The 72,089-nt window shown below is 37.4% G+C and overlaps 1 long non-coding RNA gene across 1 annotated transcript; it reads left to right on the forward strand.

Annotated features, from left to right (window-relative positions):
- Window positions 1-12,795: 12,795 nt before the first annotated feature.
- On the forward strand, window positions 12,796-45,208 carry LOC132345755 (uncharacterized). The gene is made up of 4 exons (XR_009495278.1): window positions 12,796-12,853; window positions 25,234-25,430; window positions 40,837-40,954; window positions 42,718-45,208. It is a non-coding gene; the product is annotated as an uncharacterized lncRNA (long non-coding RNA).
- Window positions 45,209-72,089: the final 26,881 nt, after the last annotated feature.

A 72,089-nucleotide genomic window follows, 5' to 3' on the forward strand; every position in this document is an offset into this window, starting at 1 on the left:
AGGTACTTCTTTTTGCTCCAGCTGACCCTCAGTGAGTCAGTTTTAAAGATTATTTCCTAAGAATTTGGGAGGACTTTCAAATTCAACAAATGTATGAATTTGACAACTTTTGCACAACTTTACTTAAAAAGTTCTGAGAAGTGGAAAGAAATTGCTGTTAAAACTACCCATGAAGTTCTTGAAAGCAACCTAAAGACTGCCACAATTAAGGCTCTAACAATCTTTAAAAGCTTGTTTAACAATCTTTCATTTCTTAATATTTCCACAATTATTAGTATTCTAACTGCTATATGTCAGGAAAAACTATAGACAAAATACAGCTCTTTGTACAGGAAAATACATTACCCAGGGATCAGCTATTTATAGGAAGAGTTTTTGAGTAAAATATCTCAAAGTTGTGACATTATTGCCCACTTTCATATTTTTGTTTCTTATGTGATATGTTTGGACCAGATTCGGGCATCAACAAAGACTTATTGTGGGATAACTACTTGATGGAAGCATTTTCAAGAAACATCCTCCACTTCTAATGTACATTTTATTCTTTTGTATTGTTTACGTGTTGCTAAGAAATGTTTTAAGGCACACCCATTGAAAATTTTCCTAGATAGAACAAAATAGTCCAATTGACACTAAAACTTTGTTTGAATATTTTTATAAAGCAATAAGTTTCTACAGTCAGTATAACTTAGTTCAAATTATAGAATAAGGTTGGCATTATTTCATTTAAAAAGATCCATTGCATAGAAGAGTGTGACAAAGTAGCTCAATGTCTAATCCTGACATTTAGGAAGGGTGAAATTGCAGTAGGGATTGCAGAAGGTTAGATTCAAAAAGGACCTCATGCATATTCTTGTCCAACAATTTATAGATCAAGAAACCTTTATAGGGAAATGAAATGACTTGCCCACTTCAGAAAAAGAAGCTCAAGATCAGATCAAGATAATATTTATTGCAGCAATATTAAACCCCAAGAACTGCACTTATACTGCATTTGGAATTTGACAGCAATTTTGTGAAGTTGATATTCTTATCCTTGTTTTACAGATAAGGGAGACTTGAAAACGTTAAGGTGGTTTCTTGTATATCTGCTAGTTAACATGTGGTTAATTAAGCTTGAACCTAATTATCCCTTTGGTATACAAAATGGAAAGTCAATAAACTTTTTTGAGTGAATGAATGAATAAATTAATGGATTGAAAAGAATGCCTTCAATGTATCACTGTCCCACAACACACCATTGGAGTTCCAGTACATAATTATTTGTTCTAGTTTATCTTATTTGCAAAAGCTTAATTGACTTGTATAACCTTAGCTTAATGCTTTCCACAAAGATTAATGCAATTATAATGGCACATGTCTTTGCTGATAAAGACAATGACCTAAAATTATTCCTTATTAAATATATATGTGCAAATTCCAGACCCATCAAAAAAATGCCTTGGCCTAATTAACTTTGATTTATGATCTAACTAGGAAATGACTGTGAATGGGCAGATATTTAAGTTAAGTTCTTCCACATTATCCTGAAATGGAAATGAGTATGTATTTAATTTGCTCTCAAATGTGGATTCTCTTCAGTTGTAAAAATTAGAATTGGGACATAATTCTAATTATGGGCATAACTCAAGCCATTTTAAATAATTTGTGACTTAAAACACTGGTAGACAAACTCACATGTATTTCTAACATTATTTTAAAAGTTTGACTAATTTCTAACATGATACAGGTAATTTCTGGGTATAATATGAATTGTAGCTATTTTTATAATCAAATTACTTTAGCTATCTTAATGATGTTGAGAACATTGCCTGTTCTACCTAGTAATTACATCTCTATACCTATAAAAACATTTCAATCTGTTTGTAGGTGTATATTGGAGAAGGCGATGGCACCACTTACTCTTGCCTGGAAAATCCCATGGATGGAGGAGCCTGGTGGGCTGCAGTCCATGGGGTTGCGAAGAGTCGGACACGACTGAGCAACTTCACTTTCACTTTTCACTTTCATGCATTGGAGAAGGAAATGGCAACCCACTCCAGTGTTCTTGCCTGGAGAATCCCAGGGACTGGGGAGCCTGGTGGGCTGCCGTCTATGGGGTTGCACAGAGTCGGACACGACTGAAGCGACTTGGCGATTTAGCAGCAGCAGTAGGTGTATACGTAGTAGTCAAAATCTGTAACAATTACTTTTCATTACTGTATTGAGTAGGCCTGAAAAACTACTAGACCTTTCCGGTAGCTAATATTTTTAAATAGGAGAAATGGTAGCAGAAAGCAAAGAGGTAGTATAATATACCTACAAAGAGCATAAATAGCCATCAAGTGACAAATCTTTGATGTCATTGAAATGTACTATTTTTGTTCATTTTTTTGAGGCTAGCCTGTGATTTTTTCATAACACAAGTTAAATCTTTTAAAATATTGTCTAGAATATTTTCAAAAATAAGACCACACTTTTTTCTTGCATTAGCTTATTAAATTTTATAGGGTATAATTCAAGAGAGTAGCTTGTACAGACCTGATTACATAGCAGTGAGTTCTAATAAAGTTCCAGTGTTTATAACACAAGAATATGAATGTTTATAGTGGAAGCAAATATTCTTGGTTTTAATTCCAGCATTACTAATAAGTATGTGTAGCTTTCTTCTCTCTCTCTCAGCCAGCTTTTCTATCTATAAAATGAGAGTATAGGTAATGTTTATATTGCAGAGTTACTTAAGAAACAAAAATTAAACTAACAGTTACTTAACATTTACTGTATGCTTAGCAGACACTTTTCACATAAATCATCATTCTTTGTATCATTATATGCAGTAAGAATTATAATCCATATCATTTTCAAGATAAAATATAACTTTCCTGTGTTTATATGATTCAATATGAGAATTAAGACAACCTCCTTGACTCAAATTTAGGGCAACCTGTTTTAAAAGTCCATTAAACTGAAATGTTAACATTGCACGAAAAAATACCTAGTGTATAGTTAGCACTCACCTATAGTTGAACATAAGTGGGTGCAGGAGTTTTCTTACAACCACTGCAAAATTTACTCTCTTTTTAAAATCCCTTATTTTTACTTTAGCTTAAACTCAAGAGTGAAACCTAGGGGATAAATTCTGTGTGTGCATGTGTATATATGTGTGTGTGAGGTTTTTTTTTTTTTCTTTCAGTTTGTGACCTATACTTGATTCAAGTAAAAGTAATGAACAGTTTTCTCTGGTCACAGAATGACTTAACTTCAATTTGATGCTCAAGCAACTAACCAATAGGGGGCAGGAGAGCATCACTACTAACTCTGGTGCTTGTCCAGTTTAACAATTCTTATCTAACATTCCTAAGACTTAAAATATCATTGCGGCTGGCCTTAGTATTTGCATTTGCTGTACTAGAAGTAGTTGCTCAAATTTAGTGTGTTAATAAAGTGCTGTAACTCTTAGTAATGTTAATGAATCAAGCATTTTGATTAGCAAGACATGTTCAGGGGAAAAAGTTAAGATTGTGTATTCAAATGAAAGTCATTAAAATGAACACAGCGCTGAAAATGAAAATGTGACGTACATAAATGTCCCTATTATCGCAAGATAACAGAATGCTATTCAGGCAATTTTCCTGTAACCGAGCAGACCACTCGTTAATTGTCTGTCCCTTCCTTCTCACACTTCCCACTCAAAAGACTTTTGTCTCTGCTACTGTAATAGAAAAAGTTTAAAGGGCAGAGTCTGAAAAAGTTTGAGAATGACTCAGAATAAATTACCATTCAGAGATATCTAATGCTATATCACTTGTTTTTATTAATATAGTTTCAAATAGAAAATTATCTGTCTGATAATTTTCCATCCAATGTTGTTGACCAATGCATGTATCCTGAAACAGAGAGAGGAAGGAGAGAGGACTTTGCTTGCTCCCTGCCTCCCACAACAACCTTCAGGAGTCCTCAGAACCTTCAAGCAAACTATACAGCTTTGTGAATATAACTTACATCTTGGGGTTTTCCCAAAAACCTGCCCAAAAGGCCTTGTTTTTCTTAAGAATGGAAAGACTATAATTCACATTTCCCTTGTGAATAAAGCAGGGTAGGATGAGGTAAGGAGCCAGATTTGTGGATTTAAAGGGAAAGTGGGGAATTTAAAACAATGCTGTGTACTTGATTTTGATTCTTAAAGAATCCACTCCTTCCCACAGAAGTGATTTTTTTCACTAGTCCTGTTCCATATTTCTTTATCAACTGGAGTGGGTGTTACAATGAGAATTTACCAAGGAAGCCAATTTAATTGCACCCCTTTTCTCTCAATATCATAAACAGTTCCAGACATGCATGCCTGGGATAATGGAATGCCTATAACATGTTAAGTATAGCTCTCAGTTGTACAGTATATATGTGGTCTTAAGATCCAGGATAAGGAGAATTGCAATTATGTGGATGCTTTTGGAACCCTCTGTAACTCGTATGGGGCTTCCCAGATGGTGTAGTAGTAAAGAATCTGCTTACCAATGCAGGCGACTCAAGAGGTGCAGATTTGATACCAGGGTCAGGAAGATCCCCTGAGGAAGGAAATGGGAACCCACTCCAGTATTCCTGCCTGGGGGATCCCATGGACAGAGCAGCCTGGCAAGCTATAGTCCATGGGGTTGCAAAGAATCAGACACAGCTGTGACTGAGTGCACTCACATGCACACACACGCACACGCTCACACACACAGACACACACACACACACATAACTGGTTTGAGCCAGGATTTGTCTGTGACTTCATCTTTAAGGGAGTTAAAAATGGATCACACCTAGAAAGAAAGACTAGAGCCCAATCTTAAGATTGAGTGGGTGTGTCTAGATATAAGGTCTGCTTCAGATTGAGTACATGATGCACCAATTGCCTGTCCTTTCTCTGTTGTGGTTCCAGCCTTTCTTTTTCTTATTTCTGCTTCCCTTTTAAGCTCAGCCCTAACAACAGTTTCTCTCTCTCTTGCTCTTCTCTCTCATCTATATATGATCTACCTCAGCTGAAATCCAAGTTCCCAGCCATATTAGAATTTAGATGTCTGAGAACTCAGTTAAAGAACAACTATAAAAGGATTATCAAGTAACCTTTGTTGGATTTGGTAAAGAACACTAATTGTAAAGTTCAGAAAGTCTAGCTTTCTGTGTCAATTTTCAATTCTCAGAATTTTGTAAATATTTTCTTAGTATTAAATAATTAATTTACAATTAAAATGAAAATACTACAATCCTGCCCTTGGCAGTAGTGCTTTGAGCTTGTTTTGACAGATGGAGTAATGGATTTTTTCTAATCCATCTCTCTTGTCTAGTTCCTTCTGTGACCAATAGAACTCATTTGGTCAGTAGCCATGGAATTGAGTGATGCTAACCCACCCATATGGCAATTGAACTTGTAATCTTGACTTCATTAACACCATGCTCCAACCAGCTGAGCTAACAAGCCAGGAAAATCAAATTAGACACTATACAGGGCTCCTGGTTAATTGCATCTTCCTCTTTTGGATTCTTCATTAGAGCTACTTTCACCAATTACCATCTCTAAAAGGTGAGGATTGAGTCTATGTTCATTTTGCGCTTGTTTCATTTTTGGAAATTATAGAATGGAGTGTGTGATTTAAGTTCAGGTGGGAAAGACATGGACATATATCAGCAAAATTATGATACCTAGTGTTCTTTGTTAGAGACTGAAGTAGCACATTTCAAACATCCTAAGAGGAATGCTGCTGCATTTGTGGACAAAAAGGGTGATGAAAAGGTTTTGGCAGCTCTAGAAACTATTTTCTGTGTACCGCCTTCCCAATTTCTGAATCTTATTTCTGCCTTAAGTTCCTACCTTACTTCATGCTAGAATATATTTTTGTGCTTTCATCTGAACTCTGGCTTACAGATGAACTTGACTTCCATTCATGCTTAATGACCTGGCACCCCCGACACTATATCCTGAAGTTTAAATCTATTGTGGCTGGAAACCTGACTTTCTAAGTAGCATGTCCAAATAACAACAATATGTCCGTGATTCTTGGTAATTAATCCAGTGTTCTATTTATTAGGCAACAGTGTGAACAGGACCTAATTCTTTCTTTGCTAACTGCCAGCAAGGATAATAATAGTTTTGCTAAATTTAATTCATTCTAATAATTAACATTTTGACATGTATGCATTTTTAAACTCCCAAGGCACTTACTAGATTAATGTTTTGTGATGAACCATCATCTCAACAATATTGTGGATGAAATGTTTAAATAGGCTCAATCTTTGAATCCATTGTTGGTATTGTTTTAGGATGTATTGTTTAAGATGTTGATTATGTTGATTTTTGAGGTGCAGAGGAGTTGATGATTATGGGCTCTTTGAATGTCTCAATGCAACCGTTAAGTTGTATTCCTCTGTCAGTTAAGACAATTTAGTAGATAATTTATTAGAATAAAATATAAACAGAATAATATTGCTGATCATTATAAACCATCCTAGTATTCAAGTTGTGGAAGAGGAAAGTTAGTCTCATTTATTACTGGAAATATTAAGCATTATTTTATTGGAGGATAAAATCAAAGTTTATTTATTTTTTTCAATTACATAGAGATCATCCACTTCAACTTCATTATCCACATAGAAAAACAAAAAGAAGAAAGGTTTAAAAATGTGCATAGTGAGAGAGGGATCTGCCCAAGCAACTAAGTATCAAGACCAAGGGTAGTACCCAGGTTTTCAGATGCTATGGTCTCAATTGAGCCCCCTCAAAACTGACCTGTTGAAATCCTAATTCCCAGTGTGACTGTATATGTGCCTTTGAGAAGGCAATTAAGGTTAAGTGAGGTCATAAGGGTGGGGCATTAATCCAATAGGACTAGTGTTCTAATAAGAAGAGACACAGAGATCCATCTCTCTCTCTCTCTCTCTCCCTCTCTCTTCCTCTCTGTGTCTCCACCTAAAGGAAAGTACATGTGAGTATATACCGTGAAGGTGGCCATTGTAAAATTCAGGAAGAGAAGCGTCACAGAAAACTGAACTTACTGCCACCATGATCTTGGACTTCTGAACTCAGTGTGAAAATAAATTTATATTGTTTAAGTCTCTCACTTCCAGGTATTTTGTTACAGTAGGAAGAACTGACTAATATACCAAGTTTCTGCTCAATGTTGTCTGTTATCCCACGCTACTACCTCTGTGGTTAACAAAAAGCTCACACTGCAGCTATGATGCACATTCAATAGCTGTCACAAGAGCTGACCACCTCTTAGGATAGAAAAATTAACTTTAAAATCAAATGATGACAATGATGGAAATGTGTGACAGATACTGGGTCTCTCCTAAGTTTATCTAGTGGCACAGACGCTAGCCCAAAGCAGGTGCTAAACTGCCTTGGGTCTCTCTCCTTTTCAACTTTCTTCATTTCATGCTGCTGCTGCTAAGTCGCTTCAGTCGTATCCGACTCTGTGTGACCCCATAGACGGCAGCCCACCAGGCTCCCCCGTCCCTGGGATTCTCCAGGCAAGAACACTGGAGTGGGTTGCCATTTCCTTCTCCAATGAATGAAAGTGAAAAGTGAAAGTGAAGTCATTCAGTCGTGTCCGACTCTTAGCGACCCCATGGACTGTAGCCCACCAGGCTCCTTCATCCATGGGATTTTCCAGGCAAGTGTACTGGAGTAGGGTGCCATTGCCTTCTCCTCTTCATTTCATAGGCATTTTCAAAACTAGTCATTTTGTAATTTTATCTGATGGTTCCTTCCATAACATCTCTGGAAAAGGTAGAGTTATATCACTTTTTCTTGTCCATTTTCCATGCAAAATTCTTGTCAGGTTCCTGACCAGTAAGTAGCCTGTAAGATCTGGTTAATGGACAATTAGAAAGGGGGGGAAAATAACAATTCAGAAAAATTCTTTAAGCATGATATAGATGAAAATTTAAGTTTTTTTTTTTTGCCTTAGAAGAACTAGTGGTATATATTTTATATTTCCGATTTTTTGTAGATTGTATCATGTAAGGCATGAAAATGACACAGTCTTGAATGATGAAATTATAGCAATATTTCCTGAATAATCTCATTTGGTGAATGAAATACCTTTTTTTCCCCCAATACTTGCATAAAATCAACCCTTGATTTAAGATCTTATTTAGGAATAAACTTTCTAAATTACAGTAAGACCAAAAATTATAATCTCACATTCTATGCTCACCACTGCTCCTAAAGTTTAGTTTAGGTACAAAATTTCTAATGAGCGTTATAATATGATTTCATTCAAATTACATTAGGAAAGCTACAAAAATATGATAAATTTATTTGATTTGTATTTGGGTCACAAAGAATACATGACCTTCTCAGTTTCCTTTCAGCCGTGAAGAAATCAAATGCAATGTTTTCTTTAATTTCACTTGCAGTTTCAGTTGGGGTTATCTAAGGGTCTATTATCTCCAACAGAGACATTGTCACAGTAAAGGATATTGGAACCAATGAAGGAAAATACCCAAAGACATCTGATGGCAAAGATACATGTGGTGTTTATTAGTAAGTTAGTGATGCTTAATTAATTACATTTTTAATTTCATAAGAACTCTTACTGAAACTATTAGTGAAAATTGGTTGTGTATACTCTTATGGGTGCTATTAAGGAGATCATTCCTGAGTGTTCATTGGAAGGACTGATGTTAAAGATGAAACTCCAATACTTTGGCCACCTGATACGAAGAGCTGACTCATTTGAAAAGACCCTGATATTGGGAAAGACTCAAGGCAGGAGGAGAAGGGGACGACAGGGGATAAGATGGTTGGATGGCATCACTGACTCAATGGACGTGAGTTTCGGTAAACTCCAGGAGTTGGTGATAGACAGGGAGGCCTGGAGTGCTGCGGTTCATGAGGTCACAAAGAGTTGGACAGGACTGAGCGACTGAACTGAACTGAAGGAGCTCTCATTTCTATTCCCTTACTGCTGCTGCTACTGTGTCGCTTCAGTCATGTCCGACCCTGTGCGACCCCATAGACGGCAGCCCACCAGGCTCCCCCATCCCTGGGATTCTCCAGGCAAGAACACTGGAGTGGGTTGCCATTTCCTTCTCCAATGCATGAAAGTGGAAAGTGGAAAGTGGAAAGTGAAAATGAAGCCACTCAGTCGTGTCGATTTTCCAGGCAAGAATACTGGAGTGGGGTGCCATTGCCTTCTCCATTCCCTTACTAGCACCTGTATATGGCATTTAATCCTGCACAGGGAATGTAACTATATAATATAGGATGTAAAGGATTTGTTCTTTCCTTTTTATTTGGCCTGGGTCTTCATAGTAATACAGATGACCCACATCTGCACACTGAAGCAATGGTTAACAAATATAAAGGAGTAGTGATTTCAAAATCCTTACCATGCTTTGCAGGACTCTGCCTCAAGGACCCTTCTTTCCCCACATTTCCTCTTACTCAGTACTATCTAATCATAGAGATTATTTTAGTTTCTGGAAGACACCAAACATATTTCTAACCTGGTCTTTTTAGTTTTTCTCTACCTGAAATGCTCTTCCATTAGAACTTTGCAGAGATATCTTTTTTTTTTTAATTTTATTTTTAAACTTTACATAATTGTATTAGTTTTGCCAAATATCAAAATGAATCTGCCACAGGTATACATGTGTTCCCCATCCTGAACCCTCCTCCCTCCTCCCTCCCCATACCATCCCTCTGGGTCGTCCCAGTGCACTAGCCCCAAGCATCCAGTATCGTGCATCGAACCTGGACTGGCAACTCATTTCTTACATGATATTTTACATGTTTCAATGTCATTTTCCCAAATCTTCCCACCCTCTCCCTATCCCACAGAGTCCATAACACTGTTCTATACATCAGTGTCTCTTTTGCTGTCTCGTACACCGGGTTATTGTTACCATCTTTCTAAATTCCATATATATGCGTTAGTATACTATATTTATGTTTTTCCTTCTGGCTTACTTCACTCTGTATAATAGGCTCCAGTTTCATCCACCTCATTAGAACTGATTCAAATGTATTCTTTTTAATGGCTGAGTAATACTCCATTGTGTATATGTACCATAGCTTTCTTATCCATTCATCTGCTGATGGGCATCTAGGTTGCTTCCATGTCCTGGCTATTATAAACAGTGCTGCGATGAACATTGGGGTACACGTGTCTCTTTCTCTTCTGGTTTCCTCAGTGTGTATGCCCAGCAGTGGGATTGCTGGATCATAAGGCAGTTCTATTTCCAGTTTTTTAAGGAATCTCCACACTGTTCTCCCACCTCCCAGAATATTGGAAATAAAATCAAAAATAAACAAATGGGACCTAATTAACCTTAAAAGCTTCTGCACATCAAAGGAAACTATTAGCAAGGTGAAAAGACAGCCTTCAGAATGGGAGAAAATAATAGCAAATGAAGCAACTGACAAACAACTAATCTCAAAAATATACAAGCAACTCCTACAGCTCAACTCCAGAAAAATAAATGACCCAATCAAAAAATGGGCCAAAGAACTAAATAGACATTTCTCCAAAGAAGACATACAGATGGCTAACAAACACATGAAAAGATGCTCAACATCACTCATTATCAGAGAAATGCAAGTCAAAACCACTATGAGGTACCATTTCACACCAGTCAGAATGGCTGCGATCCAAAAGTCTACAAATAATAAATGCTGGAGAGGGTGTGGAGAAAAGGGAACCCTCTTACACTGTTGGTGGGAATGCAAACTAGTACAGAGATATCTTTTTATCTGTCAGACCTTAGCTCTAATGATACCTCTTCAAGAAGGTCTTTCCTCATCTTCCATATCTAAACAATGCATCTTCCTTTCACAACCAGTTTAGCTTCATTGCCAATATTTTTTTCAAAGCGTTTATCACTATTTGTAGTTATCAGTCTTCCATATTTAAAGAAACTTATGCATATTATTATTGTATCCCAAATAACTAGAGTAGAGCATTGTATTTATTAGACCATCAATAAGTGTTACATATATTGAATAATTACATGCCGTTGTTGTTGTTTAGTTGCTCAGTTATATCTGACTCTTTTGCAACCCCATGGACTGTAGCCCCTCCCCCTGCCCCAGGCTCCTTTGTCCATGGGATTTCCTAGGCAAGAATATTGGAGTGGGTTGACATTTCCTTTTCCAGGGAAACCTTCCCAACCCGGGGATTGACCTGAGTCTTCCAAATTGTAGATGGATTCTTTACCACTGAGTCACCAGTGAAGCCCTGTATGTCCATACATAAGAAATATTAGAAAGTATGTTCAGTTCAGTTCAGTTCAGTCGCTCAGTTGTATCTTACTCTTTGCGACCCCATGGACCACAGCACTCCAGGCCTCCCTGTCCATCACCGACTCCTAGAGTCCACCCAAACCTGTGTCCATTAAGTCGGTGATGCCATCCAACCATCTCATCCTCTGTCATCCCCTTCTCCTCCTGCCCTCAATCTTTCCCAGCATCAGGGTCTTTTAAACTGAGTCAACTCTTCACATAGGGGGCCAAAGTATTGGAGTTTCAGCTTCAACATCAGTCCTACCAACGAACACCCAGGACTGATCTCCTTTAGGATGGAGTGGTTGGATCTCCTTGCAGTCCAAGGGACTCTCAAGAGTCTTCTCCAAAACCACAGTTCAGAAGCATCAATTCTTTGGTGCTCAGCTTTCTTTATCGGCCAACTCTCACATCCATACATGGCTACTGGAAAAAAATAGCCTTGACTAGATGGACCTTTGTTGGCAAAGTACTGTCTCTGCTATTTAATATACTGCCTAGTTTGGTCATAACTTTCCTTCCAAGGAGTAAGCATCTTTTAATTTCATGGCTGTAGTTTACCATCTGCAGTGATTTTGGAGGCCCCCCCCCAATAAAGTCATCCACTGTTTCCCCTGTTTCCCCATCGATTTCCCATGAAGTGATGGGACCGGATGCCATGATCTAAGTTTTCTGAATGTTCAGCTTTAAGCCAACTTTTTCACTCCCCTCTTTCACTTTCATCAAGAGGCTCTTTAGCTCCTCTTCACTTTCTGCCATAAGGGTGCTGTCATCTGCATATCTGAGGCTATTGATATTTCTCCCGGCATCTTGATTCTAGCTTGTTCTTCATCCAGTCCAGTGTTTCTCATGATGCACTCTGCATATAAGTTAAATAAGCAGGGTGACAATATACAGCCTTGACATACTCCTTTTCCGATTTGAACCAGTCTGTTGTTCCATGTCCAGTTCTAACTATTGCTTCCTGACCTGCATACAGGTTTCTCAAGAGGCAGGTCAGGTGGTCTGGTATTCCCATCTCTTCCACAATTTCCCACAGTTTATTGGGATCCACACAGTCAAAGGTTTTGGCATGGTCATTAAAGCAGAAATAGATGTTTTTCTGGAACTCTCTCGCTTTTTTGATGATCTAGTGGATATTGGCAATTTGATCTCTGATTCCTCTGCCTTTGCTAAAACCAGCTTGAACATCTGGAAGTTCATGGTTCACGTATTGCTGAAGCCTGGCTTGGAGAATTTTGAGCAGTACTTTACTAGTGTGTGAGATGAGTACAATTGTGTGGTAGCTGGAGCATTCTTTGACATTGCCTTTCTTTGGGACAGGAATGGAAACTGAGCTTTTTCCAGTCCTGTGGCCACTGCTAAGTTTTCCAAATTTGCTGACATACTGATTGTAGCACTTTCACAGCATCATCTTTTAGGATTTGAAATAGCTCAACTGGAATTCCATGACCTCCACTAGCTTTGTTTATAGTGATGGTTCCTAAGGCCCACTTGACTTCACATTCCAGAATGTCTCACTCTGGGAGCTTTATAGTGGACATCTGCTGAAGGTTCAGCTTCACTTTCTCTATGGACATCTTTTGACACATTTTCCCATACAATGTGAGTTCAAGTTGTTTTCTTCACTTGTAATTGCTCTAGGATTGGGCACCATCTCTAATTCTGAGTCATTTTCCATTTGTTTTGAGATGATGCCATTCCTAAAAAAATGCTTTCAAGGAATTTATGGATTGAAATATATTTAGATGAATAATATATTTTTTTTGTTTGCTTCTGTAGCCAAAACATGTAGGTGTGTAACGATGGTGTTCTTTAATTTGAAGTTGGTGCTTATGAGTTGTACTTATGGTTTTATTCACTTCAGTTCAGTTCACTTCAGTTGCTCAGTCATGTCCGACTCTTTGTAACCCCATGAATCACAGCACACCAGGCCTCTCTGTCCATCACCAACTCCCGGAGTTTACTCAAACTCATGTGCATCTAGTTGGTGTGCCATCCAGCCATCTCATCCTCCGTCATTCCCTTCTCCTCCTGCCCCCAACCCCTCCCAGCATCAGGGTCTCTTCCAATGAGTCAAGTCTTCGCAAGAGGTGGCCAAAGTATTGGAGTTTCAGCTTTAGCATCAGTCCTTCCAATGAACACCCAGGACTGACCTCCTTTAGAATGGACTGGTTGGATCTCCTTGTAGTCCAAGGGACTCTCAAGAGGCTTCTCCAACACCACAGTTCAAAAGCATCAATTCTTCGGTGCTAAGCTTTCTTCACAGTCCAACTGTCACATCCATACATGACCACTGGAAAAACCATAGCCTTGACTAGATGGACCTTTGTTGGCAAAGTAATGTCTCTGCTTTTAAATATGCTATCTAGGTTGGTCTTAACTTTCCTTCCAAGGAGTAAACGTCTTTTAATTTCATGGCTGCAATCACCATCTGCAGTGATATTGGAGCCCAAAAAAATAAAGTCTGACACTGCTTCCACTGTTTTCCTATCTACTTCCCATGAAATGGTGGGACCAGATGCCATAATCTTAGTTTCTGAATGTTGAGCTTTAAGCCAACATTTTCACTCTCTTCTTTCACTTTCATCAAGAGGCTCTTTAGCTCCTCTTCACTTTCTGCCATAAGGGTGGTGTCATCTGCATATCTGAAGTTATTGATATTTCTCCCAGCAATCTGATTCCAGCTTGTGCTTCTTCCAGCCCAGCACTTCTCTTGATGTACTCTGTGTATAAGTTAAATAAGCAGGGTGACAATATAGTTTATTCATTAATGAAATAATTACTTAATGCTTGCTAGGTACCAGATACTTAGGCAGAAACTGGAATTTTGGGGTAAGAAATACACACAGTTCCTTCTCTCAGTGAGATCACAGATAGTAGAAGAGGGAGGAAGTAACAAGTAAGTAGGAATAAATGTATAATTACGAAGTGGATGATTCCATTAATAACTGAGCTGGTTTGAGCATTATGGAGTGAAGCTGGAAACAACTGAAGGATGTCAGGAAGAGCTCTCTAATGAGGTGAAATTTAATCCAAAATTAGAAGCATAAGAAGAAAAAAGTAGTTGCTGTCATAGTGTGGCCTGAGACAAATACCATTTCTTACGCCGGTTCTTTATTTTCAGTGTATAAACACATTAAAAACCACTTTTGAAACCAACCACTGGTATCATAATGGTCTCGCCACAGCTGATGTGTTTTCTTCTTACCGCTTCTCTTTAGAATCAAATGCCAAGTGGAGTATCCGTTTTCTAGCAGTCTGTCAGGATAAGTTGCTCACTGGAAACTGGGATCAATTCTAAATCTGACAACATAGTGGAATGTTCAGTTAACATTAAAGTGCCTTTTAGAGAGCACAAGGGAGCTCTGAATAGGCTAATCACTTTTTCCAGAAGGCACCTGCGATTTCACTAATTTGCCTCTGAGGAAGTCCATGAAGAGCAAAAGAAGAACATAAGGCACTCAGTAGCTGAAGTAGGTAAACTGCTGTTATGCATTTGTTTTCTCTTTATTCATCATTTTGCAAGAGGAGCTATAAATTGGTCAGTAACAAGGATGCTTGAAATGTTTTTTTATATATTTTTTTTTGTTGGAATCTGTGGGGTATTGGGTCATATATCTATATGTGCAAAGATTATTTGGAGACAGTGATGCTCCAGAATGAAGCATAAATATGTAGTATGCTAGAAAATTTTCAAGTCTGAAAAGTTTTTGTGCTAAAAGCCCTGCTTGTTTCAACAGAATTCTGTGATAAATACTTAGTACACTTGCCAGGGGTGTGCTAAAGTAAATACGAGGGAAAATGCTCAGAGTACCTCTAAAGCAGAAACTAAAAAATCTCAGTTCTGATGATAACATAAATCCAAACCAAACCAAAAAATCCATGGTAATGTGTACACACACACACACATATGCACACACAGAAACACAAACATGCACACTTGTGCATTAGTGTGTGCTTAAAAAACAACTCATAAAAGTTCAGTTCAGTTGCTCAGTCATGTCTGACTCTTTGTGACCCCATGAATCACAGCACACCAGGCCTCCCTGTCCATCACCAATTCCCGGGATCCACCCAAACCCATGTCCATTGAGTCTGTGATGCCATCCACCCATCTCATCCTCTGTCGTCCCCTTCTCCTCCTGCCCTCAATCTTTTCCAGCATCAGGGTCTTTTCAAAATGAGTCAGCTCTTCATATCAGGTGGCCAAAGTACTGGAGGTTCAGCTTCAGCATCAGTCCTTCCAATCAATACTCAGGACTGATTTCCTTCAGGATGGACTGGTTGGATCTCCTTGCAATCCAAGGGACTCTCAAGAGGCTTCCCCAACACCACAGTTCAAAAGCATCAATTCTTTGGTGCTCAGCTTTCTTCACAGTCCAACTCTCACATCCATACATGACCACTGGAAAAACCATAGCCTTGACTAGACAGACCTTTGTTGACAAAGTAATGTCTCTGCTTTTCAATATGCTGTCTAGGTTGGTCATAACCTTCCTTCCAAGGACTTTGGAGCTGAGAAAAATAAGAGCAGCCACTGTTTCCCCACTTGTAAAAGACTTTTGGACAAATAACTTTCAATTTTCATATCATTTGACTGAATAAACAATTTATTTCTGGGGATATGGATTCTTAGACAGTAATTCAAAGATTAAAAAGTTATATTCTTCAAGATATCCACTTCATCCTCATGTATAATAACAAAATTTGGCAGCTATCCAAATGGCCAACAATTGAAAATGTAAATTTTATTGACTTTGTTCAGTGTATATTTTGCCAGCCATAAAATAAAATTGTTGAGAATATAAAGCAAAATTTTAAAAATATTTAAACTAAAATGTTAAGTGATGAGAAAGCGAGAATGATAAGATTTTCCAATTCCTCAAAAGTCACTGTTTAATAATTGTCCCACAGAGGCATCTTATACAGCATATCCAGGGCCACATTTCCACCTCAAAATTGCTCTTGTTTCTGTATTTCTTGTTTTGTTGAACTTTATCACTATAAACAACAAACTGAGAATCTAGACACTTTGGGTTTAACTTTAAGGTTTCCTTCTCTGACAACAGCTACTATCGCCATTCTCCATTTCTGGAACCTATCTCCTATAGTCTAGTCCTCACCACTCTGACTTGCCAACTAAAGTAGGCTCCTTGATGTTCTATCTGTCCACCTTCAAGTTCTCCCTTCTGTAACAAATATATTCTACTAAAACTGAAGAGCAATCATGTCAGTTATCTTCTTAGAAGTATTGATGGCTCTCTACTATAAAAACTCTCTTCATGAGATAAATGATGAAAATATGAACTTGTATATTTTTCCTCCAGATGTCAAGTGAAAAATTTAAGAGTGGAAAGAGAGTTTGGGTCTTTTGGTAACAATAATAATGGGTTTATTAAATTAGGATCAGTTGTGATATTGAAGGCATAAGGCATAACTGCCTGTGTAGAAGCTTTGACAGCCTAGTCCATGTAATCTCATTTTTTAAAATGGAAGTTACAAAATCGAATGTATGGGTGATTATATTTGAATGCACATAAAGGTATCAGAGAAGGCAATGGCACCCCACTCTAGTACTCTTGCCTGGAAAATCCCATGGACGGAGGAGCCTGGTAGGCTGCAGTCCACGGGGTTGCTAAGAGTCGGACATGACTGAGCGACTTCACTTTCACTTTTCACTTTCATGCATTGGAGAAGAAAATGGCAACCCACTCCAGTGTTCTTGCCTGGAGAATCCCAGGGACGGGGGAGCCTGGTGGGCTGCTGTCTATGGGGTCGCACAGAGTCAGACACGACTGAAGTGATTTAGCAGCAGTAGCAGTAGAGATAGATATGAGAACATACATACGAGTTTATTAACAAAAGATGTAGGGAAAATTGTTTTTAAATTTGTATACCTAATTATTGAGTCAATAGTTATGATAAACATGTGAAGATTTATTATTATTGTTGTTATTACTATTATTTATTTAACAAATATTTTAAATAAATAGAGCCAAGCGTATAAGAAAACACGTAGAGTACTGGTGACATTATGTTACTGAATTAAGTGTGAGTGGGAAGAGAAATGTTTACTTACATTTCATATTACCCAGTTCAATTCTATGGGCCAGAAATGATAAAAGGATTTAGGGCAAATGCTCTGTACAGAATAGACAATGTACATTTGGCTGGACTGTAATTTAAATTACAGTGATTTTTTCTTAAACACCTAGTAGTTGCCAGACAGAGTAGGACAGTTAATAACTTAAAAATTTTTTTTAATTGGTATTAATCTGTGACCTATGTTAAAGTAAAGGATAATTTCAAACATGTTGCATTTCCTCATTTTTAACATAAGAGACAAAGTCTTGAGAGACTTTGCTCAGCAATGGGTAGAAGGAGTTAGGTGTGGAAGCTTGTGAATTGAAGCAAATAAGATAATCTCAACAACCTTCAATCCTCCTTGAGAGTGACAGAAAGAGTAAAAGACTCTTTAGATTGTACCTAAATTCACATAAACAGAGCTTGAACATCTGCTCTTAGGGAGGCTACAAGCAAAAATTGATTGGGTGCACAGTTATCATTTGAATCTGCATAAGGATTAAAACATTTAATCAATAGGTATTGAATAAGTAATTTGTACATGGTCTGCTAAAGGAGAAATATGTTGCTGGCATATTCTTTTAGAAAGGTTAAGTATTGTCTTTCTCAACCACTTTCAAGAACAATTAAAATTTTAATTAACAGAATCCTACTTTATTTGGCAAGAATTTTAAGCATTCTCTTAGGAAAACTGTTCCATTTACCATTTATTGCTGGGCCTGTCTGGCAAGCACCAGGGAGAAAAGAAGCAGAAAATCAAATTGCTTTCAGAAAGATGCATCATTCCACTTTTCTTGATTCTTTACACTAGAATTTTTCTTTTGCTTCAATTATTTTTGTTCTTTTGATGACCTAAAATATACAGTATGGGGTATTGAGTATAAATGCATAATTAATATGAAATAAATTTTCATTATGATTTTCGTTTCATGGTTGATATAATTCTGTGTTTTGTTCAGGTTCTACATATTATATTATGTTTTTTTTTCTACCTCTTGATATTTTTTAACAAGACTGATAGGAATGAACTAAAAGATGAAATTAGTAAGCAAGGAATAATTGTATAGAGCTGAAAATATGCAGAGATAAATTTGGTGACTCCATAATAGATAATTCACAAATCTAAATATTTGTTTATCTAAAGATTTCTCAACACCCACCAACCATGTAATTTCTAATTTTTTTTTTTAATGTGACATGTGTCTTGCAGGATCCTAGTTCCCCAACCAGGGATCTAACCCAAGCTCCCTACCCATGCTCCCGACCCAAGCCCCCTACCCATGCTCCCTGCAGTGTAATGCAGAGTCTTAACCAGTGGATCACCAGGAAAGTCTCAATTTTTTTGGGGGGGTCTTTATTATCTACTCTCCATTATTTGAATCAGTTGAAACTCAGTCAAGAATCTACTCCTCAAGAATAGAGGAGGCTCAGGCAGTAAAGAATCCTCCTGCAATGAGGGAGACCTGTGTTTGATCCCTGGGTTAGGAAGATCCCCTGGAAGAGGGCAGGACAACCCACTCCAGTATTCTTGCTTGGAGAATTCCCATGGACAGAGGAGCCTGGCGGGCTACAGTCCATGGAATTGCAAAGAGTCGGACACAACTGAAGCAACTTAGCATATAGCACATAGTTCTTCTATCCAGGATAGAGAAGGGCTTTCCTCTATTCAAATGTCCTGGTAGACTAGGTATCTCTCCTCCCATCTCCAATAGTATCATCTGTGTACTTTCACTGTACTCTCTGGCAATGTGTGGTGATATTGATTTATTTTTTGTTTTTCTTGCATTTTCTAAGTTTTTATGAATTATTTATGGAGACAATTCAATTAAAGATTATTCATACTTTATCACATATTTATTTACAATGAATTATTTATGGAGACAATTCAATTAAAAATTATTCATACTTTATCACATATTTATTTACAATTTACATATCCATTTACAATGGATACGTGATACTATATCACATATCCATTTTTGTTCTTCATTTATTTGTGCATTTCTGGTACCATTTTCCATTTTCCTTCTGTCTGAAGACATCTCTCAGTGTTGGGTCTTTACTGTGGATCTAGCTGGCAAATATTTTCTCAATTTGTGTTTGCATTGGAGTTTCTTCAGTTTGCTGTCACTCTTAAAGAATATTTTTTCTGGGTATAGAATGTGAAGGCAGTTGTTTCGTTTTGATGCTTTCCCCTCAGTACATTAAAGATATCAATCTGTGATCTCCAGGTTTTCTGTATTTATCTTGTAAAGTCAGCTTTCAGTCTTGTTGCTGCCCTTTTGATGGTGAGATGCCCTGTTTATTTGGCTATTTTTAAGATTTCTTTTTAGAAAGATTTTTTTTTCCCTCTCTCTTCAGTTTCCTTAGTTAGTTGTACTTTTGCATCTAAGTGACTTTTCTTTATACTGTTTCTGGTTTCAAACTTCTATTGGTAGATTGATGTCATCCATTGGTTGTAGAATTTTTGATGCCATTATCTCTTCAAAAATTGCATTTTCCTTGTTCTATATCTCTTCCTTTCTGTGACTAAAATTGCACTGTGGTACAACTTAGAATATTTGTGTATCACCCATACTTTTTCTTCATGCTTAAATCTGGATATAGTCTATGAGTTTATATAGTCCAACTAATTAATCTTTCTGCCATGTCAGTTCTTCATCTTAATTACTATATATTTTAAGTTCTAGGAATTTAATTTTCTTCTTTTCTATTGATTCAAGTTCTCTGGTGAGAATGTCAATATTGTCATGTATATTTTATACCATCTTAATTAGTTATTTTTAAAGATCAAGGCTGATAACTTCAGTATCTTTGTCTTTTGTAACTTTTTCTATGATATTTTCCTTTAGTCCCATTCATAGGTATACCTGGCAAGTTTTGCTTAAATTCCAGAAATTTGTATGAAAAATTGGAGTCACTCTGGATGATGTCACCTCTCTGCAGAGAGGATTTACCCAGTCCTCTGGTAGGATGCAGAGGAGCAGAGGAGCTCAATCCAATCAGAGGCTAAATTCACCCTGTGCTGTGTTGCAGTCTGTAATGATGGTTCTCTCTCTGATTTCCCTAAGGTTTAATTGCCTAGAGTTTCCAACTAAATGTCTGAGTTTTTAAAAATGTTTTCTCATTTCTAGGACCTAACATGTAATTTTGACTCCCAAACAATGTGGCATGTTCAAAATGTCTTGTGGGGAAAACTGATGCCAAATGTTGGGCTTGTTTGTTTGAGTTTACCATATCTCTGGGATTATCCAGGCTGCCACAGCACTACTAATCTCATATGTTTGTCTTCCCGGCTCTGGGACTTGTCTCAAACTCTGCTGTCTGCTCTACACCTTAGTAGAAACTCTGCCTAGATGTTGACCTCATGCTCTCTTCCTGAGAAGAAAGAGGCGGGCTGAAAATTGAGATAATCTCAATTAACTTTTTCTTAGGCCATATGCTTCGCAATTTCTAATGTATTCCAACAAGTTTTAACGATTTTATATGTGTTTCTTACTTTTACGTTGTTGTTTGGAATATTAGTTGAGTACAAACTATTTCATCATAACCAAAGCAAAAGTCAGTCATCTGCATTTTTAAAACATATTCTGCATTTTTAATATGGAGAATGTAACCATTTCTATATTTTAGATTATTTTTCCAGGCTTGTCTAAGAATTTACAAAGTATATTCTTTTTTATTCATCAATCTCTTGTTCACTGACTTACAAAGCTGAGCAGCTGACTTAATGAAATTCTGACTGCATGGTGTTTGTTGACAACTCTCTCCTATCTAGCTTAGCTAGGTTACCTTTAGTCATCAGCTCTTTGTATTATATATATGAATTGTTTTATATGTCGGTTTTGGTTATTTTTTGGGAGGGCTCCTTTATCATTTATTGTTACCTGCTGCTGCTGCTGCTAACTCGCTTCAGTCGTGTCCGACTCTGTGCAACCCCATAGACGGCAGCCCACCAGGCTCCCCCATCCCTGGGATTATCCAGGCAAGAACACTGGAGTGGGTTGCCATTTCCTTTTCCAATGCATGAAAGGGAAAAGTGAAAGTGAAGTTGCTCAGTCGTGTCCGACTCTTCGCAACCCCATGGACTGCAGCCTACCAGGCTCCTCTGTCCATGGGATTTTCTAGGCAAGAACACTGGAGTGGGGTGCCATCACCTTCTCCATTATTATTACATAGTAGAGGTTATATTTTGGTGATATAATTTTCCCTGTTAATCTGCTTTCTTTATTTGAATACTGTTATAGATGCATGGAGTATATATATTTGAAAAAATGGATTGCTCCTTTTATTTTTCAGGAGTTTTCTTTCATATTTTAGAAGTATAAATTTTTTTAGAAGTATTAATTTTAGGATAGGTATTCCAAGCTCTTTATGTCCCTCTTTTGCTGTATATATATATATATATATATATATATATATATATATATATACATATATACACACACTACTTGGGATTTTTTTTTCATCAGAACTATAATGAATAAAAGTAAAAGGATTCATTCACAAACTCCTAGTATTGATATGTTTATAGTACTAAATATTGCCTTTCAGGTATATTGTTTTGATATTACTTATTGAAGAGATCAAAATGCCAACATCTGCTGGATCATTGAAAAAGCAAGAGAGTTCCAGAAAAACATCTATTTCTGCTTTATTGACTATGCCAAAACCTTTGACTGTGTGGAACCCAATAAACTGGAAAATTCTGAAAGAGATGGGAATACCAGACCACCTGACCTGCCTCTTGAGAAACCTGTATGCAGGTCGGGAAGCAACAGTTAGAATTGGACATAGAACAACAGACTGGTTCCAAATAGGAAAAGGAGTACATCAAGGCTATATATTGTCACCCTACTTATTTAACTTATATGCAGAGTACATCATGAGAAATGCTGGGCTGGAGGAAGCACAAGCTGGAATCAAGATTGCTGGGAGAAATATCAATAACCTCAGATATGCAGGTGACACCACCCTTATGGCAGAAAGTGAAGAGGAACTAAAAAGCCTCTTGATGAAAGTGAAAGAGGAGAGTGAAAAAGTTGGCTTAAAGCTCAACATTCAGAAAACGAAGATCATGGCATCTGGTCCCATCACTTCATGGGAAATAGATGGGGAAACAGTGGAAACTGTGGCAGACTTTATTTTTTGGGGCTCCAAAATCACTGCAGATGGAGACTTCAGCCATGAAATTAAAAGACGTTTACTCCTTAGAGGGAAAGTTATAACCAACCTAGACAGTATATTACAGAGATATTACTTTGCCAACAAAGGTCTGTCTAGTCAAGGCTATGGTTTTTCCTGTGGTCATGTATGGATGTGAGACTTGGACTATAAAGAAAGGTGAGCACAGAAGAATTGATGCTTTTGAACTGTGGAATTGAAGAAGACTCTTTAGAGTCCTTTGGACTGCAAGGAGATCCAACCAGTCCATCTTAAAGGAGATCAGTCCTGGGTGTTCATTGGAAAGACTGATGTTGAAGCTGAAACTCCAGTACTTTGGCCGCCTGATGTGAAGAGCTGACTCATTTGAAAAGACCCTGATGCTGGGAAAGATTGAGGGCAGGAGGAGAAGGGGATGGCAGAGGATGAGATGGTCGGATGGCATCACAGATTCAATGGACATGGGTTTGGGTGGATTCCGGGAGTTGGTGATGGACAGGGAGGCCTGGCATGCTGTGGTTCATGGAGTCCCAGAGAGTTGTACATGACTGAGCAACTGAACTGAATTGAAAGGAATTGTAGATTTCAAAGTAGTATGGTATTTGATTTTCTATTGGCTATACATATTTGTTTTTATTCCTATATATCCTTTGCTATTATTAATGGAATTTCTTTGGCATTGCATTTTGTGAGTTGCAATAAAGCTCTTTATTGAATGGTTTAAAAATTCTCATACCTTATCTGACAATTTGCTTTCTACTTTGGTTTTAATCCTCATTATTTTTTAAATGTACTTAAGTTTTGCTTCTTGTTTTTAAATTAAGCTATGGAATGATGCTGGTTGGAACTAACAGTAACTTAAGGATGTTCAATCAGATACAGGAAAGTAATGCCACTCTCATCTCTTCCTATTTAATAACTTTGTACTCCTGTTTCAGACCCTATTTTTTGAGCCAAGTGAAAGTGAAAGTTACTCAGTCGTGTCTGACTCTGCAACCCCATGGACTGTAAGCCTGCCAGGCTCCTCTGTCCATGGAATTCTCCAGGCAAGAAAACTGGAGTGGGTAGCCATTTCTTTCTCCAGGGAATCTTCCTGACTCATTGAATGAACCCTGGTCTCCTGCATTACAGGAGGATTCTTTAATATCTGAGTCACCAAGGAAGCCCTTTTGAGCCAAAATATCTCCCAAATAACTTGAACATTAAGTATAATGGTTGTTGATATTTTGTCATATTCCTTAAGTAATCACAGATATACTCTTCAGATTCTAATTAAACAATTATTTTTCTCAGCAGTAAGTATTCAATTGGGTTAAATGATACCTTATGTCTTTCAACAGATCTTCATATTATGAATAATTTTATTAAGCTACTTGATGTGATGATCTATTTATTAAATATTTTAACATTTTCTTCAAGCTTTTATTCATCACATAAAAGGGACATGGCACTGGTGACTTTTAAATATACTACTGAATGTTGCTTTCTATTTTTTGTTTAACTTTAACATTTTGTGCCTAAAAATATCTGTCTGTAAATTCCTTTTTAGTGCTACCCTTGTTAGCTCCTAGAATTGAATATGCTCGCTATATGCACAGAATTGAATCGATACTGAGCTATTTCTATATTCTTGAAAATCTTATACTGTATCTGTAACTAGTTATTTGAGAGTTTTTATAGATAAAACCATCTGAACACAGAGCAAGTTTTGTGAGATACTCCCTTGACAATTTTCTCAATTTCTTTCATTGTTATTTGGACTTATTCAAATTTTCTGCTTTTTTTGAGGCAACTTTGGTAATTTCTAGTTCACAGGAACTATCCATTTTATTGAAAATTTTATCTTAGTGCCATATGGAACAATGTTTTTTAAAAATTTCCATTACAAAGAAATGGTTTATTTCAGTTGTCATCATTTTGTCTTTAATCTTGTTGTTTGTCACATTTTTCCCTTTGGGCATTATGTTGATTAAACAAAACAAAACAAACTAAAACAGAAAAATATGTTCTTAATTTTGACCAAAGAACTTGATATTAAGATAGGAAGCAACATATTATTGTCAGCTACCTTAGTGAACTGCAATGTTAATAGGTTCTTCTTCTTTTTATTTTTAATGATATGGAGCTGCAAGTTAGATTCTTGTATTTAGCATTTCTCACTCTTCCTGATTCCCATTAGGTAGAATATTTGGAGAATAAAAATCTCCTAGGGTGCTAATTTAGGAAATATGAAAAAATCAGCAGAACAAAGGGTGATTCATGCAACCATTGGAGTTTTACACCACCTGTACACAATGACTAAAGAACGCATTAGAGTCCCTGTTCTAAGATGTTCTTTCTGCCATCAAAAATATGTTCCTTTTAATGTGTATTTGTGCATCCCAAGTGTTTCTCTGTCCTGTCCCTGTTTCTAATCTTTCTTGTTGCTTTTCATCCACTGTGGCATCTCTACTCTACCTCACTCATTCTGGCCCATCTTTATCCTTCTCTGCCCTCTCTCCATCTCTGTAGTCAGTTCAATTTGCTTTGCTGGCTACATGTCTTGAATTTCCCTTAAATTAGAGCTGAACTATCAGTAAATTTAACTAAGACTTCTCACTGAGGCTAAATAGTGTATGTTGAGGGGAGATTAGTTTGAACATTCACATTTGCTTAATTCTGTATTTTCAATGTGGTGAGTTGGTAAAAGCATTCCAAATAACTGACATGTGTTATTCCCCTTGACGTATTTCTAGGAATTTTTTTAATGTATAATGAAGAATGGGAAGGCAAAGAACGGAATTTATCGTCTGGAAGTCTCACCATAGAATTTAGACTTCATCAGGAAAGATGCTCTTTATCCCATTAGTATTCTAAAGCCCTTCCTCTCTCAATGTCAAAAGATATAAACTCAATGGAGAGGTGGAGACACATCTGCCATGGAATTTTCCAGGTAAGAATACTGGAGTTTGTTGCCATTTTCTTCTCTAGGGAACCTTTCCGACCCAAGGATTCAACACTTATCTCTTGCATTTCCTGCATTGGTAGGGCAGATTCTGTACCACTGGGCCACCTGGAATCCCAGTGGAAGATTATTAAGGTTCAATAGAATATATATTGGTTTAAATTTAAATAGAAGGTGCAGGGAAAGCTTCTGAGGCTGTTTTATGTCTAAAAATAAAAGTATTTATCAAAGCATAGAGGGAAAATAACACTGCAGACAGAAATACTGGTATTAAAGGCATTGGTGACCAGAGTAGACAATGGAGGCAATTAATAAAGAGCAGTTTGAGATGATGGAAGACAAGAGATCATGAAGAAGAGATTGCAGAAGAGCATTATAACCTCACTTTGTTATCCCAGAAAGCTATCAAGTTGAGACCACACCCCTGATAAAATCATGTTAGCAGTTAAATGAAACAAATAAATATAAAATACAATACAAAGCATAAGCACAATCCACACCTTTAATAAATGTTACCAGACTCTACCCAATTAAGTCTAACTCTAGAGATATTTGCTGTAATTAAGCAAAGGATGAACATTGCAGTTATTTTAGCAGCTTCTTTCTTCCAAGAATACTGTAATAAACACCACAGGATTTTCCAGGCAATGATGTGCAGAAAGAATCCAGAGAGCCCACAAGAAATAAAAAAATGGATGACTTGAGGCTGATAAGAAGTTATGCCAAAGGCCTGAAACTTTAGTTGTTGTCATTTCAAGTGGGAATTATGTGTAAGATGAAGAAGGGGAAAAGCCTAGTTTTCTGTTATGACACTTAATTTTCTCTAAATATTTGTTTAACTTATTTAAAATGAAACTTTCTTTGTGCTCCAGTATATTTATGTTGGGTAACACAATTAAATGTAAAGTAGAATAAAGCCCTTAATGATGCAACCGAAACAGAGATCAGCTAAGGCTTTTTCTCTTAATTTTGGTAGACATGTATCCTTTTGAGAATCTGATAAGTTTTGGACCCTATTTTGTAAAAATGTGCAAATACAACCTCAGAGATTTCACTGACATTCTGAAGCCCAATCATGTATAGCCAAAATAATAACTGCTTTTTAAAGGTAGCAAAAGAAAGTATTTGTGAGTTTCTAACTCCATAAATTTGCTATTTGAGACCATTAAAGTTGACTCTGAGGTTTTTAAATGCTGAATTAAAAAAGGGAATGCATTTAATCCAGTGTCAGTGCTATTTGAAGATTCTTATTAACAGCATAAAGATTAATTTAGCTGATCTATGCTGGGAAAGATTGAAGGCTGGAAGAGTAAGGGAAATCAGAAGATGAGATGGTTGGATGGCATCACCGACTTGATGGACATGAGTTTGAGCCAGCTCCAGGAGTTGGTGATAGACAGGGAAGCTGGCTGTGCTGCAGTCCATGGGATCACAAAGAGTCAGAATGGCTGAGCGACTGAACTGAACTGAATTGATCATATGCCAGAAAACAGTGTGATTTCCATGCCTTCTGAACAGGGAACAGAATAAGCCCTAGGAATCCATGTGTTTTCTTCTTCCTCACTCATTTAAAAACCAGTCCTTGGTTGATACATGAGGGCTCAGATATCAGACTGAGTGCCCAAGTTGAGAGACCAAACACTAGTCGGCTTTTTTATTTACTTGGGGCTTAGGACTCCCTCTTAGGAGACTAAGCTCTTTTCCTGAACCCCTACCTCAAGAGTAAGGGTTGATATCTCTCTTTTGGGGCTTCTTGAAGACATCCATTCAATCCTCTAAAATTAAGCATGTGTGTGTATTTGCTTCAGTCGTGACCGACTCTGCGACCGTATGGACTGTAGCCTGCCAGGCTCCTCTGTCCACAGGATTCTCCAGGCAAGAACACTGGGGTGGATTGACATGCTCTCCTCCAGGGGATCTTCCCAACCCAAGGATCAAACCCACATCTGTTATGTATCCTGCATTGGCAGGCAGGTTCTTTGCTACTAGCACCACTTGGGAAGCCCCAAATTAAGCATATAACTATAACAAGAACAAAAAGTAATATTTATGGTCAGAACTGCTTTCATCAGTTCAATGAGAGACTATTCTTCAGATCTTGGTAATTCTCTCAAAGCTGAATTACTATCTTGCCTATAGTCATGTTTTAGTTAAATAATTAGTTAGCAATTGAGTGCAAGGATATCCGAGGCATAAATATAATGCAGACCAGTACTTCCAGTGGAACGGCTCCAAGGATAATAGCTCCACAATCTAGGTAGAATAAAATCATAATCTCTAGTTGAGTTTTAAAATGTTAGTATTTATTCATTGAGTGGCATGGTACTGGGATCAATCCTCTGCTTTTATCCAAGTAGAGATTTTGTCAGTGGCCTCAATTAAAAGTGAATATCACAAACAAAGTTTCTGCCATGCACTGTGAATTAAAGCACAGAAAATCCAGAAATTTTGTTAGAAATAGCAAGACACATAAACACTAAGAGAGCTTCTATTGATGAAGAAGTCTCTGGTGAGCAAAGGAGGCACCAATAATTCCAGGAAGCAAGTAATGACTAAAACTCACTTAAGGGAAAGTTTTCTGATGGATGATAGATTTTCTTATTACAGCCATTATTTTCTTATTGATGAAGATTTCCTTACACAAATGGGCTAAATTGTAACAGCAAATGGTCAGAGAAACATCAGCCTATCTTTTATCAACACAGTATTGTGTTAAACCATCTTTATTATTTGATAAAAATAATATCTAAGCAAATCAGTACAGAGATAACTAATGTTTTTAAGCTTGTACTATGTAATAGGAACCTATTGTGTATGATGGTTAATATGATAACTACAGTAGGTAGGTCTCTTTTTTGCAGGGGCAGAATTAGGAGATATTTATTTAAATAGATTTTGGAAATGCTAGGAATCTATTAAGAATTTTTCTTTGTTGGAATAAATTGTTGTATTTGTTCAGTGTTCTCAATTATAACAGTCTTTATGCTCTGTCTTATGAAATTTTAGTCCTAAATAAAAAGGAAATATTTCTAATCCTGACAGAGGAAAGGAGTTTTAGTGAGATATTCTAACTTATCTATAATCAGAAAAGCTTTGTAACATTTGCTGGTTCTCAAAAACTCAGGGTTAGTTTCCTCAAACACCAATATTGGAGAAAATCATTTTTATTTTATAGACACAGAGCTACAGCTTGGAAGCTAGCCTAATGTGGAATCATGGAACTTGTATTTGTAAAGACAAAATTTCCTGGATGTAAATTTAATTAAGGACTTAATCTATGTTTTCCAAGAAAAGAAAAACTATTTTCAGAGGATAGGAAGGACCAGGAGACAAGAAGAGCTTAGGCAGAGCATAGAATTGGCTAGACAATACACTGGCAATTGGAACAAGTTATAGGAATGCACAATATCCATTTATGGAACCAGAAAGACACAATAAGGAAAATACTGGAAGTTGTCTGTCAGTGACTCAAGGTATATATTTGGAGTTAAGACTGTCTATTAAAGAGGAAGAACTGAACTGTACAATTTATAGCACTGAGGCAGAATTAGGGAAAGAGCAAGAGAAAAAAATGATTGATGACTACTGGAGAAGATGATCAAGAAGAAAGCAGGAAGGAGGAACTCCTAAGGTGATATTACACGGCACAAAAGTAGCTTTATGGTCTTGGACAATTAGCAGATGCCCTTCAATGCAATCTGTGAATCTGTCTGCTAAGCAGAGTTTCTGAAAAGAAAGGATGGACCAATCATTTTTAGAAATATATGTAAACAGATTATATATACAGTGCCTTATTCTTTCTGTAGAGGACATTTAGCATGAATAGGTATTTACAAAATTTATTTTTTTTTCTAATTTTATTTTATTTTTAAACTTTACATAATTGTATTAGTTTTGCCAAATATCAAAATGAATCCGCCACAGGTATACATGTGTTCCCCACCCCGAACCCTCCTCCCTCCTCCCTCCCCATACCATCCCTCTGGGCCATCCCAGTGCATCAGCCCCAAGCATCCAGCATCGTGCATCGAACCTGGACTGGCAACTCGTTTCCTACATGATATTTTACATGTTTCATTGCCATTCTCCCAAATCTTCCCACCCTCTCCCTCTCCCACAGAGTCCATAAGACTGTTCTATACATCAGTGTCTCTTTTGCTGTCTCGTACACCGGGTTATTGTTACCATCTTTCTAAATTCCATATATATGCGTTAGTATACTGTATTTATGTTTTTCCTTCTGGCTTACTTCACTCTGTATAATAGGCTCCAGTTTCATCCACCTCATTAGAACTGATTCAAATAAAAGCAAAAATAAACAAATGGGACCTAATTAACCTTAAAAGCTTCTGCACATCAAAGGAAACTATTAGCAAGGTGAAAAGACAGCCTTCAGAATGGGAGAAAATAATAGCAAATGAAGCAACCGACAAACAACTAATCTCAAAAATATACAAGCAACTCCTACAGCTCAACTCCAGAAAAATAAAGGACCCAATCAAAAAATGGGCCAAAGAACTAAATAGACATTTCTCCAAAGAAGACATACAGATGGCTAACAAACACATGAAAAGATGCTCAACATCACTCATTATCAGAGAAATGCAAATCAAAACCACTATGAGGTACCATTTCACACCAGTCAGAATGGCTGCGATCCAAAAGTCTACAAATAATAAATGCTGGAGAGGGTGTGGAGAAAAGGGAACCCTCTTACACTGTTGGTGGGAATGCAAACTAGTACAGCCACTATGGAGAACAGTGTGGAGATTCCTTAAAAAACTGGAAATAGAACTGCCTTATGATCCAGCAATCCCACTGCTGGGCATGCACACTGAGGAAACCAGAAGGGAAAGAGACACGTGTACCCCAATGTTCATCGCAGCACTGTTTATAATAGCCAAGACATGGAAGCAACCTATATGTCCATCAGCAGATGAATGGATAAGAAAGCAGTGGTACATATACACAATGGAGTATTACTCAGCCATTAAAAAGAATACAAAATTTATTTTTAAGTTCAGATCAGATCAGTCACTCAGTCATGTCCGACTCTTTGAGACTCAGTGAATCTCAGCACGCCAGGCCTCCCTGTCTATCACCAACTCCTGGAGTTCACTGAGACTCATGTACATTGAGTCAGTGATGCCATCCAGCCATCTCATCCTCTGTTGTCCCCTTCTCCTCTTGCCCCCAATCCCTCCCAGCATCAGAGTCTCTTCCAATGAGTCAATTCTTCGCATGAGGTGGCCAAAGTACTGGAGTTTCAGCTTTAGCATCATTCCTTCCAAAGAAATCCCAGGGCTGATCTCCTTCAGAATGGACTGGTTGGATCTCCGTGCAGTCCAAGGGACTCTCAAGAGTCTTCTCCAACACCACAGTTCAAAAGCATCAATTCTTCGGTGCTCAGCCTTCTTCACAGTCCAACTGTCACATCCATACATGACCACAGGAAAAACCATGGCCTTGACTAGACGAACCTTTGTTGGCAAAGTAATGTCTCTGCTTTTGAATATGCACCACTTTAAAGCTGTTTGCTTTAAAAATAAAATCATCATCCTTGATTGCTTGTGACAGCTATCACAGGTAACATACATATATTAAACTGCTATTTCTATAAAAATATAAATTGAAGGAAAATAGATTTTCAATATAAGGGAATATATTTTAAAGATGAAATTACATATAAAAACAATGCCTGGCAGCAGTCAAACTAATGCCCTCCAGAGGCTATCCCACCTGAAAATATGTCAGCTATCAGAGTTCCTAATATAAGGTCTGACATGTATGTACTCAATGAGTATTACTTGATTAAACAAGTTAATTGAGGAAGAGGATGCCAATATTCTTTAAAGTCTTAGTAAATGAAAAACCTTAGGTAAATAAGCCATCTTTATTGCTTTCAGTAATAAACTAAATTTGACAAAGTCTTCCTCCATGGCACATGTTTAAACATTCTAGTAGTCTATATCATATATATGTTCACAGTTGGCATGTTTCAATTTCTCAATTTATTGGAATGAAATTAATGCCACTTAGAAGATACTGAATTCAATTTTCTTTTTAAGTTGTAATAATTCAAGGGAACAAAGTCCTTCTATGAAATATTACCCAGAGAAAGAGGAGGCAAAGTGTCTTCCTTGTCTCTGCTCACTTATGTTATTGCCATTAATTTTTCTGAATTTTGTGATAGGCTTTCTAAATATCAGAATGAATTAAAGACCCTTGCCTTGATTCCCTCCACTTTATATAGCTGATATAGCTAAGTAAAAATTTAGTAAAAAATTAGTGGTTGCATACTACTTTTGAGAGGACATTTTACTATAAACCATTGTGTACTCTTGATTCAGAAACTGCCTCCTGAGAATTCATTTAATGACTATCATAGAGGGAACAGATATTAAGTATTAGAGTATACTAATTGTATAATAGTATAATAATTGATAATAGTTAAAATGGATAAATATGAAATGCCTCTAAGGTGGCCTGATAAAAATTAAATTGAGTGTGTTTAAAGATAGATACATTACTGTATATAATGTAATGTATAATATACATTATATATAATATATTATAAATATCATATAATATATCATAAATATAATATATAATATATTATAAATATAATATAATATAATCTATCATATATAATATAGACATATACATTACATATATTATATATAATGTATATGTGTGTATATACACACATATATACATACACACATATATATGTACATGAAAGTGAAAGTGTTAGTTGCTCTTTTGTATCCAACTCTTTGCAACCCCATGGACTGTAACCTGTCAGTCTTCTCTGTCTATGGAATTTTTCAGGCAAGAATACTGGAGTGGGTTGCCATTTCCTTCTCCATGGGATCTTCCTGACCCAGGAATTTAACTCAGGTCTCCCAGCATTGAAGGCAGAGTCTTTACCATCTGAGCCACCAGGGAAGAGCAACCATTAAAAATGGTGTATAATGGTGGTTCTGTGTATTAATGAATAGTGTCATTATATATGGAGACCTTTTAAACTGTAAATTTTTGTGCATAAATATGTATGCCTTTTTTTTTCCAAAAGAGGAACACAGATACATCATTTATAAAATCAAGTTATCAAAGGGTAACATGGTCAAATGTATAAGAGCAATTTATCATATTGAAAAATATACACAACACAATATTAAAAAATACAGGTTTACAAAGTTTAAACAATCAGATACCTTGTTTGTAGAAAAACTACATATGTACATGTGTACAAATATAAACACAGAGAATAATATATATGCTAGAAATTGTTAGCAGTGGCTTTCCTTTCTTTTTTCCTTTTGTTTCCTTGTATTTTTCAATACATTCTTGGTCTGAAAAAAATATATATATGACAGAAACCAAAACAATGACAATTTTAATATATGTAAGGATTCATGAGAGAGAGATTAAGAAAGAAAATATCGTAGTAAATTAAGAATGACAAATGCACTTTTCTAATCCACTCCTTTCTATCAAACTGCTTGACCCTCACTAACATGCCATGTCCTTTCATGCTTTCATGATTTGGCATTCAGTAGTTCTTTCTCCTTATCAAGTTTAAGTGAAGGTGACGTCACTCAATTGTGTCCAACTCTTTGCGACCCCATGGAATGTAGGCTACCATGCTCCTCCATCCATGGGATTTTCCAGGCAAGAGTGCTAGAGTGGATTGCCATTTCCTTCTCCAGAGGATCTTCCCGACCCAGGGATTGAACCTGGGTCTACCACATTGTAGGCAGACGCTTTACCGTCTGAGCTACCAGGGAAGATTATCAAGCTTAACCTCCAAGGAAATGTCTACCTTCAATATTCTCAATGTGTGGGATATAGTAAGTGTTTAATATAGATATATTATTGGCTTTGGTGGAGAAGTGGATGAGCTAGTCTGTTCATGCATTGAATATGGCAAGATGGGTAGAATTGAGTTGACACAAAAAAGTAGGAAGACGTTTGACAATGAGATAACTTGAGTCAATCAGGATTAATACTGTTTTCAAGTCAGTAAAAAAAGAAAAAAGGAGATTCTTATAGGGGATTTGGTGTTGAAAAACTTGTAAGAAAACAGTTGGACAGAGAATATGGAGAGACCTACAAAAAAAAAAAAAAAGCTTAAAATTCTAGAGAAATTTGACCATATCTGGAAAAACCTCCAACCAGTGTATATCATGGAGTTAAGAACAATGTGAGAAGCTTTCCTTTGAAGGAATTCAGCAGGAAATGAATCACCTTCTCACATTCAACTTTATATTATTCCACATGTTTATTTTGTTAAATCTCAGGAATTTTAATAATTCTTCTACTATCTGGCAGTGTCTTTAATGTTTCTTGTAATGTTGCAACCAACTGATATCCTTATATATATACCCACACCCTACACTCACAAACCCATGCCTACATCAGCCCTTTTTTATGTGGCAGAAGGCAATTTTATTTAATCATGGCTGTGATTGATAGTTACACATTCACAATTGATTGCTTCAATACCTGCTCATAATCCTACAATATTAAAGAGAATCCCTTAACATTTACTCTTGATGTTCTTTAGAAAGCAAATATATTTCTGTTCCTGAATAAAACAGTGAGTATTAAAGATTTAGATAAATTACACTGACTGCTGCCAGTGGTGTTCCCTGCAGTGAATTAAAAAAATACATTTAACATGAAAACAAGGAACAGATGTTATTTTCACAGTCATTGTTCAAATGGCTCCAGTGAGCTGCATTTTCCCCTAGTGCTCCCTTGACTTCTAGAGAGGATGACTTATGGGGTTTTTATGTCTTGAAAGAAATAGGGTGGCAATGGTGATGATAATTAAACTCATAATCATAATTTAAACTATCTTTCTGAAGTTGTCACAATTCAGCAAAATACAAAGAGACAGCTTAGACTTGAGAGCTCTAGATTAGCAAAATTCTTCCCCTAATGCTGTGCTGTGCTTAGTCATGAGTCTGACTCATCGTGACCCCATGAACTGTAGCCTGCCAGTCTCATCTGTTCATGGGGATTCTCCAAGCAAGAATACTGGAGTGGGTTGCCATTCCCTCCTCCAGGGGATTTTCCTGACCTAGGAATCAAGCAGGTGTCTCCTGCACTGCAGGCACATTCTTTACAAGCAGAGCTACCAGGGAAGCTCTCTTCCTCTAATATTGTGGCACAAAGCCATGAGAATTTACATGTCATATTATTAAGGAGAATCAAGAGGCATTGTGCTGCTTTACATTCCATTATAGTCCATTTAGGATAAGTGATGAGAAGAGTCTTGGAAAAAACCACTCCATCTCTTCAGATTTAATCTAGGATGTAAAAATCCACTGCACTGGATAGATTGTCTTTCAATAGACCAGACTTGAGGATGTGATGAATGATTTCTCCTTAACATCAAAATAGCACAGACACATACTATTGAGACGATCTCACTCCATATGTACAGTGTGATCTAAATAGTGACACTTTTACCAGATATCCACCCTTGTTGGTTTCAAGGAACATCAGCATATAAGGAGAAAGTCTTTTAATTAGTTTAATAACAAATACATGCATGCTAAGCCGCTTCAGTCGTGTCTGACTCTTTGGGTCCCTATGGAACATAGTAGCCCACCAGCCTCCTCTGTAATAGGTGAAAGATTATATGTGGGTTTGATAAATAAGGATTTTTTTCCCCCAGAATAGACCTTTTCTCATGTTATATATTAGACATAAAGTGGTTGTTAAGTGAGAACTAAACATTTTTAAAAAATGGTGTAGTTGAAAGAAAATAGAAAATACTCTTTAGGTCTAGACACATGGGATTTGAGTTATAATTTGCCATCTGAGTGCTAAATGGTTTCAGGAGATTCAAAGCCTCATTTTCTCATCTATAAATTTGTGTAAAAATATATAACTTATAGAGCTGATACAAAGATATAATTGGGTAAATTCAAATATAACTTAAACAAAAGAGTGTATTCTTTTCCTGCTTTTGTCTGTCTATTGCTTTACTAAGCATAACCTTCTAGTGACAGCCCCTCCACTTTCAGTCAGACCTTTTCCTTTGGCTTGAAATATCTGTTTCTTACCACCTTTCTCTAGTCTCCATTTCTTCTAACTAGCTACTTCTGCTTGCTCCAGAAAGGAAAAGTACTTTTTTTCCCCTTGAACTACTAACATCCTCATTTCTGAAAACTTCCTGGATTTTGCAGTCTTGCAGATTAAGACTTATGTTATGAATGTTCCATCCATCCTTTCTCCCAGAACCTGACACAATGCCTTTCTGGTAGTGATGCTTCATATTACACCCTAATTGACTGATGACTGATTAAATGTATGATGATTAAATGAATGAATGAATGAAGTCTTTATATAAAATATCTACACCTCAAGTGCTCTCATATACATTCTTTCAAGAGGGAGGGAGTGTATTATTTTTATCTAAAATGATAAGAGCAGCTACTAATTTTTGAGCTCCTAATATGTAATATTAATTATAATATTACATATAAAAATAAATATAATATCTTTATAAAAGCCACTCATAACAATATGTAATATGTTATGAGTGGCTTTTATAAAGATATATACAGCAACCCTGAAAGCTGAATATTATCTTAATATCACAGAGGAGGAATGCATTCTTAGAGCAGTTAATTGACAATGCCAGTATCACTCAGCTAATATTCACTAATGCTGAAGTTTGAACCGGGTTCATATCTATACTCTGTATTTCTAGATTTTATGTTAGTAACTGAAATGAAGTCCTCAAGACATTTTTTGATTAGGATATGATTCAGGGTGAGAACCAAAGCTAGAATCTAGGTCTTGTGGGAAAAAATCAATAGGAGGAAGTGAGAACAGAGTAAGAGATGGGTATTTTAATGTTAAGCTAGATGGACAACCAGAGGTTACATAAAAAAGAAAGTCAATGACTTTCTGCTAATATATCCCTCAAATCTATATCCCTTCCTATAAATATGGCTCAAGATAATTGCTCTCATTCTGAAAAGTACAGTTCTCTGAACTAAAGACAGGGATATAGAAGAATATCCTTCAACTCCTCATCACTTAAGACACAGCTGGAGGAGCAGGCAAGATTTTCAGAAGTCTTTCTAGGTTTAGTTTTGCATTTACTCTCTGGTGCTGTGGGCCAAGAAAGAGCATTCATTCATATAAAGATGAATAAATCCCTGAAGAGAGGAAAACTACATGATCTCTTGCTTGGATTACTGCAATAGCCTCCAAAAACAATTTCCTGCCTGCACTCTTGCCATTTCATAATCTTTTACCCACAGGACAGCCAGAGTGTTATTTTTAAAATTTATATAATTAGATGATATCACTATTTTAATCCAAACCTCTGTGGCTTCCCATTACACCAACAAACTATTTAATAACTTTGATGCCTTTTACTGGGGCTCTTTCTTCAGCCTCTCTTCTCACCACACTCCTGGCAACAGTCTTCTCAAAGCTTATCCAACCAAAAAACTAAGATTTTCCCACTGTGGGACTTTGCTTGTGCTTTGTTTTTCATTTGGCATGTTCTCCCCACTATTCTTCATTCATATCAGCTCAAATAGTAGTTCTTCTAAAATAATATGGGTTCTTCTGTTTTACTGTCATATAGAACCACACTATTTTTTTCCAGTACTGAAAATGATTTGTAATTATATATATTCATTTGTTTAATTATATAACACTTCTCATTTAACTAAAGCCCCTGATGTCAAGGATATATATTATGTACTATATATTATTTATATTTAATGATATATGTGCCTCCCCAGTGCCTCATATGGTAAAGAATCTGCCTGCAATGCAGGAGACCCAGGTTTGATCCCTGGATCAGGAAGATTCCCTGGAGAAGGGAATGGCAACCCACTGTAGTATTCTTGCTTGGAGAATTTCATGGACAGAAGAGCTTGGTAGGCTACAGTCCATGAGATAACAAAGAGTCGGACATGATTGAGTGACTAACACACACACACAATGATATATAACCATATGCTATTTATATATTATTATTGATTAAATATTATGTATTATTTACTTATAACAAAAGTTTTATATCTATAAAGCCTATCTATACCTATATCTATCAATCTACGGATCTAGAAAACCATAGTTCATGGAAGGAAGCCAAAGACTTTGTAACTATCTATAAGATGAATCAATAATTCAATAAATCAATATTCTGGCATTCAGAAAGTTTTGTTGCTTAGATGAGGTATTCTTTTCTAGGTCTTCTATGGATATACCAATTTCACCAAGAACCAGAGTTAATTGGCATTGATATCTACCTCTCCATCTCCTTTCAAGCTAATTATCACATGTCACAGCAACAAGGCTAAAGAATATCTGAAGTCTTTTAAAGAAGAAGGTGATTAAGTCCACAGTTAGATTGCTATTTATCTCATCAACAAAGTGATGTCCCAATAGGATTATTTAGCAGTTGTGAAACCAATTAAGTATAATGGCAACCCTCTTGGTATAAACACCAGGAGTTTCTCTATCAGAGGAATAAAAGCACAATGCTAAAAGGGAAGAAAGAAACAATACAACAGCAGTGTTGAAAATTTATGATGCAGGATTTCACTTTATTGACTCATCTTTCAATGTGCTGTAACCAAACTTTTATTACATCCCTTTTTTCTGTATGTCTATTAAGAATTTTAACACTATTTCTGCTATGACTGAATACATCATTTACTGAATACATATTAAATATATTAATAGTGTGCCAAGCATTGGTTATGTAATAGATCTTTAACAATATCAAACTGTGGAATATAGTCTCATAAAGAAAAGTGGCCTTAGAGAAAGTAAGATTCTGTAATTTCAATAGAGCCAGCATTTGAACTGTGCCTTAAAACCCCAGGGTTCATAATTTAATTTAATTATTCTCATGTTGAAATTTAATTAAATGCATACTTATATTTTTGTTTTAAATTCTTTAAAATAATCATTAGAGCTTATCATTTTTTGCTATCTGATAATTCCATTTGCAATATTAATATGATTTAAATTCTAAGTTCAAAATTTCATAAAATTGAAAAGTTGCAATTTACTCATATTGTTTGTAATCTAAATAATATGAGATTTTAATATATCATTTTTAATTTAAATTAAATTACAATTTAAATTACATTTGAACTTTTTCATCTGGGATATTTTATATAAATAATTGAGTGCTTAAAATAAAAATTCATTTAAAACATTTACTTGCATTAATTAATTTTAAAAGAAGTATTAATTTAAAAAGACTTGCCCCATTATCTTGCTTCATTTATTGGAATATTGACAGCTTTATTTTCACAGTGTGTATCCATATAAATATAAAATTATATTCTCCTGCTCTGTTACTCCAGAGAAGGCAATGGCACCCCACTCCCGTACTCTTGCCTGGAAAATCCCATGGATGGAGAAGCCTGGTAGGCTGCTGTCCTGGTAAGCAGCAGCTCTGTTACTCTCCACCACTACAGCTGTCTTCAGGGGATTTTTTTAACCTATAAAAATTATAATTTTTTTCTTCTTTAATGAATTTCTATTGGAATTAAGCATAGATGAAGTGTTTACCTATTATAAAGTTGTTATACCTTTGTAAATGTTATAAAGTTCTATTTTGAAGTGTATTATGATAAGCTAAGAATGTAATATCCTGGTATAAGTGTTGATTAATACATCTTTAGCTGGCATTGGTGAAGCAGTGGTTTGAGGTCCCTCTTTCAAAAGCTGTGACTTTTGAAGGAAGGAGAAAAGAAGGTGGTAATTGGAGAGGTACCATCATTATACACAAATGTAGGATGATTAATTCAAACAATGGATGAGAAAAAGAAAATATGTTATATTGGAGCTAAAAATATGTTTTGTCAATTCTCGGAAACTATTTCACATCCTGGTAAGATTCCATTTTAAGGATTACTTAGACTAATAAATGAGTGATTAATTCTGAGGTCAGTGTTGCTAAAATCTTAATTTTGATATAACTATGTAGTGAAACAGGAGAAGGCAATGGCACCCCACTCCAGTACTCTTGCCTGGCAAATCCCATGGACGGAGGAGCCTGGTAGGCTGCAGTCCATGGGGTCGCTAAGAGTCGGGCACGACTGAGTGACTTCACTTTCACTTTTCACTTTCATGCTTGGAGAAGGAAATGGCAACCCACTCCAGCGTTCTTGCCTGGAGAATCCCAGGGACAGGGGAGCCTGGTGGGCTGCCGTCTATGGGGTCGCACAGAGTCGGACACGACTGAAGTGACTTAGCAGCAGCAGCAGCATGCAGTGAAACAACATGTCTCTCTTTCCCCCTATAACAATATGATGAGACTATTTTTCAATCAGGAATCAGGCTGACTAAGTATGATAATGTGTATGAAGTCCCTGGCACAATGCTTGGCATGAAGTAGCTACTCAATAAGTATTTTCCTTTGGCCCATCTTAATTCTGTGAGTCTCACTTAAAAAACAAAAATAGTTTATCTCTAAGATCAAAGTCAGCAGCCATGATTTTAATGTAAGATATGTTTAAGAGCAAAAGAAGATACAGAAGATAAGAGGAACAATGTGAAATAATCTCACTCCATAAGCAGAAGGGTTCTATGCTACATCTACTGGTTTAAGGTACCATCTGCTGGTTTTAGATACCATGGTTAGCCATGACTCCTTATCATTTGCACCCTATTTTTACAAGGTTCAAACATACGAGAGCTAATGAATAGAAAAAAAAAATGTAGGTTGCTTTAAAAGTCTTTTTGTCCCCCTATAATATACCCTACTTTTTAATTCTGGCTTTTATTACCATATAATAACTATATAATATATTTTTCAAGTAACAGGTATGTTTGTATATATTTACAAGAAACTAAAATTCTGTTTATCCAAGAAATTTAGTAATCTTGTATTATGTGAGTAAAGTATTTGTGTTCCTAAGTTAGTATAACAGTATACTGTATACTCTTGTTTTTGAACCATCCCTTTCCCTATATATTATCATAAGCATCTTGCATTCCATATCAGTAATGGTCACTGTGCATTAATATAAAGTTAATGCATCTTAGGATCATTCTGGTTTGTGCTGTACATCATCCTAGGCAGAATTGTCAGCTTCATGCTTGCAGCTGCTCTCAATCTGTCATCATAAATGATAAATGAACATTGGAGTCTTATTTTCTATTGTACATTATCATCACTACAAGAATGCAAGACCAGCATATCTTGGCTTGCTCACGAGACCCTTTATGAAGATAAAAAACTTTACCAGAAAAACAAGGAAAGTTTATATTTCTAAGTAAATAAATAAAGCTATAAATCTGCTAAAGTTTTGGCTCAATAACATTGAAACTTATACTAAAGCTCTCTTCTTATATACAGCTCTCAATAGTTTCAATTATTTTTGATTTCCAGGATCCTTGGTCTCTGAAGTAGAACAAGCACAAATTCTCAAATGGATATTTTTAAAACTTATCAGCAAATATGAAGATATAATTTTGGATGAAACTCCCCACAGGTCCCTGCATGCTTTGTAAGTGAGATATTAAGTTCCATTTCTTGTGGATTATTTTTTTTCCAAGGATATTTGTATACTGAAGAGTCTTGGATGATAAAGATTGTACCACTTTCCAGAGCAAATGACAGGTTTGCTTACAGTTTGAGGAAATAAAGGTAAAATCTTTCTCCCTAGGCAATATTAGGAAGGCCTATTTTCCAGTATAATAACAATGTTTCCCTCTGGAGCACAGAGCAGGCATGTTGCTGCCTACTATAAAAACATGGAGTGTCCTATGTTCAGGGTTTCTCTCCTGTAATGCAACTCACTGAGTGCACATGCATCTATCTGCATCCATCTGGGCTTTTCCTGAGAAACTTTGGGAAAGGATGAAAGTATGTTGTAACACATGGTGTTTGTGGCTCCATAAAAAATAAAGTCCTTTGTCTCTGACTCTGGACTCTTATTTCTTCTGCCAGTTTCTTCTATGAAATTTTGACAGGTTATCTTCTTAGGTTACAATAGGTTAGAATCAAGACTTCACAATTCTTAACAACATGTGTAAGGAAATGAAGAAGGTTCTGAAGATTTCAGTGAAGATTTGTTTTAAGAAATCAAATGCAGGACTTCCCTGGTGATCCAGTGGTAAAGAACCTGCCTACAGTGCAAGGGACATGGGCTTGATCCCTGTTATGGAAGATTCCACATGCATGTGGGGCAACTTAAATCAGTGTGCCACAACTACTAAGCCTGTGCTCTAGAGTTTGTGAGCTGCAACTTCTGAAGCCCACATGTCTAGAGCTTCTGGTCTGCAACAAAAGAAACTACCATAAGAATAAGCCTGTCCACTGCAACTAGAGAGTAGCCCCACTTGCCAAAACTAGCCACAACTAGAGAAAGCCCATGTGTAGCAAAGAAGACCCAGCGCAGCAAACAAAAATAAATAAATAAGTAAGTGAAGTAAATAGAAAAGATTAAAAAAGAAATCAGATCAGATCAGATCAGATCAGTCGCTCAGTCGTGTCCGACTCTTTGCGACCCCATGATCGCAGCACGCCAGGCCTCCCTGTCCATCACCAACTCCCGGAGTTCACTCAGACTCAAGTCCATCGAGTCAGTGATGCCATCCAGCCATCTCATTCTCTGTTGTCCCCTTCTCCTCTTGCCCCTAATCCCTCCCAGCATCAGCGTCTTTTCCAATGAGTCAATTCTTCGCATGAGGTGGCCAAAGTACTGGAGTTTCAGCTTTAGCATCATTCCTTCCTAAGAAATCCCAGGGCTGATCTCCTTCAGAATGGACTGGTTGGATCTCCTTGCAGTCCAAGGGACTCTCAAGAGTCTTCTCCAACACTACAGTTCAAAAGTATCAATTCTTCAGCACTCAGCCTTCTTCACAGTCCAACTCTCACATCCATACATGACCACAGGAAAAACCATAGCCTTGACTAGACGAACCTTTGTTGGCAAAGTAATGTTTCTGCTTTTCAATATGCTATCCAGGTTGGTCATAACTTTCCTTCCATGGAGTAAGAGTCTTTTAATTTCATGGCTGCAGTCACCATCTGTAGTCATTTTGGAGCCCAGAAAAATAAAATCTGACACTGTTTCCACTGTTTCCCCATCTATTTTCCATGAAGTGATGGGACCGAATGCCATGATCTTCGTTTTCTGAGTGTTGAGCTTTAAGCCAACTTTTTCACTCTCCACTTTCACTTTCATCAAGAGGCTTTTTAAATAAATGCAACTAAAATTAACAAAAGCACATGCTTATTTATGTTTATTTCTGTCTCACTGTACAGGAGACAGGAATCAAGACCATCCCCATGGAAAAGAAATGCAAAAAAGTAAAATAGCTGTCTGGGGAGGCCTTACAAATAGCTGTGAATAGAAGAGAAGTGAAAAGCAAAGGAGAAAAGGAAAGATATAAGCATCTGAATGCAGAGTTCCAAAGAATAGCAAGGAGAGATAATAAAGCCTTCCTCAGTGATCAATGCGAAGAAATAGAGGAAAACAACAGAATGGGAAAGATTAGAGATCTTTTCAAGAAAATCAGAGATACCAAGGGAATATTTCATGCAAAGACGGGCTCAATAAAGGATAGAAATTGTATGGACCTAACAGAAGCAGAAGATATTAAGAAGAGGTGGCAAGAATACACAGAAGAACTGTACAAAAAAAGATCTTCACGACCAAGATAATACAATGGTGTGATCACTGACCTAGAGCCAGACATCCTGGAATGTGAAGTCAAGTGGGCCTTAGAAAGCATCACTATGAACAAAGCTAGTGGAGGTAATGGCATTCCAGATGAGCTATTCCAAATTCTGAAAGATGATGCTGTGAAAGTGCTGCACTCAATATGCCAGCAAATTTGGAAAACTCAGCAGTGGCCACAGGACTGGAAAAGGTCAGTTTTCATTCCAATCCCAAAGAAAGGCAATGCCAAAGAATACTCAAACTACTGCACAATTGCACTCATCTCACACACTGGTAAAGTAATGCTCAAAATTCTCCAAGCCAGGCTTCAGAAATATGTGAACTGTAAACTTCCAGTTGTTCAAGCTGGTTTTAGAAAAGGCAGAGGAACCAGAGATGAAATTGCTAACATCCGCTGGATCATAGAAAAAGCAAAAGAGTTCCAGAAAAGCATATATTTCTGCTTTATTGACTATGCCAAAGCCTTTGACTGGGTGGATCACAATAAACTGTGGAAAATTCTGAAAGAGATGGGAATACCAGGCCACCTGATCTGCCTCTTGAGAAACCTGTATGCAGGTCAGGAAGCAACATTTAGAACTGGACATGGAACAACAGACTGGTTCCAAATAGGAAAAGGAGTACATCAAGGCTGTATATTGTCACCCTGCTTATTTAACTTCTATGCAGAGTACATCATGAGAAATGCTGGGCTGGAAGAAGCACAAGCTGGAATCAATGCCGGGAGAAATATCAATAACCTCAGATATGCAGATGACACCACCCTTATGGCAGAAAGTGAAGAGGAACTAAAAAGCCTCTTGATGAAAGTGAAAGTGGAGAGTGAAAAGTTGGCTTAAAGCTCAACATTCAGAAAACGAAGATCATGGCATCTTGTCCCATCACTTCATGGGAAATAGTTGGGGAAACAGTGGAAACAGTGTCAGACTTTATTTTTTGGGGCTCCAAAATCACTGCAGATGGTGACTGCAGCCATGAAATTAATAGACGCTTACTCCTTGGAAGGAAAGTTATGACCAACCTAGATAGCATATTCAAAAGCAGAGACATTACTTTGCCAACAAAGGTTCGTTTAGTCAAGGCTATGGTTTTTCCTTTGGTCATGTATGGATGTGAGAGTTGGACTGTGAAGAAAGCTGAGTGCCGAAAAATTGATGCTTTAGAACTGTGGTGTTGGAGAAGACTCTTGAGAGTCCCTTGGACTGCAAGGAGATCCAACCAGTCCATTCTGAAGGAGATCAGCCCTGGGATTTCTTAGCAAGGAATGATGCTAAAGCTGAAACTCCAGTACTTTGGCCACCTCATGCGAAGAGTTGACTCATTGGAAAAGATGCTGATGGTGGGAGGGATTGGGGACAGGAGGAGAAGGGGACGACAGAGGATGAGATGGCTGGACAGCATCACTGACTTGATGGATGTGAGTCTGAGTGAACTCCGGGAGTTGGTGGTGGACAGGGAGGCCTGGCATGCTGTGATTCATGGGGTTGCCAAGAGTCAGACATGACTGAGCGACTGAATTGAACTGAAGGCTAATTATACAGGCATAGTGCTTTGGGGGATATTAGTTTCCTTATTGCTGATGCTCAGTTCAGTTCAGTCACTCAGTCATGTCCAACTCTTTGTGACTCCATGAACTGCAGCATGCCAGGCTTTCCTGTCCATTACCAACTCCCGGACCTTTCTCAAACTCATGTTCATCAAATCAGTGATGACATCCCACCGTCTCATTCTCTGTCATCCCCTTCTCCTGCCTTCAATCTTGCCCAGAATCAGGGTCTTTTCCAATGAGTCAGTTCTTCCCACTAGGTGGCCAAAGTATTGGAGTTTCAGCTTCAGCATCAGTCCTTCCAATAAGTATTCAGGACTGATTTCCTTTAGGATTGACTGGTTTGATCTTTTGGTTTGAGAGTCCAAGGGAATCTCAAAAGTCTTCTCCAACATTACAGTCCAAAAGCATCAATTCTTCAGTGCTCAGCTTTCTTTATAGTCTGACTCTTACATTCATACATGACTATTGGAAAAATCATATCTTTGACTAGATGGACCTTTGTTGGAAAAGTAACATCTCTGCTTTTTAATATGATGTCTAAGTTGGTCAGAGCTTTCTTACAAGGAACAAGCATCTTTTAATTTCATGGCCGCAGGCACCATCTGCAGTGATTGTGGAGCCCAAAGAAATAAAGTCTGTCACTGTTTCCAGTGTTTCCCTATCTATTTGCCACAAAGGGATGGGACTGGATGCCAAAGATTCGGAAATCTTTGTTTTCTGAATGTTGAATTTTAAGCCAACTTTTTCACTCTCCTCTTTCACTTTCCTTGAGAGGCTCTTTAGTTCTTCTTCACTTTCTGCCATAAGGGTGGTGTCATCTGCATATCTGAGGTTATTGATATTTCTCCCGGCAATCTTGATTTCAGCTTGTGCTTCATCCAGCCCAGCATTTCACAGGATGCACTCTGCATATAGGTTAAATAATCAGGGTGACAATATACAGCCTTGACGTACTCCTTTCCTGATTTGCAACCAGTCTGTTGCTCCATGTCCGGTTCTAGTTTTTGCTTCTTAACATGCATACAGATTTATTAGGAGGCAGGTAAGGTGGTCAGGTATGCCCATCTCTTCAAGAATTTTCCACATTTTGTTGTCATCTACACTGCTAATGCTACATTAATAAAACTGTATAGATTTTTAACATGAAATTGAATGTATGTATGCAGGTGTGCACTTGCTTAAGAGACAGGAAAAGGGGATAAAAGCAGAGACGGTTGAAATGTGACTCAACTCCAGACAAAGCTAAAATTAATGAGGCCATTTTTGAGGTCTGTGATAGTTTTATTACCTGAGGCACTTCATTAGACCTGTGTTAGTTACTGTGTTAGTTAGTTAGTTATGTCTGACTCTTTGTGACCCCATGGACTGTAACCCCCCTGGTCCTCTGTCCATGGGATTCTCCAGGAAAGAATACTGGAGTGGCTTGCCATTCCCTTCTCCATCATTAGACCTGCATTCTATCAAAGAATATTTCTTAATAATCATCTTATGTAGTATCTGCTAAACAGTAAATAATAATAATATTTGAATTCTGTCCTTTTATGCCATTGAATCATTTGTTCATGAAGAATCTTACCTGAATCCCAAAACTTCTGTCTTCAAACAAAGGAAATCTATATTGTCTTAAGCATCGGCACAGGAAATGGAATAGAATTTTACTTCTTAGAGCCTCATTTTTCCTCATTCCAAGCAGCCCTACCAGGGTTCCATGAAATCCTAGAGTTCCCTATGAAAGCCCTTGCAAAGCAGGGATTTATAACTGGGATTCCAGTTGCAAACTTAGGACAAAATTAAATTTTACATATGGGCTTCTGCTAGAATTATATGCTAGTACGTCCTCACTAAATATGCTTAAATGATGGTGATAGTTTCAAAATCATGACTAATGATTCATTTTTCAAATTGGAAATGAAAAGAATCTTATATGTTATACTGGTTTTAAACCATGTCCTTAATGTGATGGCTTACTCATAAAATCATGGCAATAGCAGATTTCCCGAAAATCAGCTCACAAAACTTCCTGTACTGTAGTAAATTCTTAAAATAACCATGTTTGGATATAACATGATTTCAGGTGATAAAAAGACAAGGAGGGTGAATGGTAAACAAAAAGACAAAGAAATCAACAAATAAAAAGCATACTTATTTTTCTTGGGTCAAACTCCCTTTCACAAACTATCAAGAAGGGAGCTTTAGTAATGGCTCCTACCATAAGTAACCAGATTTTCTTTTAAATGAAACACATTTTACTAAATATGAAGGGAGAAACTTAAAACCCCCAGCCCTTGACATTAATTCTTGCATTGGTTAAGGTAAGCAAAGTGCTATTCTACTGAATGTGAAGCAATGCTGCATAAGTAAACATGGGCGATTTACAACTGTTCACCTCTATCATTTTATTCAATTTGAAATCTTACCAAAAAATCAATAGATCTAGTTCCTTTCTTCTCTCCCCTACTTTCTGCTAGTCTCATGCCATTAATCTGATTTTAGTGGGCACAGTGGCTTTAATGGATGTTGTCTTTAAGGTAATGTAGCAATTCATCCCTATGATCACTAATCTCTCAGTTTGAGCAATATATAATCTTTTCTTCCCTCAGACTCTCTGGAGACTAGCTAGTGCCTTAGTTTCTTATATCCCAATTCTCCCTATTGAATACTGAAGACTTTCAGAGCAACTATGCTTTCAGCCTTAAGACACAGAATGAATTTGAAGTGAAGAGAGACTAGGCAGAATCCATAATAAAACTGTGAAAGGACATAACAAGTGAAGATAAGACAATTAAGAAATAAATTGTTTATAGATCAGCTTCTGCTTCATAAGCTGTTAAACCTAACCAACAGTAATAATATTTATTGATTACTCAGTGCTTATTCTATGCCAAAATATAGAATAAGCAAATTTGTATTCCATTTTATATTTCACTCTGAATAATCTTTTTTTTTTTTTTTCATTTATTTATTTTAACTGGAGGCTAATTACTTTACAATATTGTGGTGGTTTTTGCCATACATTCACATGAATCAGCCACGGGTGTACATGTGTTCCCCATCCTAACCCTCCTTCCCACCTCCCTCCCCATTCCATCCCTTAGGGTCATCCCAGTGCACCAGCCCTGAGCATCCTGCCTCATGCATCAAACCTGGACTGGCGATCTATTTCACATATGATGATATACATGTTTCAATGCTATTCTCTCAAATCACCAAACCCTCACCTTCTCCCTCAGAGTCCAACAGTCTGTTCTTTACATCTGTGTCTCTTTTGCTGTATCACATATAGAGTCATCATTACCATCTTTCTAAATTTCATATATATGTGTTAATATACTGTACTGATGTTTTTCTTTCTGACTTACTTCACTCTGTATAAGGGGCTCCAGTTTCATCCATCTCATTAGAACTGATTCAAATGCATTCTTTTTAATAGTTGAGCAATATTCCATTGTGCATGTGTACCACAGCTTTCTTATCCATTCATCTGCTGATGGACATCTAGGTTGCTTCCATGTCTTGGCTATTGTAAACAGTGCTGCAATGAACGTTGGGGTATACATGTCTCTTTCAATTCTGGTTTCCTCGGTGTGAATGCCCAGCAGTGGGATTGCTGGGTCATATGGCAATTCTATTTTCAGTTTTTTAAGGAATCTCCACATTGTTCTCCATAGTGGTTGTACTAGTTTGCATTCCTGCCAACAGTGTAAAAGGGTTCCCTTTTCTCTGCACCCTCTCCAGCATTTATTGTTTGTAGACTTTTTGATAGCAGCCATTCTGACTGGTGTGAGATGGTACCTCATAGTGGTTTTAATTTGCATTTCTCTGATAATGAGTGATGTTGAGCATCTTTTCATGTGTTGGTTAGCCATCTGTGTGTCTTCTTTGGAGAAATGTCTGTTTAGTTCTTTGGCCCATTTTTTGATTGGGTCGCTTATTTTTCTGGAATTGAGCTGCAGGAGTTGCTTGTATATTTTTGAGATTAATGCTTTGTCAGTTGCTTCATTTGCTATTATTTTCTCCCATTCGGAAGGCTGTCTTTTCACCTTGGTTATAGTTTCTTTCGCTGTGCAAAAGCTTTTAAGTTTAATTACATCCCATTTGTTTATTTTTGCTTTTATTTCCATTAGTCTGGGAGGTGGGCCATAGAGAATCCTGCTATGATTTATGCCAGAGTGTGTTTTGCCTATGTTTTTCTCTAGGAGTTTTATAGTTTCTGGTCTTACATTTAGATCTTTAATCCATTTTGAGTTTATTTTTGTGTATGGTGTTAGAAAGTGTTCTAGTTTAATTCTTTTACAAGTGGTTCACCAGTTTTCCCAGCACTACTTGTTAAAGAGATTGTCTTTTCTCCATTGTGTATTCTTGCTTCCTTTGTCAAAGATAAGGTGTCCATAGGTGTGTGGATTTATCTCTGGGCTTTCTATTTTGTTCCATTGATCTATGTTTATGTCTTCATGCCGGTACCATACTGTCTCTATGACTATTGCTTTGTAGTATAGCCTGAAGTCAGGCAGGTTGATTCCTCGGGTTCCATTCTTCTTTCTCAAGATTGCTTTGGCTATTCGAGCTTTTTTGTGTTTCCATACAAAATTTGAAATTATTTGTTCAAATTCTCTGAAAAGTACCATTGGTAGCTTGATAGGGATTGCACTGAATCTATATTTCTTCTGATCCATGCTGCTGCTACTGCTAAGTCCCTTCAGTCATGTCCGACTCTGTGCGACCCCAGAGACGGCAGCCCACCAGGCTCCCCCGTCCCTGGGATTCTCCAGGCAAGAACACTGGAGTGGGTTGCCATTTCCTTCTCCAATGCATGAAAGTGAAAAGTGAAAGTGAAGTCACTCAGTAGTGTCCGACTCTTCGCGACCCCATGGACTGCAGCCCACCAGGCTCCTCCGTCCATGGGATTTTCCAGGCAAGAGTACTGGAGTGGGGTGCCATCGCCTTCTCCACATAGTGTATTTCTCCATCTATTTGTGTCCTCTTTGATTTCTTTCACCAGTGTTTTATAGTTTTCTATATATAGGTCTTTTGTTTCTTTATGTAGATTTATTCCTAAGTATTTTATTCTTTTCCTTGAAATGGTGAATTGAATTGTTTCTTTAATTTCTTTTTCTGTTTTCTCCTTGTTAGTGTATAGGAATGCAAGGGATTTCTGTGTGTTAATTTTATATCCTGCAACTTTAATGTATTCATTGCATAGCTCTGGTAATTTTCTCATGGAGTCTTTAGGGTTTTCTATGTAGAGGATCATGTCATCTGCAGACAGTGAGAGTTTTACTTCTTCTTTTCCAATCTGGATTCCTTTTTATTTCTTTTTATGCTCTGATTGCTCTGGCCAAAACTTCCAAAACTATGTTGAATAGTAGTGGCAAGAGTGGGCATCCTTGTCTTATTCCTGACTTTAGGGGAAATGCTTTCAATTTTTTTCCCATTGAGGATAATGTTTGCTGTGGTTTATCATATATGGCTTTATTATGTTGAGGTATGTTCCTTCTATGCCTGCTTTCTGGAGGGTTTTATCATAAATGGGTGTTGAATTTTGTCAAAGGCTTTCTCTGCATCTATTGAGATAATCATATGGTTTTTTTCTTTCAATTTGTTAATGTGGTGTATCACATTGATTTGCGAATATTGAAGAATCCTTGCATCCCTGGGATAAAGCCCACTTTGTCATTATGTATGATCTTTTTAATATGTTGTTTGGTTCTGTTTGTTAGAATTTTGTTAGGGATTTTTGCATCTATGTTCATCAGTGATATTGGCCTGTAGTTCTTTTTTTGTGGCATCTTTGTGTGGTTTTGGTATTATGGTGATGATAGCCTCATAGAACAGAGAAGGCAATGGCAACCCACTCCAGTACTCTTGCCTGGAAAATCCCATGGACAGAGGAGCCTGGTGGGCTGCAGTCCATGGGGTCACTAGGAGTCGGACACTACTGAGTGACTTCACTTTCACTTTTCACTTTCATGCATTGGAGAAGGAAATGGCAACCCACTCCAGTGTTCTTGCCTGGAGAATCCCAGGGACGGGGGAGCCTGGTGGGCTGCCGTCTCTGGGGTTGCACAGAGTCGGACATGACTGAAGTGACTTAGCAGAAGCAGCAGCCTCATAGAATGAGTTTGGAAGTTTACCTTCCTCTGCAATTTTCTGGAAGAGTTTGTGTAGGATAGGTGTTAGCTCTTCTCTAAATTTTTGGTAGAATGCGGCTGTGAAGCCATCTGGTCCTGGGCTTTTTTTTGTTGTTGTTGGAAGATTTCTGATTATGGTTTTGATTTCTGTGCTTGTGATGGGTCTGTTAAGATTTTCTATTTCTTCCTGGTTCAGTTTTGGAAAATTATGCTCTCTAAGCATTTGTCCATTTCTTCCAAGTTGCCCATTTTATTGGCATATAGTTGCTGATAGTAGTCTCTTATGATCCTTTGTATTTCTGTGTTGTCTGTTTTGATTTCTCCATTTTCATTTCTAATTTTGCTGATTTGACCCTTCTCCCTTTGTTTCTTGATGAGTCTGGCTAATGGTTTGTCTATTTTATTTATCTTCTCGAAGAACCAGCTTTTAGCTTTGTTGATTTTTGCTGTGGTTTCTTTTGTGTTTATTTCTGCCCTTATTTTTGTGATTTATTTCCTTCTACTACCCTGGGATTCTTCATTTCTTCCTTTTCTAGTTGCTTTAGGTGTAGAGTTAGGTTATTTATTGATTTCTCTCCTGTTTCTTGAGATAGGCTTGTATTGCTATGAACCTTCCCCTTAGCACTGCTTTTACTGAGTCCCTTAGGTTTTGGTTTGTTGTGTTTTCATTTTCATTCATTTATATGCATATTTTGATTTCTTTTTTGATTTCTTCTGTAATTTGTTGGCTATTCAAAAGTGTGTTGTTTAGCCTCCATATGTTTGTATTTTTAACAGTTTTATTTTATTTTATTTTCCTGTAGATGACATCTAATCTCACCACACTGTGATCAGAAATTATGCTTGGAACGATTTCAATTTTTTTGAATTTACCAAGGCTAGATTTATGGCCCAGGATATGATCTATCCTGGAGAAAGTTCCGTGTGCACTTGAGAAAAAGGTGAAAATCATTGTTTTAGGGTGAAATGTCCTATAGATATCAATTAGATCTAACTGGTCCATTGTATCATTTAAAGTTTGTATTTCCTTGTTAATTTTCTGTTTAGTTGATCTATAGATAGGTGAGAGTGGGGTATTAATGTCTCCCACTATTATTGTGTTACTGTTAACTTCCCCTTTCATACTTGTTAGCATTTGCCTTACATATTGCGGTGCTCCTATGTTGGGTGCGTATGTATTTATAATTGTTATATCTTCTTCTTGGATTGATCCTTTGATCATTATGTAGTGTCCTTCTTTGTCTCTTTTCATGGCCTTTATTTCAAAGTATATTTTATCTGATATGGGTGTTGCTATTCCTGCTTTCTTTTGGTCTCCATTTGCATGAAATATCTTTTTCCAGCCCTTCACTTTCAGTCTGTATGTGTCCTAGGTTTGAGGTGGGTCTCTTGTAGACAGCATATATAGGGGTCTTGTTTTTGTATCCATTCAGCCATTCTTTGTCTTTTGGTTGGGGCATTCAACTTATTTACATTTAAGGTAATTAGCCATGCTGTGTGGGGCCACCCAAGATGGGCGGGTCATGGTGGAGAGGTCTGACAGAATGTGGTCCACTGGAGAAGGGAATGAGAATTCCATGAACAGGATGAAAAGGCAAAATGATAGGATACTGAAAGAGGAACTCCCCAGGTTGGTAGTTGCCCAATATGCTACTAGAAATCAGTGGAGAAATAACTCCATAAAGAATGAAGTGATGGAGCCAAAGCAAAAACAATACCCAGCTGTGGATGTGACTGGTGATAGAAGCAAGGTCCGATGCTGTAAAGAGCAATATTGCATAGGAACCTGGAATGTTAGGTCCATGAATCAAGGAAAATTGGAAGTGAACAAACAGGAGATGGCAAGAGTGAATGTCAACATTCTAGGTATCAGTGAACTAAAATGGACTGGAATGGGTGAATTTAACTAAGATGACCATTATATCTTCTACTGTGGGCAGCAATCCCTTAGAAGAATGGAGTAGCCATCATGGTCAACAAAAGAGATTGAAATGCAGCACTTGGATGCAATCTCAAAAATGACAGAATGATCTCTGTTCATTTCCATGGCAAACCATTCAATATCACAGTAATCTAAGTCTATGCCCCAACTAGTAACACTGAAGAAGCTGAAGTTGAATGGTTCCATGAAGACCTCCAAGACCTTTTAGACCTAACACCCAAAAAAGATGTCATTTTCATTATAGGGGGCTGGATGCAAAAGTAGGAAGTCAAGAAACACCTGGAGTAACAGGCAAATTTGGCCTTGGAATATGGAATGAAGCAGGGCAAAGGCTTTTGCCAAGAATGCATTGGTCATAGCAAACACCCTCTTCCAACAACACAAGAGAAGACTCTACACGTGGACATTACCAGATGCTCAACACTGAAATCAGATTGATTATATTCTTTGCAGCCAAAAATGGAGAAGCTCTATATAGTCAGCAAAAACAAGACCAGGAGCTGACTGTGGCTCAGATCATGAACTCCTTATTGCCAAATTCAGACTGAAATTGAAGAAAGTAGGAAAAACCACTAGACCATTCAGGTATGACCTAAATCAAATCCCTTATGATTATACAATGGAAGTGAGAAATAGATTTAAGGGACTAGATCTGATAGATAGAGTGCCTGATGAACTATGGAATGAGGTTCGTGACATTGTACAGGAGACAGGGATCAAGACCATCCATGGAAAAGAAATGCAAAAAAGCAAAATGGCTGTCTGAGGAGGCCTTACAAATAGCTGTGAAAAGAAGAGAAGGGAAAAGCAAAGGAGAAAAACAAAGATATAAGCATCTGAATGCAGAGTTCCAGAGAATAGCAAGGAGAGATAAGAAAGCCTTCCCCAGCGATAAATGCAAAGAATAGAGGAAAACAACAGAATGGGAAAGATTAGAGATCTCTTCAATAAAATTAGAGATACCAAGGGAACATTTCATGCAAAGATGGGCTCGAAAAAAGACAGAAATGGTATGGACCTAACAGAAGCAGAAGATATTAAGAAGAGGTGGCAAAAATACACAGAAGAACTGTACAAAAAAGATCTTCAAGACCAAGATAATCACGATGGTGTGATCATTCACCTAGAGCCAGACATCCTGGAATGTGAAGTCAAGTGTGCCTTAGAAAGCATCACTACAAACAAAGCTAGTGGAGGTGATGGAATTCCAGTGGAGCTCTTTCAAATCCTGAAAGATGATGCTGTGAAAGTGCTGCACTCAATATGCCAGCAAATTTGGAGAACTCAGCAGTGGCCACAGGACTGGAAAAGGTCAGTTTTCATTCCAATCCCAAAGAAAAGCAATGTCAAAGAATGCTCAAACTACCACACAATTGCACTCATCTCACACGCTAGTAGGTAATGCTCAAAATTCCCCAAGCCAAGCTTCAGTAATACGTGAACCGTGAACTTCCAGATGTTCAAGCTGGCTTTAGAAAAGGCAGAGGAACCAGAGATCAAATTGCTAACATCTGCTGGATCATGGAAAAAGCAAGAAAGTTCCAGAAAAACATCTATTTCTGCTTTATTGACTATGCCAAAGCCTTTGACTGTGTGGATCCCAATAAACTGTGGAAAATTCTGAAAGAGATGGCATACCAGACCACCTGACCTGCCTCTGGAGAAACCTATATGCAGGAAAGGAAGCAACAGTTAGAACTGGACATGGAATAGCAGACTGGTTCCAAATAGAAAAAGGAGTACATCAAGGCTGTATATTGTCACCCTGCTCATTTAACTTACATGCAGAGTACATCATGAGAAATGCTGTCTGGAAGAAGCACAGGCTGGAATCAAGATTTCCTGGAGAAATATCAGTAATCTCAGATACGCAGATGACACCACCCTTATGGCAGAAAGTTAACAGGAACTAAAAACCTCTAGATGAAAGTGAAAGAGGAGAGTGAAAAAGTTGGCTTAAAGCTCAACATTCAGAACAGTAAGATCATGGCATCTGGTCCAATCACTTCATGGGAAATAGATGGGGAAACAGTGGAAACAGTGTCAGACTTTAGTTTTGGGGGCTCCGAGATCACTGCAGATGGTGATTGCTGCCATGAAGTTAAAAGACGCTTACTCCTTGGAAGGAAAGTTATGACCAGCCTAGATAGCATATTCAAAAGCAGAGACATTACTTTGCCAACAAAGGTTTGTCTAGTCAAGGCTATGGTTTTTCCAGTGGTCATGTATGGATGTGAGAGTTGGACTGTGAAGAAAGCTGAGCACCAAAGAATTGATGCTTTTGAACTGTGGTGTTGGAGAAGACTCTTGAGAGTCCCTTGGACTGCAAGGAGATCCAACCAGTCCATTCTAAAGGATATCAATCCTGGGTGGTCTTTGTAATGAATGATGCTAAAGCTAAAACTCCAATACTTTGGCCACCTCATGCGACGAGTTGACTCATTGACTCATCAGTTGAAAAGACGCTGATGCTGGGAGGGATAGGGGGCAGGAGGAGAAGGGGACGACAGAGGATGAGATGGCTGGATGGCATCACCGACTGGATGGACATGAGTTTGAGTGAACTCTGGGCGTTGGTGATGGGCAGGGAGGCCTGTCCTGCGGAGATTCATGGGTTCGCAAAGAGTCAGACACAACTGAATGGCTAACCTGAACTGAACTTATGATCCCGTTGCCATTTACTTTGTAGTTTTGGGTTTGAGATTATAAACATTTTCTGTGTTTCCTGTCTAGAGAAGATGCTTTAGCATTTGTTGAAGAGCTGATTTTGTGGTGCTGAATTCTCTCATCTTTTGTTTGTCTGTAAAGCTTTTGATGTCTCCTTCATATTTGAATGAGATCCTTGCTGGGTACCGTAATCTGGGTGTAGGTTTTTCTCTATCCTCACTTTAAGTATGTCCTGCCATTCCCTTCTGGCTTGAAGTGTTCCATCTGAAAGATCAGCTGTTATCCTCATGGGGATCCACTTGTGAGTTATTTGTTGTTTTTCCTTTGCTGCTTTTAATATTTGTTCTTTATGGTTGATCTTCATTAATTTGATTAATATGTGTCTTGGGGTGTTTCACCTTGGGTTTATCCTGTTTGGGACTCTCTGGGTTTCTTGGACTTGGGTGGCTATTTCCTTCCCCATTTTAGGGAAGTTTTCAACTATTATCTCCTAAAGTATTTTCTCATGGCTTTTCTTTTTGTCTTCTTCTGGGACTCCTATGATTTTTAATGTTGGGTCATTTAACATTGTCCTAGAGGTCTCTGAGGTTGTCCTCATTTCTTTTAATTCTTTTTTCTTTTTCCTCTCTGCTTCATTTATTTCTTATTTTATTTTATTAACTTTACAATATTGTATTGGTTTTGCCATATATCAACATGAATCCTCCACAGGTATACACGTGTTCCCCATCCTGAACCCTCCTCCCTCCTCCCTCGCCGTACCATCCCTCTATGTCATCTCAGTGCACCAGCCCCAAGTATCCAGTATTGTGCATTGAACCTGGATTTGGGAGAATGGCACTGAAATATGTATAATATCATATATGAAACGTGTCACCAGTCCAGGTTCGATGCTTCATTTATTTCTAACATTATGTCTTCCACCTCACTTATCCTATATTCTGCCTCAGTTATTCTACTGTTGGTTCCCTCCAGAGTGCTTTTGATCTCAGTTATTGCATTATTCATTATTGATTGACTGTTTTTTATTTCTTCTAGGTCCTTGTTAAACTTTTCTTGCATCCTCTTAATCCTAGTCCTCAGGCTATTTATCTGTAACTCCATTTTGTTTTCAAACTTTTGGATCATTTTTACTATCATTATTCTGAATTCTTTTTCTGTTAGACTCACTATCTCTGCCTCTTTTGTTTGGTTTGGTGGGCTTTTATCATGTTACTTAACCTGTTGAATATTTCTCTACCTTTTCATCTTGTTTAGGTTTGGGGTGGCCTTTCTGTATGCTGGAAGTTTGTGGTTCTTCTTTATTGTGGAGGTTCCTCCCTGTGGGTGGGGTTGGCAAATGGCTTATCAAGGTTTCCTGGTTAGGGAAGCTTGTGTCGGTGTTCTGGTGGGTGGAGCTGGATCTCTTCTCTCTGGAGTGCAATGAAGTGTCCAGCAGTGTGTTTTGAGGTGTCTATGGGTTTGGTGTGACTTTTGGTCGCCTGTTTTTTTGTGCTCAGGGTTATGTTCCTTCATTGTTGGAGAATTAACTTGGTATGTCTTGCTCTGAAACTTGTTGATTAATTGTCCCTGGAGTGAGGAGTTTTCTGGTGTTCTCAAGTTTTCGATTTAGGTCTCCTTCCTCTGGCTTTCAGTATTATAGTAGCCTCAAGACTTCTCCATCCATACAGCTCTGATGATAGAACATCTAGATTAATGGTGAAAAGATTCTCCACAGTGAGGGACACCCAGAGAGGTTTGCAGAGTTACATGAAGAAGAGAAGAGGGAGGAGGGAGATAGAAGTGACCAGGAGAAGAAGAGGGGGAATCAAAAGGGCAGAGAGCAGTCTAGCCAGTAATCAATTCCCTATTTGCTCTCCACATTCTGGAACACTCAGAGAGGTTCATGGAGTTCCATAAAGAAGAGAAGAGGGAGGAAGGAGATAGAGATGACCAGGAGTCCAGGAGAGGGAGTCAAAAGGAGAGATACCAATCTAGCCTGTGATCAGTTCCCTGTTTTCTCTACAGCCCAGAATACCCAAAGAGATTCACAGAGTTAAGTAGAGAAGAGAAGTGGGAGGGAGGAGATAGAGGTTACCTGGGGGAGAAAAAGGAAAGTCAAAAGGTGAGAGAGCAATCAAGCCAGTAATCACACTCCTAAGTAAAATGGGTATTGAAGATTGTATTCTTAAAGGTAGAGAATTGATAACAAATGCCAAAAAACAAAGATTAAAAATCTAAAGTAGAGTTAGATTCTCAAAAATGCAATATTAAAAAAAATTGCAAAAGTTATATTAAAAATATGAAATTTGCTTTTAAAATAGGGTCATTTTTTTCAAGGTAATAGGTTTTAAAAATGAAAATTAAAGGAGTAATAAAGAACTTTAAAAAAATGATAATAGTAAAATATATCTAGGAATTTCTCTGGAGCTGTTGAGGGTGGTGTGTGGTCAGTTCAGCTGCAGATAGTTCCTTGTTCCACCTTATACTTCTTCTTGAGGTCTATAAGTCCCTTCCAATGTAGCCAGTGCTAACTTCAGGGTTTTAATCTGTTGCACCTGTCACTTCCAATGCTGTTCCCTCTTCTTTGTTTATTTTGGCTTCCTCTGTTTGCAAGTGTCTTTAGTATCTAACTTCTGCCCTGACACAGGGGGTGAAGGTGTTCGTTTATTTAGGCTCACTTGTTCAATTGTGCTGCAGGGAGGGAGGAACACTGCAAACAAATATCACTGGTGTGTGTGGAGAGTGCTCACAGTGTCTGGGCCACACTGGGTTTGCCCCTGCACATGGCATGTGTGCTTTCCTGGTCTGCACTGCTCAAGTTCCAGGTTGCTCTGCAGCAGAACTATCTAAGGTGGGTCCTGGGTTGCATGCACTTCCCAGATCTACACTGCTCAGGTTCAGGTTCTCAGGTACTCCACAAAGGCACAGACTCAGTTGGGCCTGTGTTTTGTGCCCTTCCCAGGTCCGAGCAGCTCAGGTGACTAGGTACTTGGCAAGCACACTCTTCCCAGCTGGGCGATGTGTCTTATCACCTCCCTGGTTCCAGCCGCTAATTTTTTGGGGTGCACAGTGGGAGCGTTGTCTCAGGCATGCTGTGTGGCTATTCTTGGGTGTGATCTCTGGCTGTGACCCTCCTGATGGATGTCACCGTCAGGGATCCCAGGAAGACTTGGTTAGCAATTGGGAGCCTGCTCGCAGGTTGGTAGGGGATGCCGTCTCTGGAGCCAAGTTTGCCCCTTACCTTCCTGCTCTGGCTGTCTCCTGCCTGCCTCCTTGCCTCTGGTGGCCAGTCCACAGCCTGCTAACTCTCCTCTGGTATTGGCTCAGTCCTTCATTCTGTGAGCCGCCTGGCGGTGCCTTAGGTTAGAGTTTTTCGGGAAACTTCTCTCTCTCTCCTCCTTTTTTTTTTTTTTTGCTCTCTGGCTATCCCATGGTTTGGGTTGCTATCTCATGTTAACTCCCTCACATTGCCCTCAGGGCATTCAGGCCCAGTCCTTATCCTAAGCAATGCAGCCCGCACCTCCGTGTTCAGCCCCCGCTTGCTGATGGCAGACACAAACATCTGGGCTACTTCTCCACTGGGAGTTGCAGTTAGGCACATAATCTGTGAGTTGTATTTATTTATTTTTCCCTCCTGGTTATGTTGCCCTCTGAGATTCCAAAACTCTCCACACACCTGCCGGTGAGAGTGTTTCCTGGTGTTTGGAAACTTCTCTTTTAAGACTCCCTGCCCGGGAAGGGTCTCCATCCCTAACTCTTCTGTCTCTTTTTTTATATTTTATATTTTGTCCTACCTCCTTTCGAAAACAATGGGCTGCCTTTCTGGGTGCCTGGTGTCCTTTGCCAGCATTCAGAAGTTGTTTTGTGGTATTTGCTCAGCGTTCAAATGATCTTTTGATGAATTTGTGGGGGAGATAGTGGTCTCCCTGTCCCATTACTCTGTCATCTTAGGACAGAACCTAATCTTTTTTATTCTTAAAAGATGTCATCACTCCTGCCTGCAACACTGTGATGGCTTCCCAATGAGCTTAATTTTACACCAAAGCTACTTATAGCTATCAGCCTACATACCCAGACAGCACAAACTCTAGATTTCAACATCTCCCACACTTTTTTTTACTTACTGGACCACAGTCTCACTCTCCCAAGTCTCAAGTTTTGAGGGTTTTACACTTGTCCCCTCTTTCCAACAACACTTTCCCTACACTTTTACAGAATTATGTTCTCATCTTTCAAGTCTCCACTCTGTTATCATCTCTTAGGGGGGATTTTCTGCTCATGCTATTGGATGCAAAGATTCTTTAAGATTTGTATCTAAAGTAGGGTCATAGTGCAATCACAGTTTTGACATTACCAGATAAGGCTTATTTTCCAAAATGGTTATACCAGACTTTACTCTTAACAGAACCGTATGAACTTTCACCATGAACTTCGGTAATACTCTGATGTCTTTTTTCAAAACTGCCATGCATTTTTGGTAGTCTCGTGTTGCTGTTGTTGTTCAGTCACTTATTTGTGTCCAACTCTTTGCAACCCAAGCACGGCAGACTTGTCTGTCCTTCATCATTTCCTGAATTTGCTCAAACTCATGTTCACCGAGTCAATGCATCCATTCATCTTGTCTGCTGCCATCCCCTTCTCCTGCCTTCAATCATTCGCAGCATCAGGGTCTTTTCCTATGAGTTAGCTCTTCCCATCAGGTGGCCAAAGTAGGGGGGCTTCAGCTTCAGCATCAAACCTTCCAAAGAATAATGAGGACTCATTTCCTTTAGGATGGACTGGTTGGATCTCCTTGAAGTCCAAGGGACTGTCAAGAGTCTTCTCCAACACCACAGTTCAAAAGCATCAGTTCTTCAGTGCTCAGCTTTCTTCATGGTCCAACTCTTACATCCATACATGACTTACTGGAAAAAAACAAAACTTTGACTACATGGACCTTTGTTGGCAGTGTCTCTGCTTTTTAACACACTGTCTAGGTGGTCATGGCTTTTGTTCTATGGAGAAAGCATCTTTTAATCTCTTGGCTGCACTCATGGTCTACAGTAATTTTGGAGCCCAAGAAAATAAAGTGTGTCACCATTGCCATTGTGTCTGGGTCATATTTGCCATGGAGTGATGGGGCCGGATGCCATGATAATAGTGTTTTGAATGCCGAGTTTTAAGCCAGTTCTTTCAGTTTTCTCTTTCAATTTCATCAAGAGGCTTTTTAGTTCCTTGTTGCTTTCTGCTATTAGGGGGATATCGTCTGCATATCTGAGGTTATTGATATTTCTTCTGGCAATCTTTGTTCCAGGTTGTGATTCATCCATCCATCATTTCTCATGATGTACTCTGCATATAAGTTAAATAAGCAGGTTAGTAATATACAGCCTTGACGTACTCCTTTCCCAATTGGGAACCAGTCTATTGTTTCATGTCCGGTTCTAACTGTTGCTTCTTGAACTGCATACAGGTTTCTTATGAAGCAGGTAAGGTGGTTTGGTATTCCCATCCCTTTAAATATTTTCCATTGTTTGTTGTTATCCACAAGATCAAATGTTTTAGCATAGTCAATGAAGCAGAAGTCGATGGTTTTCTGGAATTTTCTTGCTTTTTCTATCATCCAACAGATGTTTACAATTTGACCTCTGGTTCCTCTGCCTTTTCTAAGTCCAGCTTGAAATCTGGAAATTCTCAGTTCATATAATATTGAAGCCTTGCTTGAAGGATTTTGAGCATTATCTTGCTAGCATTTGAAATGAGTACAACTATGTGGTAGTTTGAACACTTTGGCATTGCCCTTCTTTGAGACTGGAATGAAAACTGACATTTTCCATTCCTGTGGCCACTGCTGAGTTTTCCAAATGTGCTGGCATATTGAGTGCAGCACTTTCACAGCATCATCTTTTAGGATTTGAAATAACTCACCTGGAATTCCATCACCTCCACTAACTTTGTTCATAGTGATGCTTCCTAAGCCCACTTAACTGCACACTCCAGGATGTCTGATTCTAGGTGAGTGACCACACCTTCATGGTTATCTGGATCATTAAGGTCTTTTTTTATAGCTCATCCATGTATTCTTTCCACTTCTTCTTATATCTCTTGTTTCTGTTAGGTCCATAACATTTCTGTCCTTTATCGAACCCATCTTTGCATGAAATGCTCCCTTGGTATCTCTAATTTTCTTGAAGAGATCTCTATTTTTCCCATTCTATCTTTTTCCTTTATTTCTTCACATTGTTCACTTAAAAAAGCTTTTTTTCTTCTTCTTCTTCTTTTAATCTCTCCTTACTAGTCTTTGGAATTCTGCATTTAAATGGGTATATCTTTCCTTTTCTCCTTTGCCTTTTGCTTCTCTTCTTTTCTCAGCTATTTGTAAGGCCTCCTCAGACAGCCATTTTGCCTTTTTGCATTTCTTTTTCTTGGGGATGGCTTTGATCACCACCTCTAGTACAAAGTTACAAACCTCCACCCATAGTTCTTCAGACACTCTGTCTATCAGATCTAATCCTTTGAATCTATTTGTCACTTCCACTGTATAATCATAAGGGATTTTATTTAGGTCATACCTGAATGACCTAACAGTTTTCCCTACTTTCTTTAATTTAAGTCTTGATTTTGCAATAGGTCTTCCTGACTGCAGCCACAGTCAGCTCCTGGCCTTGTTTTTGCTGACTGTATAGAGCACCTCCATCTTCAGCAGCAAAGAATACAATCAGTCTGATTTTAGCATTGACCATCTAGTGATGCCCAAGTGTAGAGTCTTCTCTTGTATTGTTGGAACAGGGTGTTTGCTATGATCAGTGCATTCTCTTGGCAAAACTCTATTAGCTTTCACCCTGCTTCATGTTGTGCTCCAAGGCCGAATTTGCCTGTTACTCCAGGTATCTCTTGACTTCCTACATTTTTATTCCTGTCCCCTATGATGAGAAAGACATCTTTTTTATTGAGTGTTAGTTCTAGATGGTCTTGCAGGTCTTCATAGAACCTTTCAGTTTCAGCTTCTTCAGCATTAGTGGTTGGTGCATAGACTTGGATTACTGTGATACTGAATGGTTTACACTGGAAATGAACAGAGATCATGCTGTCATTTTCGAGATGGCACCCAAGCACTGCCTTTCAGACCATTTTGTTGACTATGAGTGCTACCCCATTTCTTCTAAGGGATTCTTGCCCACAGTAGTAGGTATAATGGTCCTCTGAATTAAATGTGCCCAAATTGGTCCATTTTAGTTCACTGATTCTTATAATGTCGATGTTCAGTCTTGCCATCTCCTGTTTGACCACTTTCAATTTACCTTGATTCGTGGACCTAACATTCCAGGTTCCTATGCAATATAATTCTTTACAGCATTGGACTTTACTTTCACCACCAGAAACATCCACAACTGGGTCTTATTTCTGCTTTGGCCTAGCTTCTTCATTCCTTTTGGAGCTATTTCTCTAGTCTTCTCCATTAGCATATAAGGCACCTACTGACCTGTCAATTTCATCTCTCAGTGTCATATCTTTTTGCCTTTTTTTTTTTTTTTTTTACTATGGGGTTCTCAAGGCAAGAATGCTGAAGTGGTTTGCCATTCCCTTCTCCAGTGTACCATGTTTTGTTAGGATTCTCCACCATGACCTACCTTGGGTCTCTTGTGCTTTTATTTTATTTTAAAAAGTTTTATTTCATTAGGCATATACCCTGAGGAAGCCAAAACTGAAAAAGACACATGTACTCCAATGTTGATTTCACCACTATTTACAATAGCTAAGGCATGGAATCAACTTAGATGTCCATTGACAGATGTATGGATAAAGAACTTATGGTACATACATACAGTGGAATAGTACTCAACCATAAAAAGGAATGCATTTGAATCAGTTCTAATGAGGTAGATGAACCTGGAACCTATTATACAGAGTGAAATAAGTAAGAAAGAGAAAAACAAATATCGTATATTAATGCATATATATGGAATGTAGAAGGTACTGATGAATCTGTTCACAGGACAACAATGGAGATACAGACATAGAGAACAGACTTACATTCAAGGGTCGGGGAGAAGAGGGAAAGGGTGAGATAAACGGAGAGAGTAGCATGGATGCATATGTACTAACATATGTAAATAGATAGCCAATTTGGAATTTTCTGTATGACTCAGAGAACTCAATCTTTGGCTCTGTAATTACCTAGAGGGGTAGGAATGGGCAGAGCTGGGGGGTAGATTCAAAAGGGTGGGGATAAATGGACACCTATGGCTAATTCATGTTGATGTATGATATAAATCAAACTAATATTGTAAACTAATAAGCAATAAACTAAAAATAAATAAATATTAAATGAAAGAAAACTAAAAAAGTTTTATTTTATTAAGCATTTGGAATAATTTAGTTCTTATTCTGTGATATTTTCAGTATCTGAAATTGCTATTGTGTGTTACTTGTTTTCATGGTTTTCTTATATATGCTTTTAACCTGTGGATATAACATACATTATTCCTCTTCTTATTAAAATTATTTAGCAGTTAATATTTCAGTATTTTATCATATTTAGAAATTAGAGGTTTAATGAATTTTTATCATTTAATTTAACAGCAAAAATCTGAGTGTAAATTATCAGAGAGCTTTAAAGACTATTTAAGTAGACATATAAAACAATTATTGTTAAATTTCACCTGAGAACTCTTGTCCCATTTACATCTATTTAATTCATTTGTTCTTAACAGTCATACTTAGATTACTTATGAAAATTTCATGAGCTATTAAAGCAGTTAGTCATTTTTATTTTTTTCTGTTTTGCTGACAAATTTCACCAGAGAGACAATAACCTGTTTGATTAGTAAACACAGGTAAAACAAAAGTTGTCTATATCCATTATATTTAATGCTAACTAAGAAGGCATACCAGTATTAAATAAACCAGTAAGCTTAAAATTAGCTTTTGTTTACTAAAGATTATCCTAGACCATGTGACCTTGAAAAACATTTGCATTAGCTTTTATTATATTTTTGAGAATTTTTATGTAAGCATGCATTTTTAAGCCAATTAAATAGAGTTCTTTTATCAATATATTTTGGCAGTATTATCAGGAGGAAACATACACATATGGACATATAGACAGAGGCAATCAGAGATCTCATAGTTTTCATTTTAAAACTTTAGTCATGAATCAGGTGCAATACAAAACTCACTGCTTTATAAATAGCAGTTGCAATAAATTAGATCATTTGTTCAGATAGCCAAAGTCTTTTATTATTTGTGGAGAAGACTTTTAAGATTTGGGTTTGCCCTTGACAAGAAATTCTAAGGAGATTGTTTGGGTAAGAGAGTTCTTTTATCAGTTTGTCTTTAAAAAGGCCTCCTTCCTTTAAAAAAAAAAAAAAAAGTTTTAGACTGAGCCAAGCCTGCAGTTTTAGGCAATGTGGGCTGTGTTTACATTTCAAAGACATGACAAAATTTATAACTTTAAGGGACAGAGGAAGAAAATGTATCTATTACATAAGTCTTAGGGTATTTATTATTAATTTTTTCAAGTACAGGATAATTTTGCTCTAACATCCCAACGTTTTATAATATCTATAATATTTTATTAGAAGAATAGATGAGGCCATGGAACTGGTAAAAATAGGTGGGTCTTGACTTGTTTTTAGTAGTTGTACTTTTGTTTTTGTAGAGATTTGTAAGGCAAAGATGGCTGCTTCCATAAACCCTTGAATATTGACTTCCAACCGATTTTCTTTCTGAGTATTTGTAGCTAGGTCTATCTAGGGAACAGCTGGGGTGATGGAGCAGCCATTTTTTGGTTTTGTTTGGTCTAGTGGGCTTAGTTTTAAAAGGAGCAGCCAGCACAGGGAGGTTGAGAAGTGCTTCAGGATAGCAGGAGGAGAGAGGGAGAAAGTCAGATTCTTTAAAAAAGGAGTTTGGACAGAGGCAGGTAAAGGGATGGAGGAGAAGCAGAAGAATTTGAGATGGGGGTTGGAGAAGGATGAGAAGGTTTAGCAGATTTTTTATAGTATAAAGATAGTCTGAATCAACTTTGTATTTACAACTTAGAAAGAGAAGATACTTTTCTCAATGTTACTTTTAGAAGATTCTGATACCAGTTAAAATGTGCACCCCACTATTGGTTTGTTTCTGAAACATTTCTAGTCATGCATGAAGACAGACTAATTTGGGAATTTTGAAAGTTCCCTATTTTGGGCAATACTCAGTTCAGCTTAGTCGCTCAGTCATGTCGGACTCTTTGTAACCCCATGGACTGCAGCATGCCAGGCTTCCCTGTCCATCACCAACTCCCTTGCTCAAACTCATGTCCATCAAGTCAGGGATGCCATCCAGCCATCTAATCCTCTGTTGTCCCCTTCTCCTGCTGCCTTTAATCATTCCCAGCATCAGGGGCTTTTCAGTTCCCATCAGGTGGCCGAAGTGTGGGAGCTTCAGCTTCAGCAATCAGTCCTTCTAATGAATATTCCGGACTGATTTCCTTTAGGATTGACTGTTGATCTTTTTGCTGTCCAAGGGACTCTCAGGAGTCTTCTCCAACACCACAGTTAAAAGCATCAGCGCTTCCAGCTCAGCTTTCTTTATGGTCCACCTCTCACATCCATACGTGACTACTGGAAAAACGATAGCTTTGATTAGATGGGCCTTTGTCGGCAAAGTAATGTCTCTGCTTTTTAATATGCTGTCTAGGTTTGTTAGAGCTTTCTTTACAAGAGATAAGTGTCTTTTAATTCCATGGCGGCAGTCACCATCTGCAGTGATTTTAGAGCCCAAGAAAATAAAGTCTATCACTGTTTCCAGTGTTTCCTCATCTATTTATCATGAAGTGATGGGACCAGAAGTGATATCTTAGGTTTTTGAATGTAGAGTATTAGCCAACTTTTTCACTCTCCTCTTTTACTTTCACCAAGAGGCTCTTTAGTTCCTCTTCAGTTTCTGCTATAAGGGTGGTGTCATCTGTGTATCTGAGGTTATTGATATTTCTCCATGCAATCTTGATTCCAGCATGTGCTTCATCCAGCCGGGCATTTTGCATGGTGTCTTCTGCCTATAAGTTAAATAAGCAAGGTGACAATATACAGCCTTGATATATTCCTTTCCCAATTTGGAACCAGTCTTTTGTTTCATGTATGAAACATGTTGCTTCTTTACCTGCATACAGATTTTTCAGGAGGCAGGTAAGGTGGTCTGGTATACCCATCTCCTTAAGAATTTTCCAGTTTGTTGTGATCCACACTGTCAAAGACTTTAGCATAGTCAATAAAGCAGAAGTAGATGTTTTTCTGGAATTCTCTTTCTTTTTCTGTGATCCAGCAGATGTTGATCTCTGGTTCCTCTGTCTTTTCTAAATTCAGCTTGAATACCTGGAAGTTCTCAGTTCATGTACTGTTGAAGCCTAGCTAGGAGAACTTTGAGCATCACTTTACTAGTGTGTGAGATGAGTGCAGTTGTGTGGTAATTTGAACATTCTTTGGCATTGCCCTTCTTGGGTTTGGAATGAAATATTATTAATATTTTAAATCATCCTGGGCTAAATGGACCCATTTAGATAGGTAGTTACAGGATTGGCGTCTGCAGGTGTTAAACATAAATTTCTCAGGGGTTCTTAGAGGTCAGGGAGAGGTGAATTCATCATTTTTGTTTTTGATTTTTGCTTTAAGAACTTCTCATTATTATGATACCCCTCAGAATTATTGCCTTTTATTTATTTATTTTTTATTTTTTTAATATAAATGTATTTATTTTAATTGGAGGTTAATTACTTTACAATATTTTATTGGTTTTGCCATATATCAACTGAATCCGCCACAGGTATACTTGTGTTCCCCATCCCGAACTCCCCTCCCACCTCCCTCCCCGTACCATCCCTCTGGGTCGTCTCAGTGCACCAGCCCCAAGCATCCAGTATCATGCATCGAACCTGGACTGGTGATTCGTTTCATACATGATATTATACATGTTTCAATGCCATTCTCCCAAATCATCCCACCCTCTCCCTCTTCCACAGAGTCCAAAAGACTGTTGTATAGATCTGTGTCTCTTTTGCTGTCTCGCATACAGGGTTATCGTTACCATCTTTCTAAATTCCATATATATGTGTTAGTATACTGTATTGGTGTTTTTCTTTCTGGCTTACTTCACTCTGTATAATAGGCTCTAGTTTCATCCATCTAATTAGAACTGATTCAAATGTATTCTTTTTAATGGCTGAGTAACACTCCATTGTGTATATGTACCACAGCTTTCTTACCCATTCATCTGCTGATGGACATCTAGGTTGCTTCCATGTCCTAGCTATTATAGACAGTGCTGCGATGAACATTGGGGTACACGTGCCTCTTTCAATTCTTTTAAAATTGTATTCTATAGTAGTTAATCTGTGTCAGGGATCCAATATGTTCCTCTGGGGTTTATTCTATTTTAACCAAAGTATGCTAATACTAAGTCACTTCAGTCGTGTCCGACTCTTCGCGACCCCATAGACGGCAGCCCACTAGGCTCCACTGTCCCTGGGATTCTCCAGGCAAGAACACTGGAGTGGGTTGCCATTTCCTTCTCCAATGCATGAAAGTGAAAAGTGAAAGTGAAGTCACTCAATCATATCCGACTCTTAGCAACCCCATGGACTGCAGCCTACCAGGTTCCTCCATCTATGGGATTTTCCAGGCAAGAGTACTGGAGTGGGGTGCCATTGCCTTCTCCGAAGTATAGCCACAAAGAATTTTTTTTCAATAAAAGATGCACAGGGGGGAATTTTATGAATACTCACTAAAACCTGAAACCAGAATCCCTTACCAAGTTGGAGAGACAGAAAAACATTGAACCTGAATCTTGGTACAGAAAGAACAAACAACCCCCACTCCCCCAAATGGAGGAGACTAGTGTTGACACCTCGAAACATCCAAATAAAGGCCTGAACCTCAAGCAACTTGGAGATTGGAATCCAGAAAGGTCTTATCCAGTAGCCTTGACATAGCTGAAGAGAAGACTGGACACAGTGATCCTTGTAGGTCCAGAAGCCCAATCTGAAGAAGTACTGCATCGCCACTGGGAGTCCCTCTAGGTTCTGTCTGCTACACCAGTTATGTTAACCAAAACTTCATTAACCAAAGACCTGACTAAAACAAGGTGTTTATTTGGGGTTGTGTTGCACCAGACTACAAAATGGGAAGGGTTGGTAAAGGCAAAACAGCAAGGCCACAGTTAGTTACATTTTTTGATCAAGAATTGTAGTTGGAGCTGGAAAGAAATAAGCGTGCTTGTTCAGTAAGGATTGGTTAGAATCTGAAATGGTCACATAGTTACAAGGGGAGGACCACGAGACCAAGGGTTGCATCTGATAAATACTATTTTAAAATGGCTGGTGTCCTTGCTGATGCATAGTTTACAGAAAGTTCAAGTTCTCAGTGATACAAAGGTGTTTCTGAGACCAGATTCTCAGTGACCACCTTACTTTGTCACTCCTTTATAATTTCAATTTGTCATCAAAGGTATGACTGCAGATGTAACATGAACACATTCATATTCCTATTATCAATAATTCCCTCTTTCTTTTCCTTCAAATATTCAAAATCCTATTTTGTTAATTGCTTTATATTTGAACTGTGACTTTTATTTTTTTTTAATTTTCTTGAGTTTTTGATTAACTTTATATGTGAAGGAAAAAATAAATGTGTTTTTATCATTTCATTAAGGTAATTCAACTTTTTAAATATGTTTTAGGTAAATAGTTAATTTTTGGGTCAGCTGTGCAATGATATTCCTCAGAATTATTGCTTTTTTATTTTGTATGTTAGTCTAGTTAGTGTGTCTCGGGGATCCAATAGCTTCCTCTGGGGTTTATACTGTTTTTTTTTTTTTTTTACTTTAACCAAAGTATATCCACAAAGAAGTTTCTTCATATTCAAAAAAGAGGCACAGGGGAATTTCCTGAATATTGTTAAGACTAGAAATTGTTTATTTCTTTCTTGTGCTTATGTCTGGTATGATATGAATTTCAAGGGGTACATTATTCTCCTTCCTTGGGGACTTTTAGTATTCAATATTACTGACAAACTTAGGTGTTGGAAGTGGTGAGTTTTTTTGTGAATATTTTTAGAATCTCTTCTTTATTTTTGACAGTTTGAAATACAATGAAATATGTCTAGCTATGCAACTCTTAGCAGTCAACAAGTCTTTTTAAAGTGAAGATTTGTTTTTTCTCTCAACTTTGGAAAAAGTTCTAATACATTTTTATTGATTTCTTTCAATTTATTTTCAATGTCTTTTCATTTTAGAAGTCATTTTCTTTCATGGGCTGTTTGTATATTTTTGATTTTAATCCCTTTTCAGTCACTTATTTGTGACCCAAAATATTTTTTTCCATTCTGTAGGTAGAATCAAAAAGACTGTAGGTAGTCTTTTCATTTTGTTGATGGTTTCCTTTACTGTGCAGAAGTTCTGAAGTTTAATTAGGTCCCATTTATTTATTTTTGTTTTTATTTTCATTATTCTAAGAGATGGATCAAAAAAGATTTCACCACTAGAAGTTATTTTCGATTGATATCAACCATTCTGAATTTATCCTGAATATCTTATTTTTCCTTTTTGTTTCTTCTCTTTTTTTCTATTTTCTTTAGGTTCTGAGGGAGTTTTTCATTTTTATCACAGTTCTTCTATTTCACTTTTAAAATTTTGGCCATTGTATTCCTGATTGCTAAGAATTCCTCTTGTTTCCATTGTTTTTCCTTTTTAAAATCAGCCAGTTTCTGTTTTTATAGGTGCATTGTCTTTTTAAATATTTTCTTTGATGCTATTAATTAGTGTTTTTTCAAGTACTGTAACTTTTCCCCTCCAGAATGTTTTATTTTCTTCAGTTTCATATCAGTTCATATTTTGAAAACTTTTAGTTCTCCTCAATTTCCTATTTGTAATGAATAATCACTGTGATTAACATAGGCGGCTTCACAGTATCAGCCTTTGCTGGCATTTTTCTCTATGTGTGTCTTTCGGTGAATCCCATCACAGGTCACACTTTACTTTAGGCATGCAGTCACTCAGTTCCTTCTTCTCCCACTTGCCAAACTTAGGAGAACCCCATGTCTGCAGATCCAGGGATTTCTAGGAAAACTGCTCAAATTTGTTAGTAAATATTTCTCTTGCTATTTCTCATTTCTCTGGCTTCATCCTAGGATAAAATATCACCACACAGTTTAGGTTGGCAGAAAGAACTTTGGGAGACTTTAGGACCACTTTGTTTAAAACAAGTCATTAAGTTTTCTCCCCTCATTTTTTCCTGCTTCTGATGGTTATACTCGGATACAATGTTAGGGAGACTCCACCTGTGAAAATATTCTTGCCTTGATTATCACCTTAACGTTTCAGGGCTCTGAGCTATGGTTTACTCTTCTAGTATTTCAGTCAATTAGTTTCTATCTGTATGCCATCTTTCAGAAACTCTAAAATCTTTGACGCTCTTCTGGTATATTTTTCCTGTTCTTAACTAACTGCACAGAGTTGTGCTTTCCTAGTCATTTGAATGTAATTTGCTGAGAAATAAAAACTTAACTGTTGAGTTCTCTCCACTTTCATGAAATATATTATAACTATACGTCCTACAAGTATAATTTTAAGTGTTTCATGGAATACAGGAATCTATTGTAACAATGTTCTATACTAACCTCCAAAGAAACTTCAATTAAATATCCTTTGAAAGCAAATATTGTACAAGTATTGTACAGAACAGTATACAATGGAATGGGATCACAAATTAATAACTTTGAATATATATCAAGAAATCAGTGTTATCCTTTTTTAATGCAAGGCAATCTTGTTAAAGTATTTGGACAAAGCTAATTTCCTATGTTACATTGAAAGTTAATGAAATTAAAATGGAAATTGTTTCCATCTCAAATGTGAAAATATAATTATAATCTGTAATTCAGAGACATAAATGGAAAATGAAAATGCTTTTTAAGTTACATGAAGGGGAACAATTAGTGGAAAAAGATCTTATGTTCCTTAACTGGCACAAAAAATTACTGTTAAGATGTCAGAAGTTTACAAATTAATGAATAGATTTCAAAAATTTCTTTTTAAAGAAATGTCCAGTGGCAGGTATTTACCTTGATACAAAAGATTTTAACATTATTCTCAGAGAAAAAAAGATGTGATTATAGAAGTGAATTCTAATCAAAGATGAGTAATGAGAGAATTACTCTTTCTTAAATACTTCATATAATTATAACTGCAGAAATATAGATATTTTCACTGAAATAGTTCATTGAAATATCCCAGAAATAAACTTAATTTTACTTAATACACTCTATTCATCAATAGATAAAATACACAACTGGCTAGAAATTTGACAAAATAACCTGATATTCTTTATTCAACATACAAGAGAAATAAATTCCAGAGGAATTAACAAATTTAACATAAAAAATGCTTGATAACAAGAAGGTATTAGAGGAGAATATTTACCAAATCTCTAGTAGGAAAAGACTTTTTATGTATATAAGCAAAAGAAATCATAAGAAAATGAATATAAAGATTTAAAATTTCATTAATAAAATAACATAAACAGGCTTGGACATTATGTGTAATAATAAGTTAAATAAACAATAAATGCATTGTATATATTAAGAAATAGAAATAAATAATAAAATAGATATATGCACAAAGAATAAGAATATAATATTAACAAATAAATTAGGACACAAATATAGTTAAAATATT

The sequence above is a fragment of the Bos taurus genome, chromosome 1 (assembly GCF_002263795.3).
Source record: "Bos taurus isolate L1 Dominette 01449 registration number 42190680 breed Hereford chromosome 1, ARS-UCD2.0, whole genome shotgun sequence".
Lineage (NCBI taxonomy): Eukaryota > Metazoa > Chordata > Mammalia > Artiodactyla > Bovidae > Bos > Bos taurus.